The sequence below is a fragment of the Heterodontus francisci genome, chromosome 44 (assembly GCF_036365525.1).
Source record: "Heterodontus francisci isolate sHetFra1 chromosome 44, sHetFra1.hap1, whole genome shotgun sequence".
NCBI lineage: Eukaryota > Metazoa > Chordata > Chondrichthyes > Heterodontiformes > Heterodontidae > Heterodontus > Heterodontus francisci.
The window spans coordinates 12166223-12238311 of record NC_090414.1 but is presented as its reverse complement, the minus strand read 5'-3'; the positions used below and the strand labels follow the sequence as shown (position 1 = coordinate 12238311).

Genomic DNA, 72089 nt, shown 5'->3' with positions numbered 1-72089 from the left:
TGTAAATAAAGGAGTAGAGACAAGGCAACAGAGAAAGGTATTAATATGGAAATGATAAACAGACTGTGGCTGGAAGGGACAGAGTGTAGAAATCTAAGAGTAAAGGCTATAAGTTACAAAATAATAAAAGGACAAAACTATAGGCTCTGTATCTGAATGCACATAGCAATCAAAACAAACAGATGAACTGGAGCCTGTGCACCATATGTGGGGTTGCCCGTCAAGGTGATTCCAGTTGGACACCGGCCCCTCTGCCCTTCCACCGGTGCATCGCTCCAATAGCTGCGACATCCGAGGTGAGTTGTGCAGTGATGCAGAATTCCCTCAGCCAGCCAGGGCCCTCCTTGCCTTGTACAAAGTCACCCACAGCTAAAAGACAATGTCAGGCTGCGAGGGAAGATATGGCATTGCGAAGGAGTACCTGCAAAAGTTTTTAAAAAAACATAGTGACACAAATGGGTCTGCACAGGTGACACTCCACTGTAAAAAAGTTAGATCACTAAATTTTCTCCACTAATATGTGCATAGTTTTCACTGTGTGAATGACGTGTGCAAGCATGTGTCTCCTCCCATTACATCATTGGCCTTTCAATACTGCCGAAGTAAAGAATAACATCACTGCCATGCCAGCATTATTCATGTACGTCTCCACGGATGCAGTAACATGGACAATGGCTCAGTCTGCTGCTCCCAGTAATGGTGGAGACAAAGAGGTTGCAGATGCGGACTGCTGATCGACAGTCGTCTGTGGCATGTAGGGCACAAGGTGTACTTCAGGATCTGGAGAACCGTTGATCAATAAGGCGTTGCCGTGCATCCCTTGCTCACTGCTCGCCCTGCATGCGCTGCCTGGTTGCTCTCTGTCCTCCCATGCGCCTTTCCTGCTGCATGCCCTCTGCATCCTCACGGTCAGAGGATGAGTCCTGCTCACGCCTCTCCTCATCCCACAAGGCATCTCCCCCTTATTGAGTCCATAGTTGTGCAGAGCACAGGAAATAGCAACTGCAAGTGCTATCCTTTCCGCTTCACATTGCAGGGGACCACCCGATCTATCCAGGCAGCGAAGCACTTTTTCAGCATGTCGGTCGCCTGCCCAATGGTGGCTCTTGTAGCTCGGTGGCTGGTTTTGTATCTCTCCTCTGCAGCAATGGTGGGGTTTCTCACCAGTGTCAGGAGCCATGTCTGCAAAGGGTAGCCCTTGTCTCCCAAAGACCACCTCTTGATGTGAGGCATTTTATTAAACAGCAAGGGCACCAGGGACTGAAACAGGATGAAAGCGTCATGGCAGCTGCCTGGAAAGCGGGCACAGATTTGCATAAAGCGGCTATGGTAATCCCATATTAATTGTACATTGAGGGAGTGGAAGCCCTTTTGGTTGAAGAATGCTGCTAGTCACTCTGCGTGCAGTCTCAGACCCATTGCACCTGCGGGAATCCCGCGATGGTGCTGAAACTGATGACCCTTTTGCGTCTGACACCCAAGGTCCATCCTGAAGCGGACATAGTCACCGGCCCTCCGGTACAGGGCATCGGTGACCTCCCTGATGCAGTGGTGCAGTGCTGACTTTGTGACCTCACAGAGGTATTGTGCCCCGATAATACACGTGGGCCCCTGAAATGATGCAAAGGTGTAGAAGTTAAGAGCCACTGTCACTTTGAGGGCTATAGGTATAGGGTCCCCACCAAAGCCCATCGGCTGCTAGTTATTGCTCAGCAAAGCACAGAGATGTGTCACTGCCTCTCTTGACATCCGCAGTCACCTCTGACACTGCGCTCAGACATCTGCAGCTATGTCACGTGGTACCTGTACATGCGTGCTGTTTTGTCGCGGCAAGGTCTCCTGGGGCACCTCCTACTCGCGACTGGTGGCTTCCATGTGGGCTGCATCCGCCTCTTGGTTCTTCATTCGGTGGATATGGCAAGTGGATTACTGAATACAGGGAGTACCATCCACAACTCAATGTTTCAGTTAAACTTGGTTTCTTCAGTACCTTCCAAAGTACCCAACAGGGCAAAGAATGATGTTGCTGCATCAACTATGTGGCATCAAATGTCATTGCCCATATTAGCTTCTTCGAAGAGTGGTGCAGCATGAACACATTCAGATTGTTGCAGTTGTTTTGATTGGCCCATCAGCGCCATTACCTTTAACCACCTACAGTTTGTGCCCACACCCCACACCGTGTTCCTGGTGTGCCATTGTGCCATCCCTATTCCACCTCCCTAAATGAATACAGAGTTGTGCCCCCGTTAATACCATTCCCCTCCACCCTCCCTTCATGCTTGCAGAGTTGTGTCCCCGGTATTATCATCCCCCTAACACCTCCCTAAATAAATGCAGAGTTGTGCCCTCATTAAAATCATCCCCTTCACACCTCCCTTCATGAATGCAGAGTTGTGTCCCTGATAAGACCATCCCCCTTCAAATTCCCTACATGAATGCAACGTTGTGCCCCGCTAATATCTTTCCCCTCCCACCTTCGTACATGAATGCAGAATTGTGCCCCCGGTAATGCCGCACCCTCCCTCCTCGATACACATAGATGCAGAGTTGTGACCCATCCTGCAACACTAAACTTCACAGTCTCCAAGCACTGCAACCTCTGTTCCGAAGAACAAAGAACAGTACAGTACAGGAACAGACCATTCGGCCTTCCAAACCTGCGCCGATCTTGATACCTGCCTAAACTAAAACCTTCTGCACTTCCAGGGACCGTATCCCTCTATTCCCATCCTATTCCATCCTGTTCCGCTGACTTATATCAGTTTGGAATAGGAAGGCACGTGTTAGACGCCCATTCAACTGAATATTCCAAAGTGTTTCAGAGTATTGGGATGCATAATGTATCTCCTTGCATATTTAATTTGGGCTCCGGTTGCCGAGCGGCAGTGGGTGGGGGTGGAGTTGCACCACGAGGCCTCGTTGCTGCTGGCAATATAGGGCCGGGACTTTCCAGCATTTTGGTTGCGCGTCAGCCCCTCTCCCAGAAGAATTTCCGGCCCCCCTGCCACGACCCCGACGCTCGGGGGTCTGTAAAATTCAGCCCATTATCTCAACCAATGAAACAAGTAGCTCATTGTATTAGTCAGCGTGTAAACAATTTAACAATTACCTGTATTCTGATTCCTTTTTGGATTATCACGTCCAATTTAACAATTAACTAACTTTATTATCTGTGTACGTGTTACCATGTCCAATTTTTCCACGAACTGTATTTTTATTCTCTTGTGAATTGGCTGCCATTTCCAATTTAACAGTCAATTGCAAACTTATTCCCCTGTGTGTTGCTATCAGACCAATATAACAATTAACTGGAACGTTATGCTCCAATGCATTATTTATCTTAACAATCGTAAATCACAATAAGTTTTCTCCCCCTGTGCGTTGCATTATGTATCCTTTATTTAAGGTCCTTACCTGTTTATGATTTACAATGTCCAATTTAATCATTACTTGCAGCTTTGTGCCCCACGCACTCGTGTATACAACCAAAAAAACAAACAACTATTTTTTTGGGGGGCTAGTGTTCTTCATATATGATAGAGCAATTAAGAATACATTTATTCCCTGGCATATTGCTTATCTAGTGAAATAAAAAAATGTAACACGATACTCCTGTGCATGTTAACATGCCCAATTTATCAATTAATTGTAACTATATGCCCCTATGTAATGCTTTCAAGGCCATTAGAACCAGTAACTATGACTATATTCATTGTACTTTAGTTATCGAACACAAAGAACAATTAGTCATAACTTTATAATCTGTATATTAGTTATCAAGCTCACTTTAACAACTAAATGTAACCTTATTCACCTGGATATTGTCACCAATTGCAGGATAAAATTTAACTTCAACTGGAATCCCTGTGTATTAGTTATTCGGACCAACAAATAATTAATTGCATATTTATACCGTGTGCCTTCGTTGTGAATTGCAATTTAACAATGAATTGCAACTTGGTTCCCTTGTGCGTTGAAAATTAACAACTAACTATAGATTAATGTACTCTGTACTAGTTATCATGCACAAACAATTAATTGTCACTTGATGCCATTGTATCTTCCTTATAATTAATTGCAATTAAGCAATTAACTGTAACCTGATTTGCTTGCCTATTGGTTTTCATGCACAATTAAACAATTAACTGCAACCTTATCCCCATTTGTATTGTATGAAACCCAGTATAACAATTAACTATAACTTTATGCACTGTGCACTAGTTACCACATTCAACTTTACAACAAGCTGAAACTTTATTCCTTGTGCATTAGTTATCATTTCCAATTAAACAGTTGATTGAACACGTCTTCTCTTGTGAAGTGTTATCAAGATCAATATAACCATTACTGCATTTTTATACAGCAGTGTATAGCCAATCATATCAATTTAAATAACAATAGTTTAATCTCCTCTGTGTTACTAATGTATCCAAATTATAATTAACTGACATGTTCTTAACCTGTGCATTAGTGATCTTAACCAGGTAACGATCTGACAATTGCTTTGTACGCCATTAACTGGTTATCATGATCAATTTCGCAATTAACTAATTTAATTGGTCAATTTGTTCGTTATATTTTATTGAACAATTAATTGTAACTTTCTTCCCCTGTGTGTTGGTTATCATGTCAAACTCAACAATCGACTGTAACTTTATTCTACTGTGTATCGGTTATGAAGCCCAATCTAACAATTAAATGTACCCTGTGAAATATTCGCTCAATTTAGAAATTTGCAGTTATTTTATACCCAGTGTCTCAGTTACCCTGTCTAAATTTACAATTAACTGCAGCATTATTCTTTTTGCATTGTTCTTCGTGTGCAATTAAACAATTAACTGTTAACATATTCTCCTGTTCCTTCATTATTAAGCCCAAATTAGCAATTATCTGTAGCTTTGTACCCATGTTCACTTGTTGGTCTGGAAATCTCCAGGCTCCCGATGTAGGACTCTGTGGTGCCAGAAGATCATTCCAGCAGAGGCCCTCCATGTAGGCAGACATTGGGAGGGCCGGGCCTGATCTCCCCACCGGCGGCAAGGCTCCGAGGCAGCCCCTTGTCGCTGGGTGATGGGACCTGGATTAACAAATGTTATTTAATTAAATGCATACATTTAAATAAACTTATCTGCGATCTACTTGTCAGGTCACGTTCTTCAGAGCAGCAGCCGGCACTCTCGTGCTTGCACTTTTCTGTCTGGGTTAAGTAGTGGGGAAGGGCTTGAGAGTTACAAGCTAGCCAGGAAGGATCTAAAGGGAGAGCTAAGAAGAGCAAGGAGAGGACACGAGAAGTCATTGGCAGATAGCATCTGGGAAAACCCTAAGGCTTTCTTTTGGTTTTTCAGGAATAAAAGAATGACTAGAGTTAGATTAGGGCCAATCAAGGATAGTAGTGGGAGGCTGTGTGTGTAATCAGAGGAGGTCGGGGAAGTGTTAAATGAATATTTTTCGTCAGTATTTACAGTAGAGAAAGAAAATGTTGTCGAGGAGAATACTGAGATTCAGGATACTAGGCTAGATGGGATTGAGATTCACAAGGAAGAAGTGTTATCAATTTTGGAAAGTGTGAAAATAGATAAGTCCCCTGGGCCAGATGGGATTTATCCTAGGATTCTCTGGGAAGTTATAGAGGAGATTGCAGAGCCTTTGTCCTTGATCTTTATGTCGTCATTGTCGACAGGAATAGTGCCGGAAGACTGGAGGATAGCAAATGTTGTCCCCTTGTTCAAGAAGGGGAGTAGAGACAGCCCTGGTAATTATAGACCTGTGAGCCTTACTTCGGTTGTGGGTAAAGTGTTGGAAAAGGTTATAAGAGACAGGATTGATAATCAAGTTGAAAAGAATAAGTTCATTAGCGATAGTCAGCACGGTTTTGTGATGGGTAGGTCGTGCCTCACAAACCTTATTGAGTTTTTCGAGAAGGTGACCAAACAGGTGGATGAGGGTAAAGCAGTGGATGTGGTGTATATGGATTTCAGTAAGGCGTTTGATAAGGTTCCCCATGGTAGGCTGTTGCAGAAAATACGGAAATATGGGGTTGAAGGTGATTCAGAGCTTTGGATCAGAAATTGGCTAGCTGAAAGAAGACAGAGGGTGGTGGTTGATGGCAAATGTTCATACTGGAGTTTAGTTACTAGTGGTGTACCGCAAGGATCTGTTTTGGGGCCACTGCTGTTTGTCATTTTTATAACTGACCTGGAAGAGGGTGTAGAAGTGTGGGTTAGTAAATTTGCGGATGACAGTAAGGTCGGTGGAGTTGTGGATAGTGCCGAAGGATGTTGTAGGGTACAAAGGGACATAGATAGGCTGCAGAGCTGGGCTGAGAGATGGCAAATGGAGTTTAATGCGGAAAAGTGCGAGGTGATTCACTTTGGAAGGAGTAACAGGAATGCAGAGTACTGGGCTAATGGGAAGATTCTTGGTTGTGTAGATGAGCAGAGAGATCTTGGTGTACAGGTACATAAATCCCTGAATGTTGCTATCCATGTTAATAGGGCTGTTAAGAAGGCATATGGTGTGTCAGCTTTTATTAGTAGGGGCATCGAGTTTCGGAGCCACGATGACATGCTGCAGCTGTACAAAACTCTGGTGAGACCGCACCTGGAGTATTGCGTGCATTTCTGGTCACCGCATTATTGGAAGGATGTGGAAGCTATGGAAAGGGTGCAGAGGAGATTTACTAGGATGTTGCCTGGTATGGAGGGAAGGTATTTCGAGGAAAGGCTGAGGGACTTGAGGTTGTTTTCGTTGGAGAGAAGGAGGAGGAGAGGTGACTTAATAGAGACATATAAGATAATCAGTGGGTTAGATAGGGTGGATAGTGAGAGTCTTTTTCCTCGGATGGTGATGGCAAACACGAGGGGACATAGCTTTAAGTTTAGGGGTGATAGATATAGCACGGATGTCAGAGGTAGTTTCTTTACTCAGAGAGTAGTTGGGGCGTGAAACGCCCTGCCTGCAACAGTAGTAGACTCGCCAACTTTAAGGGCATTTAAGTGGTCATTGGATAGACATATGGATGAAAATGGAATAGTGTAGGTCAGATGGTTTCACAGGTCGGCGGAGCATAGAGTGCCAAAGGGCCTGTACTGCGCTGTAATCTTTTAATTCTAAAAAAAAACTTTTAGTGTCAGAGGAACGAGGTCAAACGTTCGTTATTAGTGTATGGGATGGTGGGGAGGGGTGATGTGTAAACTTTGTTCAGTTTGGCAAGGCAAGGTCATATTTAAAAGGTAAGCGTTTACGGGATGGAAAGGGCAGAAACTTAATTTTATCGCTATTTGGGGTGGGGAAGGATTGATAGTAGAACAGTGGGGGAGGGATGGTTCCTTTTAAAAAATTAAATTAGGCAGCATAACTGGATTCCCTTTCAAAATTGTGCCAGTGCCTGTGCACAGGCAGCTGATGCCATTGCCAATGCCGGAGTGCCGGCCACCTCCACGTGATTCAGGGTGAGCCAACTGGGGCATCTAAATGAGTCGACATGCCAGACATCACCATGGTATGGTGGTGCATGGCTCACATGTGCAGGCCGCCGTTTTGTGCATGCTGCTGCTCCTGGCAACAGGAAAACAAAAAACAGCCCGTTATCCTGACCAATGTAACAATTAAGTAATTTTATTAGACAGTGTATAAACAATTGAATAATTGACTCTAACGTTATTCCCTACATGAGGTTTATCTTAATCTACTAATGGCAATTTTGTACACCAATGTACAATTTATCATATTAAATTTAAATAACAGGAACATTGTCCCCTGTGCTTTGGCTTAAATTTCCCGATTTTATGTTTATTTGAAACTCCCTTAACCTGTGCATTAGAAATTTTGTCCAGTTTAACAATTAAGTGAAGTTGTGTACCTCAAGCAATGGTTATCAAGACCTACTTAGCAATTTACTAATTTTATTAGCCAGTGCATTTATTATGTTCAATTGATCAATTAACTAGTACATTATTCCCCTGGATGCTACATATTTGGTGAAATCTAACAGCCAACTAACTTTATTCCATGATGTATTGGTTATCGTGTCAATTTTAACAATGAACTGTAGCGTTGTACCCATCTGCACTTGGCATCATGACCAATGTAACAAGTAACACATTTTATTAGCCAGTCCGTAACAGGTTGATCGATTATATGTAACTTTATTTCACTAAGTCTTGTCTATCATAATCCAAGATTACAATTAACTATAATTTTATGCACCTGTCCCTATTTTATCACATAATATTTACATAATTGTTACTTTACCCTCTGTGTGTTGCTTATCATGTCCAATTTTATGATTAATGTCAATGCTCTCATTCTGTGCATTAGTTATTGTGTCCAATTGAACATTTTAGTGCAGCTTTTTTACCCCCTACATTGGTTATCTGGAATAACCTTTATATTGTCTATCATGTCCAAGTTAACAATTTACTGAAACATTCTTCCTTTTGCAACATAGTACCCTGTGTATTAGTTACCAGGGACGATTTCACAATGAACTCTTACCTTATTGCCATCGATTGGTTATCATGTCAAGTTTAGCAATGAACCTGCTACCTTATTCCCTTGTGCATAGCTTATCATGATAGATTAAGCCATAAACTGCAGCTTCATTCCGACAATATTTGAAAAAGTCCAATACAACAAGTATCTATAATTTTCTGTCCTGTTTACTGGTTAGCATGCACAATTTTACAACGAACTGTAATTTTATTCCATTGTGCACTGGTTATCATATCTAGTTAAACAATCATGTTTAACCATGTTGTCTTGTGAATTGTCATCAATCCGAACATAACAATTAACTGCTGTTTTATACACCAGGGGCTGAATTTTACCAGCCCCTCGATGTCGGTGGTGGTAGCGGGGTCCCGTAAAATTCTGCAGGTAGAGGCCCGCCTTGACCCCCAATGCCAAGAAGGCCCTGAAACATTTCACCGGCGGCGTCAGTACCTCAGTGCGGCCCCCGCACCTGCCCCCCACCACACCCTTCCCCCGCCGTTCGGAGGCGGAACCCCAATTTCTTCGGGTGATAATTCCACAGGACTTGATATTCCACATCCCAGCATGTTGAAAGAGGTAGTGATGGAGATAGCATGCATTGGTCATTATCTTCCAAAATTCTGCAGTTTCCGGAGTGGTTCCTGCAGATTGTCGCCCCAATACGTACGAAAGGAGGGAAAGAGAAAACAGGGAATTACAGACCTTTTAGCCTTACATCAGCCGTTGGGAAAATGCAAGAATCTTTTCTGAAGCATATGATAAATGGACAATTGGATAATAGTGATCTGATTGGTCAGAGTCAATGGGAAATCGTGATAGACGCATCTGTTGGAGTTTTCTGAGGATGTTACTCAGAATTAATAAGGGGGAGTGGATGGACGTGGTCTCCTTGGATTTTCAGGAGTCTTTTGATAAAATTCTCCACAAGAATTTGGTTAGCATATGGGATAAGAGGCAATATACTGGCCTGGATTAAGGATTGGTTAACAGGCCGAAAGCCGAGAGTAGGAATAAATGGGTCATTCCCGAGTTGGCAAGCTGATACCGCAAAAATCAGTGCTTGGGCCCCTTGAAATAAGAGCTAGGACCAAATGTAGTATTTCCAAGTTCGCAGATGATACAAATCTAGGTAGGAATGTGTGTTGTGAGGAAGATGCAAAGCGGTTTCAAGGGATCTATAAAGACTTAGTCAGTTGGTAAGAACGTGGCAGATGGAATATTATGAGGAAAAATGTGAGGTTATCCACTTTGATAGGAGGAATAGTTGTGCAGAGTAGTTCCTAAATGGTAAGAGATTAAAAAGTGTAGATGCACAAATGGATCTGAGTTTTCTTGTCAATAAGTCACTGAAAGCTTACATGCAGATGCAGAAGACTAATTGATGTCAGCATTTATCGCAAGAATATTTGAGTACAGGAGTAGTGACGTCTTGCTTCAACTGTATAGAACCTTGGTTAGAAAGCACCTGGCTTACTGTGTGCTTCCCCTGGTTGGGGAGTCTAGAACAAGGGACACAATTTCAAAATAAGTGCGAAGCCACTTAGGACAGAGATGAAGAGAAATGTATTTACTCAGAGGCTTGTGAATCTTTGGAATTCTCTACCCCAGAGGGCTGTGTAAGCTCAGTCATTGAGTATTTTTAAAGCAAAGATTGCCCGTTTTCGAAAGAAAAAAATGGCATCAGGGATATGAGGATAGTGTGGGGAAAAGGCATTGAAGTGGAAGCTCAGCGATAATCATATTGAATGGCAGGGCATGCTCGATGGGCTGACTGGCCTGATCATGTTGCTATGTTCCTATGCTCCTAAATCTGCACCCATTTCTCAGGCAGCTGCCATGGCACCTAGATCCTGCGCCAGGTCCAGTTGCGACTGCTGTTCACTGAACTGGCTCAGATGGAGAGGTACCTTCTTGCACACATGGCTCCTGACATCAGTGAGTCACCCCACCACGCTGCAGAGGTACAGAGATACAACGCCAGCCACGGATCTACAAGAGCCACCATTAAGCAGGGGATTGGCATACTGAAAATGCGCTCCCACTGCCGGGATAGATCGGGTGGTGCTCTGTACTTTGAGCCACAAAGGGCAGCGTCTTCCTTTTCTGTTCGCTGTGCTCTGCACATCTGCACACCTAATAGGGGGCAGGCCTGGCATGATGAGGAGAAAGGTCAGTGGGAATCCTCGTTGGACTATGAGGATGCTGAGGCCTTGCAACAGGAAAGGCACGTGGGAGAGCACAGTGCACCCAGGCTCTGCTTTCAAGGTGAACAGCGAGTAAGGGATGCATGGCAGTGGTTTATCAGACAAAGGGTCTGCTCCATAGGAACCACCATGAGCTCTGCAAACCACACTGAACCCTCGATAACCTGCTATGCAGCAGTCCTCATCTGCAACATGTTTGTCTGAACCGTTAGAGACAGCAGCTGAATGAGCCATTCCCCATGTTACTGTATCTGTTGAGATGCCGATGAGTGATACTGGCATGGCAATGATCTTATTCGATACATTGGCAGTTCTGAACGACCAACGATATAATGGAAGGATACATGATCAGAGAAAATGGGTGAGATTCTAAACGAGTACTTTGCTTCGGTATTCACCGAGGAGAGGGACATGACGGATGTTGAGGTTCGGGATAGATGTTTGATTACTCGAGGTCAAGTCGGCATAAGGAGGGAGGAAGTGTTGGGTAATCTAAAAGGCATTCAGGTGGACAAGTCCCTAGGTCCGGATGGGATCTATCCCAGGTTTCTGAGGGAAGCGAGAGAGGAAAGAGCTGGGGCCTGAACAGATATCTTTGCAGCATCCTTAAACACGGGTGAGGTCCCGGAGGACTAGAGAATTGCTAATGTTGTCCCCTTGTTTAAGAAGGGTAGCAGGGATAATCCAGGTAATTATAGACTGGTGAGCCTGACGTCAGTGGTAGGGAAGCTGCTGGAGAAGATACTGAGTAATAGGATCTATTCCCATTTGGAAGAAAATGGGCTTATCAGTGATAGGCAACATGGCTTTGTGCAGTGAAGGTCATGTCTAACAAACTAATAGAATTCTTTGAGGAAGTGACAAAGTTGATTGATGAGAGAATGGCTGTAGATGTCATACACATGGACTACAGTAAGGCGTTTGATAAGGTTCCCCATGGTCGGTTGATGGAGAAAGTGATGTCGCATGGGGTCCAGGGTGTACTAGCTAGATGGATAAAGAACTGGCTGGGCAACAGGAGACAGAGAGTAGCAGTGGAAGGGAGTTTCTCAAAATGGAGACGTGTGACCAGTGGTGTTCCACAGGGATCCGTGCTGGGACCACTGTTGTTTGTGATATACATAAATGATTTGCAGGAAAGTGTAGGTGGTCTGATTAGCAAGTTTGCAGACGACACTAAGATTGGTGGAGTAGCGGATTGTGAAGGAGACTGTCAGAGAATACGGCAGAATATAGATAGATTGGAGATTTGGGCAGAGAAATGGCAGATGGAGTTCAATCAGGGCAAATGCGAGGTGATGCATTTTGGAAGATCCAATTCAAGAGTGAACTATACAATAAATGGAAATGTCCTGGGGAAAATTGATGTGCAGAGAGATTTGGGTGTTCAGGTCCATTGTTCCCTGAAGGTGGCAACGCAGGTCAATAGAGTGGTCAAGAAGGCATACGGCATGCTTTCCTTCATCAGACGGGGTATTGAGTACAAGGGTTGGCAGGTCATGTTACAGTTGTATAAGACTTTGGTTTGGCCACATTTGGAATACTGCGTGCAGTTCTGGTCGTCACATTACCAAAAGGATCTAGATGCTTTGGAGAGGGTGCAGAGGAGGTTCACCTGGTATGGAGGGTGCTAGCAATGAAGAGAGGCTGAGTAGATTAGGATTATTTTCATTAGAAAGACGGAGGTTGAGGGGGGACCTGATTGAGGTGTACAAAATCATGAGAGGTATAGACAGGGTGGATAGCAAGAAGCTTTTTCCCAGAGTGGGGGATTCAATTACTCGGGGTCACAAATTCAAAGTGAGAGGGGAACAAAATCATGAGAGGTATAGACAGGGTGGATAGCAAGAAGCTTTTTCCCAGAGTGGGGGATTCAATTACTCGGGGTCACAAATTCAAAGTGAGAGGGGAAAAGTTTAGGGGGGATATGCGTGGAAAATCCTTTATGCAGAGGGTGGTGGGTGCCTGCAATGCGTTGGTTGCGGAGGCGGTAGACGCGGTCACGATTGCGTCTTTTAAGATGTATCTAGACAGATACATGTATGGGCAGGAAGCAAAGAGATACAGACCCTTAGAAAATAGGCGACAGGTTTAGATAGAGGATCTGGATCGGCGCAGGCATGGAGGGCCGAAGGGCCTGCTCCTCTGCTGTAATTTTCTTTGTTCTTTCTTTTCTTTGATCGGTACATGCTGGCACACTTCATTCACACAGTAAAAACAATACCATGCTGGTAAAGAAGATTTAGAGGTTGAACTTGTCACAGTGTTGTGTCACCCATATGGAACCATTTGTGTCATGCTGCCTTTTGGAAATGCTTGCGGGTGCTCCTTTGCAGCGCCACTCATGCATCAGCTGCCTGACTGGAGGAAGGCTGCTGATCACATTGTCCTTTGGTTGTGTTTATTTACTTGCTGTGCCACCTCCAGCCAGGTTGCCTTGGTTGGGCAGGAGGGCCTCTTCCAACTATAGCTGAGTAAAAGGACCTCCCGCCTTGCCTGCTCAGCCCAGAGGAGAGTGAGCAGGGAGGCATCACTAAACTGCAGCGCCACCCTAGTGCGCCCCTCTACCATATTCGTTTTTTGCTCTGGTACTTAGAATGCAAAGGTGATTGCACAGTGTAACTGCTCTAACGTCTTGCTGCAAGGTTTATTTTGCACATTTTTGAAAACCAATGCAGGCCAATTGAGAAAATCTATGCTGCTGTCCTAATTTTTCATCAATGACAGATGACACAGATATACATGCTCACGTGCACTTTGCTTCTGCAGCAGCAGCTCATAATTATTGATGTAATATTTCAGATTGGCAATGCAGCTGGAATATGAACATGTTTTCCTGGTTCTTCGAGAACTGCTTTTAATTCCTGAATATGTCTTCACATAACAGTAATGCAGAGGAATGAATACAGATTCCAAATGCAGTTTAGTCTGTGGCTTTTCACAGTCAAGTTATTCCAAGCCTATAGTGCGAAGATATTCTTAAATTATGCTTTTATATTTGTTGCGTATTTACCTGTTATGACACATTTAAGTGTCATGTCCCACTTTGTGTAAAATTAAGATTATTCACCCAGGTGTAACACGCCAACCAGATGGAATATTACACTTAAGTGGAAGAAATCATCGGAACGTTATTCACCTCTGCATTTGTTTGAGAGTACAATTTAACAATTAACTGTAACTTTCTTCCCTGGAGTACTATTTATCACGTGGCATTTAATTACTAACTGGAATGTATTTTCCCGTTTTTGCTTATCAAACCCAATTTGACAATTAGCTGTAACTTTGCTTCACTCTGTACTGACCATAAAGTTAACTTGACATCAACTAACAGGGAGGAGGAGACTCCACTAACATCCCCAAACTCCAAAATGGGGAAGACCGTCACATCAGTGCAAAAATCAAGGCTGAAGCGTTTGCAACAATTTCGGCCAGAAGTGCCGTATGGGTGATTCATCACGGCCTCTCCCTGAGGACCCAACCATCAGAGATTCCATTCTTCAGCCAACTCAATTCACTCTGCATTATATCAAGAAATGGCTGAAGTCACAGAGCAAGGCAAAGGATATAGGCCCTGACAACATGCTGGCTATAATACTGAAGATTTCCGTGCCAGAACGAGCCAAGCCCCTAAACTATCTAAAACACTGGCACCTATCTGAAAATGTGGAACATTTTCCAGGTATTCCCAGTCCACAAAAAACAGGGCAAATCCCATCTGGCCAATTACTGCTCCATCAATCTACTCTCAATCATCACCAAAGTCAAGGAAGGTGTCGTTGGCAGGACTACCATGTGACTCTTGCACTTATACCAGTTTATCGTTGCACAGTTTGGGTTCTGCCAGACCTCGGCTGCTCATCTCATTACAGGCTTGGTCAAACATGGACGAAAGAGTAAGTGCCCTTAAACATCAAGGCAGTATCTGACCCAGTGTGGCATTTAGAAACCCGAGTAAAATTGAAATTAATGAGAAGCAATGGGAAAACTCTCCACATGTTGGAGTCATACCAAGCACTAAGGAAGATGGTTGTAGTTGTTGGAGGCCAAACATTGCTGCAACAGTTCCTCAGGTCGTACAATCTTCAGCTGCTTCATCAATGAAGTTCCTTTCAACAAATGATCAGACGTATGGATGTTCCATTGATGATTGTCCACAATTCAATACCACTTGTAACTCCTCAGATACTGAAGCAGTCTGTCCTTGCATGCAACAAGTCCTGGACAACATTCAGCCTTGGGATGACAAGTGACAAGTAACATTTTGCCCCATGAGTATCAGACAGTCACCATCTCCAACAAAAGAGAATCTAAGCATCTCCCCTTGATGTTCCATGATATTACCATCGTTGAATCTCCCACTATCAACAAGAGGTTACCTTTACTCAGAAAATTAATGCTCCAACCATATAAATACTGTGGCTACAAGAGCAGGTCAGAGGCTGGGAATTCAGTGGCGAGGAACTCACCTCCTGACTCCCTAAAGCCTGTACATCATCGACCAAGCACAAGTCAGGAGTGTGCTGGAATAGTCTCAGTGGTGTTGTCATGCAATTGCATTGTGCTTTGTGTACACCAGACTGCAGTAGAACGCGCATGCTAGCAAAGGTTAAGTGAAATTAAAATAGAATAAATACCTCATTTAAGAAGACTTCATTATGTCCAACAGCCTGCAGTGTCTGTCTCTCTGTTTCTGCCACATATCCGAAAGTAACGTGGCTAACCCACACTCCACCTCTGAGAGTCATCACAATGACGATGAGGTAAACAGCAAAGGATGGTGAAAAACTGGAAACATTACTTTCGAGTATAAAAATTTTGGAAGATTTTTGTTTCCTTTTACAGAAAGCATTTCAAGTTGGAGAATGTGTTAGAATGACACATATGAAGCTTTTACAGTGCAAATACACACATTTTTCTCTTCAAAATAACAGTCCAATCAAAAATAATACATAATCTTAGGCATTGTACTGAAGATTCCTCTGAAAACAAGCTCAATCCTTGCACAAGCACTATTACTGTGTTGCTGATCAACATGGCGTTGTCTATGCCCAACCTAGCATCCTTTGATGCGAAATCAGAGCCATCATCTGTATTCCCACATTGGCAAACGTGGCTGTGACATTTTGAAGGCACAATGGCAGGTTTCACAACCATAGGCAACACAGGAAAAAGGCTTTGATTCTGCACTATGGAGGTGAAGAATTAGAAGACATCTTTGAGATACTTAAACCTGAGCAAAATGACTCAATGGAAAATGCACCAACAAAAACTTTGCACATAATAAAACACATTTCGGAAACCTTTGTCTTCTGGTGCATTAAATAAGAAGAAAACAATATTGCATGTGATTGAGGCAACTAGCGACAAAATGTGACTTTGGCAATGTTGCAAATGCTTAACAGGAAGTCAAAGCACAAACAATCGACGTCCGTCTCTCCAGTAAACTACATGGAAATGCTTTCGATAAAGATAGAAAGTTTCCAGAGCTGCTGGAGTGAGAATGATCTCTATTTCTCTGAGTCCAGAGATACTGAAGATGAGGCTTACAACAAGTATACATCCCTCTAAGACACAAAAACCCAATTGAAAAGGTGAATGAACCATGGTTAACAAAAGAAGTTATGAATTGCACGAGGTCAAAGGAAGTGGCTTATAAGGTCGCCAGAGATATTGGTAAGCGCGAGAACTGGGAACAATTTAGAATCCAGCAAAGGAGGACCAATAAAACAATAAAGAAAATGAAGCAAGACTATGAATGTAAACTAGCCAGAACTATAAATGCGGACTGTAAACGCTTCTTTAGGTATGTAAAATGGAAATGAACAGCAAAGATGAATGTGGGTCCATTATAGGCGGGGGCAAGACAGTTTGTGCTGGAGAATAAGGAAATGTGAAGAAAATAAACAAGTACTTTGTGCCTGTCTTCATGGAGGAAGATATAGAAAATCTCCCAGGAATACGAGGATGCCAAGGGACTTGTAACAATGAGGAACTGAGAGTAATTAGTATCAATAAAGAGTACTCGAGCAATAATTGGATTGAAAGTTGATTGGGCAGAGTCAACATGGATTTGTGAAAGGACATTCATTTTTGACAAACCTGCTGGAGTTTTTTTGAGGATGTGACTTGTAGCATCAGTGGATGTGGTGTATTTGGATTTTCAAAAGTCTTTTTGTAAGGTCCCACACAGCAGATTAGTGAACAGAATTAGCTTAAAAGTGGACAAATCCCGAGACACCGATTAGATGTATCCCAAACTGCTATATGAAGCAAGGGAGGACATTGCAGGGGCTCTGACACAAATTTTCAAATCCTCTCTGGCGCAGGAGAGGTGCCAGAGGACTGGAGGACAGTGAGAGTTTCAAGAAGGGTATTAGGGATAAACCAGGTAATTACAGGCCAGTGAATCTAACATCAGGAGAAGGAAAGCTATTGGAAGAAATTCTGAGGGACAGGATTAGTCTCCACTTGGAAAGGCAGGAATTAGTCAGGGATAGTCAGCATGGCTTTGTCAGGGGAGATCATGTCTTAACAAATTTGATTGAATTTTTCGAGGTGAAGATGAGGGTAAAATAGTTGATGTAGTCTACATGGACTTCAGTAAGGCTTTTGATAAGGTCCCACATGGGACATTGGTCAAGAAGGTGAGAGCCCGTGGGATCAAGGGCAATTTGGAAATTTGGATCAAAAATTGGCGTAGTGGCAGGAGGCAGAAGGTGATGGTCAAGGGTTGTTTTTGCGATTAGAAGCCTGTGACCAGTGGCGTACCACATAGATCGGTGAACATTGATGATTTAGAAGTGAATATTGGAGGTATGATCAGTAAGCTGGCAGATGACACGAAAGTTAGTGTTGCCGTAAAGAGTGAGGAGGAAAACCTTAGATTCCAGGACGATATAGATGGGCTGGTAAGATCGGCAGGGCAGTGGCAAATGGAAGTTCATCCTGAGAAGTGCGAGGTGATGAATTTTGGGTGGACTAACAAAGCAAGGGAATATGCAATGGATGGTAGGACCCTAGGAAGTACAGAGGGTCAGAGGGACCTTGGTGTACTTGTCCATAGATCACTGAAGGCAGCAGCACAGGTAGATGAGGTGGTTAGAAAGGCATAAGGGATACTTTCCTTTATTAGCCGAGGTATCGAGTATGAGAGTAGCGAGGTTATGATGGAGCTCTTAAACATGCTAGTTAGGCCACAGCTGGAGTACTGTGTACAGTTCTGGTCACCACACTATAGGAAGGATGTGATTGCACTGGAGAGGGTGCAGAGGAGATTGACCAGGATGTTGCCTGGGCTGGAGGCTTTCAGCTATGAAGAGAGACTGGATAAGCTAGGGTTGGTTTCCTTAGAGCAAAGAAGGCTGAGGGGGACCTGATTGAGGTATACAAAATTATGAGAGGCATTGATAGGGGCGATAGGAAGAAACGTTTTCCTTTAGCGGAGGTGACACGAAACAGAAGACATAGATTTAAGGTAAGGTGCAGGTGGTTTAGAGGAGATTTGAGGAAAAAAAATTCTCCCAGAGGGTAGTTAGAATCTGGAACGCACTGCCTGAGGGGGTGCTCTCACAATATTTAATAAGTATTTAGATGAGCACTTGAAACGCCATGGTGTACAAGGCTATGGGCCAAGTGCTGGAAAATGGGATCAGAAAAGATAGGTGGTTGATTGCTGGCACAGACACGATGGGCCGAAGTGCCTGTTTCTTTGCTGTACAACTCTATGACTCTGTGACTCCATGACTCCAGAGCACGTGGGATTGGGGGTAATATACTGCAAAGGATTGTGAACTGGCTGATCGACAGAAAGCATAGAGTAAGAATAAATGGGTATTATTCAGGATGGCAGACTGTTACTTGTGGGGCATTGTAAGGACCAGTGCTTGGGCCACAGTTGTTTACAATCTATATAAGTTATTTGGATATGGGATCAATTGTGATATTTCTATATTTATGGATGTCATAAAATTAGGAGGGAATGTAAGTTGTGAGGAGGATAGAAGGACGCTTCAAGGGGATGGACGTGCTAAATGAATGGGCAAGAACATTGCAGATGGAATATAATGAGAGTAAGTCAGAGTATTTCATTAAATGGTGAGAGGTTGGGAAGTGCTGCTGGCCAAAAAGATCTGGGTGGCCTTGCTCATGAGCCACTAAAAGCTAGTACGCAGGTACAGCAATCAATTGAGAATGCAAATGGTATGTTGGCCCTCACTTCAAGGAGATTTGCATATAGGAGGAACGGGATATTGCTTCAATTGTGTATAGCGCGACTTGGCTATCTCTAGAAACTTTGGTTCATGTCAAAACCATGCTGAAGACATTATACAGTGTAGCATTAGTAATGCAATATTCTTCCATCGATTGTAGATAATTTCAAACAAACTAGAATGGCTGTGGAAGTAATCTTGATTGATTTTCAAAAGCAAGGCTTTGCTCCTTTACTTGCCAATTGATTGTTTCACGATAGCAGACAAGTAACATTGCAGAGAGAAAACCATCTATGAGCTTAACTTAAAAAAAGTATATCAAACCACATATGCAAAGGAACAGACAGGGTGTTAGGTGGTTCATTTTCCAGAGGAGAATGCAGAGCCTCTGGAATTTATTGTCAGCTGTTGTGGTGGGTGGACTGTGGGTAAGTTGCATCATTTAGAAAATAATTTTCTTTATAGGTAACACATGGTCGATGTAATCTCCTGGACAGGTTTTCGACTGCCAAGGCAGCAGGGCGTTGGAGAGGAAATTTATTGAGCTTTTCCCCACATTGGCCCAAGGACTTTATCTTTTTCTGCCACTGCTGGTAGATTTAGATGCGAGTTAGGGAGAGGGAGGAACTGTTTAGACATGATGGTCCAGCTATTTGCAGTGGGGCTGTCTTGATGGGCCAGCTAGTCTTCCTGCGTCATTTCCATAAGTATGCAAGCTGGACATATCCCTCTATGTCTACTCAAATTGTACAGAGACCTGAATGCCACAAATGCTACAAGTACCTCCTTCCTCAATACAGTAGAGGAATAAGTAAGTAGCAGAGGATCTAAAACAGACAGAAGTTGGTTATGCTCTCTGACAGCATCATGTCTGGGTTCCTGAACTGTCCACTAATGCAAGAGTAATGGGGTGACTCATTCTCACACTTGTTGACTTATCCTGTCTTCCTTAGGCACCCTAGCAGAGTTTGAGAGCTCACTGAGAGTACTAATGATGTAAATGTCCCAATTGCACTGCACATTGTCGTTCCCACTAGCTGGTGGTATTGTTTTCTTTTTAATCTACAACTTGTTTCTGTTTCAATAACATATTTCGGGTCGGGTCGGGCATGAAAAGAAATTAAAGGACTCGGTCCCTGGTCGGGTTTGGATTGGCTGTTGTCCTGCCGGGCCTGGGTCGGGTTTTAATTTTTTACCCGAACCAGGCTTTATTGCCTGCAACCGAGGTTAGACTGACTGGCCTGTAACTATTTGGTCTATCTCTCACTTCCTTTTAAAACAAACGTACAGCATTTGAAGACCCCTAATCTTCGAGCACCACACCTGCATTCAGTCAGGATTGGAAAATGATGGTCAGACCTTCTGCTATTTCCTCACTGGCTTCTTTTAACAGCCTACAGCACATTTCATCCAGCCCTGGTAATTAATTCACTTTCAAGGATGTCAGTTCCCTTAATACTTCCTCTCTCCCTATATTTATCACATCCAATGCGTCAGAGTCCACCTCCTTGACTATAATATCTGCATCATCCCCTGTTTGTGAACACAGACGCAAAGTATTCATTCAGAACCATACCCACCACGTCTGCCTCCACACATCGCTTCCTTTTCTGTTCTTTTGAGTCCCATTCTTTTCTTTGTTGTCATCTTCCTCTTAATACATTGATTGCATTCTCCTTTATTTTACCTGCCAATATTCTTTTTTGCCCTCTCTTTGCTTGACTAATGTCCTTTTAGATTTCACCCCTCCACGTTCTGTACTCCTCTTGGATTTCTGTAGTGTAGAGTTTTAGGTGTCTGACATAAGCTTTCCTTTACTGCCTTATTTGTACCCTGTGAGCTCCTTGGCATCCAATGGTCTGTAGATTTGGCTGTCCCACATTTTCTCTTTGTGGGAATCTGAACACTCTTAATCTCACCTTTGAATGTCTCCCTGCTCTGACACAGATTTACCTTCAAGGAGCTGTTTCCAGACCATTTTTGCTAAATCACTCGTCAGCTTTGAAAAATTGGCCTTGCACTGATTGAGAGATTTAGCTCCTGTAGTATCTCTACCCTTTTCCACAATGATATTAAAAATAACTGAACTATGATCACTACCACCTAAATGCTCTCCCACAACCACTCCTTCCAGCTGCCATGCATTATTTCCTAAAACTAAGACCAGAACTGTGCCCTCTCTTATTGAACTTGCTACATAGTGGCCAAAAAGGTTCTACTGAATGCACCTCAATGATTTTGCTCCATTCCTTTCGCACTAAAATTAGCCCAGTTAATATTGGGATAGATGAAATCCCCTACTGTTACTGCTCTTTTGTTTTTGCACTTCTCAGAGATCTGCCTACATGGTTTCTCTTCTATCTCCCTCTGACTATACACTCCCAGTAGTTTGACTGCCCCTTTTTCGTTCCTGAGCTCAATCTAAATGGCCTTCATTGATGATCCTTTGAATGTATCATCCCTCATCACAGCTATAATTGTTTCGCTAACCAAAATGGTCACTGCCCCACCATTTTCCCCCTCTCTATCTCGTCTGAATCCTGTAACTAGGAATGTTGAGCTGCCATTCCTGACCCTCTTTAAGCAATGTTCCTGTAATAGCTATGATATCGCACTGCCACGTTTCTATCTGTGACATCAGCTCATCTGCTTTATTTGTTATACTCTTTGCATTGAAGTAGATGCCCTTGAGCCATGCCCAATTATTTTCTTTTTAATTTTCTACCCTTTGTTTCCTCTGCCTCCAGACTCACTCACTAATATTCGGCCTTCCATTTCCATTTCTGATTTTGCCCCATCTGCGTCTACCCTCAGGTTACCAATCCCCTGCCAAACTAGCTTAAACCCTGCCCAGCAGCACCAGCAAACCTCACCTAAAGAATGATGGTCGTGGCCCTATTGGGGAGCAAAACCTCCAGCTTCAAAAAGTCCCACCTTCAGCAGAGCCGGTCCCAGTGCTCTAGGAATTTAAAGCCCACCCCCTGAACCATCTGTCCAGCCATGCATCCATCAGTTCTAACCTCCTATTTCTATGCTCATCAGCACATGCAACAGGGAGTAATCCAGAGATTACTACCTTTGAGGTTATTTTTTTTTTACTGACTTACCTAACTCCCTCAAAGCTGCCTTCAGGACCTCGCCCCTCTTCTTATCTATGTCGCTGGTACCAATGTGAATTACGACTTCTGGCTGTTCAGCCTCCCCCTTAGGAATGTCCAGCAGTCACTCTGTGGCATCCTTGACCCTGGCACCAGGGAGGCAGTATGCTATCCAGGCTTCGGGTATACGTCCAGAGAAACGCCCCTAACTATCGAATTTCCTACCACTATTTCTCTTTCACTCTTCTTCTTTCCTGTCCGTGCAATGGACACGCCCGTGATGGCCAGAACTTGGTTGTGGCGGCACTCTAATGAGGAACCATCGACCTCACGAATGTTGAAAATGGAAAACTTGTTCAGAGGACTTCTGCACTACCCACCCGGTCCTCCTGGACTTTCCGGCGGTTACACATTCCCTCTTTGCCTGCACGCTCCTACCTTGCAGTGTGACCACCTCCATAAATGTGTTATCCACATAGTTCCCAGAATTGCAGATGCACCACAGTGACTCCAGCCACCGCTCGAGTTTTGAAACCCAGAGCTCAAGTTTCTGCAACTTGAGACACTTCCTGCAGATGTGTTTATCCAGGCCACGTGAAGCATCCGTGGCTTCCAACATACCACAGAAGGCACAGTCGACGGAGCTGAGCTGTCCTGCCATAACTTAATATATTTTTCAACTAGTTGCCAGAAGAATGGATGGCACAGTGGCACAGTGGCTAGCACTGCAGCCTCGCAACTCCAGGGACCCGGGTTCAATTCTGGGTACTGCCTGTGTGGAGTTTGCAAGTTCACCCTGTGACTGCCTTGGTTTTCGCTGGGTGCTCCGGTTTTCTCCCACCGCCAAAGACTTGCAGGTGATAGGTAAATTGGCCATTGTAAATTGCCCCTCGTGCAGGTGGGTGGAAGGGAATATGGGATTGCTGCAGGGTTAGTATAAAATGGGTTGCTCTTGGTCGGCATAGACTCGGTGGGCCGAAGGGCCTGTTTCATTGCTATATCTCTAAAATGAAGAATTGCAGACCATCCCTCTCTATTTAGCTCCGTCAGCCTAGTGAGCCTTCTCTGAACTGCTTCCAATGCAAGTATATTCCTCATTCAGGAAAGAGACCAAAACTGTACACAGTACTCCACGTGCAGTCTCACCAATGCCCTGTGCAGTTCAGCAAGACTTCCCTACTTTTATAGTCCATTCCTTTACCATAAAGGACAACATTCAATTTCCCTTCCTGATTACTTGCTTTGCCTGCCTGATAACTTGTTATGATGCACAAAGACCCCAGATCCTTCTGCCACGCAGAATTCTGCAATTTCTCTCCATTTAAATGATATTCCGCTTTTCTATCCTTCCCTCGAAAGTTGACAAACTCACATTTTCCCACATTGGACTCTATCTGACAAATGTTTTCCCACTCAATTAACCTGTCTATATTCCTTTGGGGATGCTTTTGTCTGAATATAACGAGTCTGTAGCGGGACCGATGGTGGCCTGGAAAAGGGCATCGTTTCTGTCCGTCATATTGGTGCCAGCCCCACGGCAATCACGCAATGGGCAGCTGCCTTTCGCAGAGGAGGCACGAGTTCCCCCGCCCCACCAATCATATGACGGGGGTGGGAGGCAAGACATTAATTACTGCCTCAGATGAATCTGGAGCAGGTGTTGGCTCCATATTTAAAGGCCTGTCACCCCTGCATTCACGCCTACCTTGGATTCATTGTCAGCTTGGTGCAGCCTACAATTTTGTCCGACTGGTTCCTGTGCCCTCACCGTGGATAGCAGAAGACAGTGTCAGAACAAAGACATAGGATGGGCCCACGGTTCAGTGATAACACCATGCAGATTCTACACCAGGTTGCACGGGAAAGGCGCGAGGATCCCTTCCCCACGATGGCAAGAAGAGGTCCTCCCGCCTGTCCAAGCAAGCCTGGGTGGAGATTACAGAGGAAATTAGCAGCCGTGGGGTCACCCAGTGCAACTGGATCCAGTGCAGGAAGAGGGTCAATCACTTCCTGCGTTCTGCCAAGGTGAGAGCTCCATTCCAATTGCCTTTCTGTGCTTTGCATGTGTCTACACGGGAGGTTGCGCGAAATGGGGAGGGTAGCAGCGCTACAGCGTTGATTGACTGCCTGGAGTTTTGTCTCTTCCTGAGATGCATGGCTGTCTCTTGGTCACAGACCACCTTCCTTCATAGTTCAGCCCACTAAAATCCCCTGACACCAAGTGTCAGTGTGAGTGAAATCAGGTTTCCCAGTAAGGGATTAGGGGCTGAAATGAGCAGAACTGTCATGTTGATTTCTCTGCCATTCTCAACCATCTCTATCCTTCCTCTTGCAGGATAAGATGGCGGTCTGGACAGGGGGAGGACTCCCAGATCTATGTCCACTCACCTCCACTGAAGTAGAGGCTTTAGAGATGGCGGGCACGCAGGACTGCAGCGCAATAACAGACGGGAAGATTGGAGTATCTGTGCAAGAGAGTGAGTATTGTCTCCCATGGGTACGTGCATCAATTTTGGAGACTCACATAAGGATTGGTTGGCATCAGGAGATCTGTACAGCCTCACTCACATATGTTAGCATTCTCTCATGCAGGTAGCCATTCTCATGGGCCCACTACATGGGGAGGTGGTGGCATAGTGGTAATGTCACTGGACTAGTAATCCAGAGGTCCAGGCTAGTCCTCTGGGGATATGATGGTGAAATTTGAATCCAATTAATAAATATGGGATTACAGTAATAGCTAGTACAATGGTGACCATTGTCAATTGGTGTAAAAACCCATCCGGTTCACTAATGACCTCGAGGGAAGGAAATCTGCCATCCTTACCTGGTCTGGCTTACATGTGACTCTGGCTGCCACAGCAATATGGTTGACTCTTAAATGCCTTCTGAACTGGCCTAACGAGTCACTCAGTTCAAGGGAAATTAGTGATGGACAATAAATGCTGGCCTAGCCAGCGATGCCCACATTCCATGAACGAAAAAAAAAAAAAAAACACAGAGGGACAGGCGTCCACCTCTGAGGAGGATGACTACTTAGAGAAAGTACCGTCCCATGACTTGCTTTTACCCTCCACCAGCGCAGATACTTTCATCTCGATGGGTACTGCTTGGGATTAAAATCACAGTCACAAGCTGGTGAGAGTATCATACACATGCGCCCGAGCAGCTGGTTGAACCTAAGACAGACAAGGGCTCTGACAGTTGGAGGACTGTGGGTTGGCCAGGAGAATGATAAGCCCAGGGTGATGATAAGTCTCTGGTGTTGACATCACATCCTGTGGTTCCAGAGAGAGGTATAGCAACATCTGGTGATGATGCCAGAGCTCATGCACAGCCATGAGCGGACGATGGAACAGTCTATAGAACAGGCCCGTGTCTCAGGCCGATGGGCGCATGGCTTCCTTAATCCGAAGTTGACGACCATCATGGAGAACCAGCTCCCACTGCTGCATGCAGACCTGCGCACCCTCACGTTGGCCATGAGTTCAATGCAGCAGTGGCAAGGTGAGTGAAGGAACAGGAGCCGAGAGGCTTCTGTAGCTCCTGGTCCTTCTCTGGAGATCAGTGAGGCTCGACAGCCTTAAAAGTGTGCAGGAGAGGCTGACATCCATTTCTGGGGGCACCCCTCAGGACGTTCCGAGTGTGGAGACTGAGTCTTAAGCCCCTGAACCAGTCAGCCCAGCTCCAGCTGCCAAGATACCTGAGGAGAACCGGTGCACCAGTCCAGAACACCCCCGGGGACCTCGGGCCTTCCAGGCCTCAGGCAGCCAAAGGACGCCCACCATTGTCATCGCAGGCCAAGAGTCATCCTGATCAGCAGCCTGTCTCCAGTTCAGCTGCTGCCGCTGGGATCGCACTGTGCAGCAGCACCTGCACATAGCCACACTTTGGCTCTCATGGATGAATTTTATATGTTTTGTGTAAAACAATTCAAAGAGTCTTTGTTCAAATCATTTGGATTCATTGTCATAAAGCTCTGTGGCATTTGGCATTCTCAAAATGGAGACGTGTGACCAGTGGTGTTCCACAGGGATCCGTGCTGGGACCACTGTTGTTTGTGATATACATTAATGATTTGGAGGAAAGTATAGGTGGACTGATTAGCAAGTTTGCAGACGACACTAAGATTGGTGGAGTAGCAGATAGTGAAGGGGACTGTCAGAGAATACAGCAGAATATAGATAGATTGGAGAGTTGGGCAGAGAAATGGCAGATGGAGTTCAATCAGGGCAAATGCGAGGTGATGCATTTTGGAAGATCCAATTCAAGAGTGAACTATACAGTAAATGGAAAAGTCCTGGGGAAAATTGATGTCCAGAGAGATTTGGGTGTTCAGGTCCACTGTTCCCTGAAGGTGGCAGCGCAGGTAAATAGAGTGGTCAAGAAGGCATACGGCATGCTTTCCTTCATCGGACGGGGCATTGAGTACAAGAGTTGGCAGGTCATGTTACAGTTGTATAGGACTTTGGTTCGGCCACATTTGGAATACTGCGTACAGTTCTGGTCGCCACATTATCAAAAGGATGTGGATGCTTTGGAGAGGGTGCAGAGGAGGTTCACCAGGATGTTGCCTGGTATGGAGGGCGCTAGCTATGAAGAGAGGTTGAGTAGATTAGGATTATTTTCATTAGAAAGACGGAGGTTGAGGGGGGACCTGATTGAGGTGTACAAAATCATGAGAGGTATAGACAGGATGGATAGCAAGAGGCTTTTTCCCAGAGTGGGGGTTTCAATTACGAGAGGACACGAGTTCAAAGTGAAAGGGGAAAAGTTTAGGGGGGATATGCGTGGAAAGTTCTTTACGCAGAGGGTGGTGGGCACCTGGAACGCATTGCCAGCGGAGGTGGTAGATGCGGGCACGATGGATTCTTTTAAGATGTATCTGGACAGATACATGAATGGGCAGGAAGAAAAGAGATACAGAACCTTACAAAATAGGCGACATGTTTAGAGAGAGGATCTGGATCGGCGCAGGCTTGGAGGGCCGAAGGGCCTGTTCCTGTGCTGTAATTATCTTTGTTCTTTGTTCTTTGTTCTACCTTAATTGTAAGCTGCTGACCTCTGCCTTCTCCCCTCAGGCGATGCCAATGTGACGACAGCCCTCATTAACATATGATCTACTCTGATCACGAGAAGCATTGCAGCCACTTGCAAGGCACTTGAAATGAAAAGGACGTGACAGAGTTGAGGCATTAATATGAGATTTTATTTCACTCTGTGAATGGCTCGAATTGCGACGTTATCTGTTTGCTTCTTGCCTCCTTCACTGTTACTCAACCCATCCAACTGCCTGCCTTGGCACATGAGGACGTGCAAATTCTGTCAACGGAGATGGTCCTCATATCCCAATCGTGATGATGTTTCCCCACTTCCCCCCATCCCTTTCCAACAGTGTGAGCACATAGATCCATGACACTGCAGTTTACTAATCTATACTGAACCCCCACCCCCCCCCCCCACTACACAGCAACCCAACACTTAGCCCCCTTGCAGAGCACAGGGATCCCATATCCCTTGCAGAGCCCCCGGTACCCTGGATCCCTTCCAGAGCTCCCGCAACCCCGGACCCCTTTGCAGACTCCTTTGCACTAAAATAAGAACAATTTTGCGAGTGCGGCAGGGCGAAATTTCATTGGAGAGATTCGAATATTGGTATCCAGGAAAGATAAGCATGGATTAGTGAGCTGGCAATACCTGAAAGGACTTTAGAGTGGAAAGAAAGATTGGAGGTAGGATGATTTCATGGACAGAGGGGTTAAGGTGTGTTTTATTGAGGAGAGGTGTGATGACAGCAGATTTTAAGGGAGAGACTGACAGAAGCTGAGGAGACAGAACTGTTTTCAGCTAACATGGGGACTAAGTAGGGACAAGGCCTCCTCCATCCGAGCAGACACCAAGCTGAGGCAGCGGAGCTGTCGGCTCCTGTACATTCATAGAGGGAAATACTGGTACCCTCATCAGGGCTGGTTTCAGTTGCTCCATTTATTAATTAATTGAATAACTGACGTAACTGGATATTTCACTGCGTTTTTGACCTGCTCTCTGAACTTGGACTGAGTTGCCCCATAGATAAATGTGTTTGTGCAGCAACTTAGAACCTGCAGCATCAATCCGACTTGTCCAAAGATATAGAAAGGATCAGTGTAATCCTCAAGAAATGTCCCTGCAATATTACAAATTGAGTAATATATAACATACATCAACCACAGAAGTATGAAGCTGCCGGATATGGTGAAGAGTAAAATCACAGACTTCCTTCTGTTCTCCATCTCTGGGTCACTGCGTAACTCTCCCTTGCTCTGACCCCTCAGTCCCTTACGGACTCGACTCGCCACTAAAATGTGCCGGACTGTTAGAGTGTTGAGCAACAGAATTAAAGTGAATGGGAGCAATGGGATTAAAACTGTATCAAACCAGTCAAAACTCACCCATCCGGGATCAGTATAGTAGCTTGGCTTTGCAGTACAGAACCATGGTACATTGTCAATTATCTCTACAGGTTTAATTGGAAAATAGAAAGGGATGTTTTTTAAACAGAGCAAAATGCAGGTTGTTGCTAGAACCACAGCCGCAGTTTTCTCGGTGCAATATTTAGTTTTCAGCTTCTGGCAACAAATGGCCACAAATCGATCAAAGGAGAAGGTGACGGTGAACCAGACAGAACAGTCCCTACCTACACGAAGCAGGACATAGATAACACTACACACAGGAGTGATGTTCAGGAAAGATCCCGGGAAAAAGTAATAACTGATTCGCCACAGTATGATCTCAGTGATAATAACCAGTAGATCCGCCCTTGCCATGGCCACCAGGTAACGAGTGGTCCAGGTGGAGAGTCCGCACTTTCCCCGGTACAGGATCACAATCGCAAGTAAATTAACTGTAAGAGAGAGAAGGGAAAAGAGACTGGAAATTACTGTTCAAACATTCTGCAGAGAGTAAGAGCTCGATTTTAACACCAAGAATGAGTGGGTTGCAATAGGATCAGCGTTTAATACTTAAAAATCTCAACCATGAGCTCAAACCACCTCTAACCTTCCAACTGCCAGGTTTAGCAGAGGAGGAACAGGAGGGGAGCACCAACCGAACTCAGGAGGTGGTCAACACGTTAAATATTTTAATCAGATGTCAAGCCTCTGATTCAATTTGCTTTACAGGTTTACCATTGGCAGGGCAGGTTTTTTCATCAGACGCTACCCTCCACACAAAGACAATCCTAATTGACAATCGCCTCCTCCCTCCCGGGGTTGGAATCCCTCAGTGATCTGGGGGGTGAATCGACACCCCACTATTGGGTCATTGATCGGACACCCCAAGGGTTGAGCCAACGTCCAACATGCCATCATCCCAGTGCCGGGGATTGGACTCCACAGAGATTTGTCACCCCCAGCGGACTGGGAACATGTCTCAGGATAGGAGAACACCCAATGGTTGGGGATTTAGCAGCCTCTGATTGGACAATTCCCCCTCGGGATCATGGCTATGATATACTTTGTCCTGCGGCCGGCTCCCCTGTCCATATCGTGTGATTGGAAGCCAAGTCTGCCGATCAGGATTACCTCCAAGTGGAGAACCCAAAGACACACATTCAAACAGCATAACATGCTGAAACCCTGGCCTCACTCCGTCCCACCTGCCAACATATCTGCTGCTGTTAATATCCAGGTCTAAGTATTGTAGCAAAATCAAAATACCGCGCCTGCTTTAAATCTGATAAAATCACTGAACAGGCAGTATCTTGGCGAGAGACAGAGAGACAACTGAAGGAATTTCACCAGGACATGGTGTTCCAACCCACCGGATGGAAAGCCTCCGCGGAGCCCTGGAAGCCACGACTTGTGTTTTGCGTGGATCAGACAATTAATTGCCTGAAGTCGGGCTTCTGCCGCTCTCAGGCAGGATATCCCACCTGTAAGATTTACCAGCCAATCAGTGGGCCAGCAACTCTTCAGTCGCAGCAGCACCACCAGCGAGGGTGGGTAGGCGTTGGGCGCGGCACCACCCCTCTACCACGACAATATCCCAACTGATTTTACGCACCCTGCCTCCCAACTCCTCCAGGGGGCGGGGGTGGGGGTGGGGGTTGTTGCCGTTTCACTCGATGAACCAATAAACATTCCTCACAGCTGAAAAGTATTCAAGATGGGAATTTTTGAAGCAATGATAGGGTCAGAGAAATGTCGGGTAGGGGAGCAGAGAATAAAGTGAGTGAGTCAGCGGAGGGCAGGAATGATTCAATCACAAACGGTCTGATGGTGCAAGAAGAATGGGACAATTAAAGAAAAAAGAAGATGGATCCACAGGAAGAGTAAATTGTTACAGCAAATTAACGAAGGGGAAGAATACTTGAAAAGCATGGCTAAGAGAAGGCCTCAGCAGCCCAGCAAAGTGACAGAAAAAGTTGGGTGGGCACTAAGGATGAGGACCAGCCAGTCGGCCGTGTACAGAGAGGGGATCCTCACCCCAAGCACCAGCCCACACCTCATTTCAGTGACTCTGGCATAGCCACCATCCATTACAAGCACAGGCCATCCGAGAAAATAGCGATGGTTATGATCTGAAGCTTTTAATCGCAGTGTTGAGTCTGGCAGGTTGTAAAGGGGTCAATCAAAAAAAATGCAGTGCTGTTCCTCAGTTAGCTTCAAAGTGGAACAGTGCAGGAGGCCGAGGATAGAGAGGTCACAGCGGGAAGTAGAATTAAAGGGACATGTGATCGGAAGCTCAGGGTCCTGTTTTCAGACTTAAAGGAAGTGTTAAGCAAAACAATCCATCAATCTGCATTTGGTCATTTCCAAGGTACAGGAGACTGCATGGTGGGCAGTGAATAAAGTAAGTATATTGGAAGAAGTACACAAGAACAAAGAACAAAGAACAGAATAGCACAGGAACAGGCCATTCGGCCCTCCAAGCCTGCGCCGATCTTGACGGCTGCCTAAACTAAATCCTTCTGCACTTTCGGTGTCCCTATCCCTCTATTCCCATCCTATTCATGTAGTTGTCAAGATGCCTCTTAAACGTCTCTATGGTACCTGCTTCCACCACCTCCCCCAGCAACAGGTTCCAGGCACTCACCACCCTCCATGTCAAGAGCTTGCCTCGCACCTACCCTCTAAACTTTGCCCCTCTCACCTTAAACCTATGTCCCCTGGTAACTGACTCTTCCACCCTGGGAAAAAGCTTCTGACTATCCACTCTGTCCATGCCGCTTATAACTTTGAAAACCTCTATCATGTCGCACCTCCCCCTCCGTCGTTCCAGTGAAAACAATCCGAGTTTACCCAAACTCTCCTCATAGCTAATGCCCTCCAGACCAGGCAAGATCCCGGTAAACCTCTTCTGTACCGTCTCCAAAGCCTCCACGTCCTTCTGGTAGTGCGGCGACCAGAATTGCACGCAATATTCTAAGTGTGGCCGAACGGAAGAAAATCTCTGTTTCACCGGGATGGAGTGTTTGAGACATTGGACGGTTGGAAGGAAGGAGGTGAAGGGCAGATGTTGCAAGTACTGTGCTTGTATAGGAATGTTCCGGGCAGGGAGGGAAACTGGATGGTGGGGGTGACAGAAGTGTGAACCAGTGTGTTGCATGGAGCGGGTGACAGGAGTGGATGGGAAGACATGTTTGGTGGGGGTTTTAGCTGGACATGGTGGAAATGGCAGAGGATGAGGTGTCGCATGTGGAGGGGTTTGGAGTGGAAGGTGAGAAGAAGGGGAGAATGGAATAGAGTTCGACAGGAAATGGGATGGGAGAAAGTTTATTCAAGCTAGCTTTGAGAGTCGGTGAGGTTATAATCGATATTGGTGGATAGCCAATCCCCTGAAATGGAGATAGAGAAGTCGAGGGAGGGAAGATTCAATGATGGACTGTGTGGAAGTGATGGAGGGGTGGAAATTACATTAGGTGGATTTTTTCCAGCTCAGGGTGAAAGAGTCCTACAGAAAAAAGATGTGCTAAAGAGAACCTGTATGTTTCAGAGTGAGTGAGGGAGTGAGTATTTCCAGTGGAAATAACAACGCAACGGACTCAAATTAATAAATTCGAAATGGCGCCCTCTGAATGTAAACACAGGAGACGGCCGAGGGAAATTGGCCCGGAAATGACCTACTGCTGAAGGTCAGGAAAGATCCCGTCTGCTGTGAGTTAAAGGACAGTTCAGGTTTACTCGACTTTGGAGCAGAGAGGGGCGGAGTGACATGAACAGAAATATCAATGGACATCTGGAGAGCAGCTCCGAGCTCAGAAGGAAAGAAGGCACACGTGTTGTGGGACAGTCGGGGCAGAATGGAGCAGTTGGTGAGGATTCGGAGACTGAAGAACTGAGAGGAATTTGAAAGAGCAGAAACTAACTGTCAAGAAATAATTGAGAGGATTCATCAAACATCTCCAAGAGATTTAAAGTAGAACGGGGGCAGATAATTGATAAAGTAATCAAAGTGCAAAGGCTTCTGGGGGCTCAAATACACAAACGATTTAAATTAGAATTGAAGGTTAACAAGACCATGAAAATGCAATCAAAGCACTGGTATTATATCTAAAGGAAGAGAAATACAATCAGAAAGGTGATATTAAGCTTATTTAGTGCCTTGTTCATACTAAACTTTACTGTACTGTGTACATTTCTGGTCTTCATATCTCAGGAAGCACAGGAGTAGAGATTTTTTTTTAGGAAGATGATAACAGATATAAAAGATTATAACTATCAAGGAAGATTGAGATGGCTGCGACTATTTTATCTATGTAAGAGACGGCCAGGAGGTGATCAAATAGAGGGCATTATAATGATAAATAGGTGTTGGAAAGGATACATGGAGATGACATTTCCACTTGTGAGGATTCGAGACCTGGTGTTTATCAATACAGGATAATCATAAATAAATCCAAGAAGGAACTCAGGACAGGTTACTTTACTGAGAGAGTGTTGAGAATGTGGAACTTGTTACCACGTGAAGTAGTTGAGGTGATTAGCATTCAAGGTGGATCTAGAATAGGTACATGAGGGAGAAAGGGATGGAAGGATATGCTGAAAGGGTTACATAGGCTGGGATGTGGAAAGGCTTGTGTGGAGGATAAAGAGAGACAGAAACCAGTTGAATAGAACAGTCAGTTTCTGTGCAGTAATGTTTATCTAACTCTCTGTAAATTGATTATAAACTACATTCATTAACTCATTAATATTATTATAGATATCGAAGTGCATTGTTTATTGAAGCAGTGAACTATTTATTTCATTATTAGCAGACTATTAATGGAATTATTTACTGCAGCCATTCGGAACTATGTATTATGAAAACTCAAAATGTATGTTCCGCAGTTACAGTCGTCTCTCCTCACAGGGAAACACCTCACTGAGCTCAGGGCAGAAATCAATGCAAGTTTGCATTTCTAAAGAATTTGAATCATAGATAAGAACTGGTTTTTCCAACCTGAATCCATTACTGCATTGGAATAGTCATGAATGTTGTATAAGCTTCTGGAATGATTAATGTTTGAGCCAGTGCGAGTATCCCCTCCACTGGAATGGTGATGATGATATAATTGTCACATGGGTAATAGGCTTGAAAGAAGCAAGAAGTATAATGAGAGATGACTGCAATATATGCTTAAGGGTGTAAATAGTTGTCTAAATGCAATTAGTAAGTTATCATTTAGACCCGAACAGACTCCGGGAGTTCAGCATGCAAAACTCGCCCAAGCACCTTAAAACTATCAACAATATACAACACTAACAACAGCCCAACATTCATCCTGTGTAACCGCAGATACAAAATTCAGCACCCATGACCCACGGATTCTCAGGACTGTACTGGGGATTGAGATTAAAAATCATCAGACCGTGTTTGCAGTCACTATATGTAAAGTAGAAATAAATCATTATCCAGGGGCTTAGAATGCTGTAACAGTGCTGTGATGCTGTTTTTCTGTCCGTAAATAGTTAATATTTGTTTCAATTGGCTCCATTCAACAGGAAGCTCAGTATCATCAGTGCATTCCACTTCATACACTTATTACACAACATCTTCAACCAGCAGCAAAAATCATTCCCTTCATCACTGACTGCATTCACAAAACACAGAAGCAGCTCCGTGGAGTGCAGAGATCAGTCACATGAAACAATGATTTCAAAGTAAATCCGACTTTTTCCACTCCAGTCCGTGACCCACATTCAGTCCAATACTACATTGACGGATACTCCCAGTAATGTATGGCCACTGCAGTCAGGGGTTTCACTCCGGTCAGTGATCCACACTCAGTTGTAACGACCAGGTGTGAGAAAGGTGTTTTGGGGTATTTCACTGTTCACATCTGGTCTTACTGTAACAGCGTTTGATTTTTAAACACCCTGTGTTTTGAGCTCCCCACCACCCCCACCACCCCCACCACCACCAGCACATTGGTGAATCCTTGTTCACAGCTTTCCAATTATAAGGAAGAAACATGAGCACACCAGGTTTTTATACATGTAAAGAAGAAAAGTGAAATTTATGAAACCTACTTACACTCTAATTCGGTCATTGCCTATGGATATACGACGTGCCCACGCTAACATGCACTCGCAATACACATATGCAAATAAGGACAGAAAAGAGCAGGAAATAATTATATTGCAGAGGTTTGAGGCAATCAGAAGAGTTTCTTGTTACTGTGTTTTGAGCTCACTGTCGTCCTTTTGTAAGTAGTTCTGCTTTTCGTTGAGACCCTGTATTCTTCTTAAACCTTGTTCACTGTCGGAGAATATTCTCTATTGGGGTTGATATGTCTTCAATGGTTTCCGAAGCTGATGATAAGGAGATGAGAACAGACAGAAGAGAAGGCTTTTCCAGCCCAGGGTTGACAGCCTTCTGCGTTTTAACCCTATGGCCAGTTTATATTCAAAAAAACTCCAACAGTAAGTTAGTCAAGTGACTAAACTGGTCTGGCCACGTCTGTTTGCGTATTCGACCATTTTAGTAGTTAAGCTAGAATGCTTCAACGTCTGGTATTCAAAAGTCCATTGTGGATTAAATTCGAGCAGGGACGAGACCCTGTGTCCTTTGAAGTACTGTCTGCTGATATGCTAATGTTTCTCTCCATCCAAAGTCTCCAATTGTTTTTCAAAGCAAGTTCTTTCTTCACTAACAATAGGTTAAAAATCAATGTTCATGTAGCGAAATTTATTTTCCTCATTCTTGGCAGTTGGGGCGCTTGCCTGACGCAGTACAGTTGTGCAGTGACAGATACCCGCAATAATACATGGTCACTGGGATCAGGTGTGCCACTCTGGTTAGTGATCCACACTCAGCACAGTTCTACAGTGACAGATACTCTCAGTAATACATGATCACTGGGATCAGGTATTCCACTCCGGTTAGTGATCCACACTCAGTACAATTCTACATTGACAAATATACCCAGTAATACCTTCTCTACGAAACTTGTTTATGCTGAGGTCTTATTCAACCGCACACAATATTCAAGTGAATAGAATAATGTATAATACAGCACTACTGTGAGCAACAAACCGAGCCTGATTTTCAGTTGAAGCAATGTAATAAAGCTGCATAGATATTTCAGGAGCTTTGACTTAATGAAATGGTATCAATGATCAGGTGTCTGTATATGTTGCAAGTAGACCAACATGTAATGTTATCAGGCACAGACCAAAAGCAGACACCAGTTTACACACAGATTTGCATAACTTCAATGGGTATAGTCACTTACCAGGAACACCGATGATGGCAATGATAACATAATATATTTTCTGGATACTGTTAATTGGTTGATGCATTTTCTGTACGAAGTGGCCTGTCACATTGGTGTTGCAGGCAATCTATCTTTATTAAACTCTGAGGCAATGCAGTCCCAGAGCTTTCAATTTATACTTTGCAGAAACTCCACGGGGGTATTGAGGTTACAAATTTGGTCATGTATCATTTTGCACAAACAGATTACGACAGATGATTTAAGCCCCTGTTGTGAGAGAAGATATTTTGTGCTGAGATTGAATTCGAACAACCCAAAGACTGGATGGTTCTGATCATATTCATTAGAAGTGGTATTGTCCCAACAATGTTGATGTTCCTTAAAACACCATCACACACACCTGTATTTCTAATATTGATTCAGTGATGGCTTTCACTCTGCTGTGACCACTCAGTAATTAAATTCCTAATGTGTTAGTGTGCTCTCTCAGAGCTGCTATACTGTATTCTGGGATGTCGCTGCTCACTTTAAATGTGACAATTCAGTGAAACAATTAAAGAAAGCAATTGTACGTATGGATCCTCAAACTAATACAGCCACTCAAACTAGTACAGACCCTCAAACTAATACAGACCCTCAAACTACAATCCCTTAGAAAATAGTAGAGTCGCTCAAATTAATACAGTCCATTAAACTAATAAATACGCTCAAATTAATACAGACCCTTAAACGAATAAAGCCACTTAAACTAATATGGACCCTCAAAGTAACACAAATTCTAAAATTAATACAGCCCATCAAACTAATACAGTCACTCAACTTCATATTTGCCTGTACCTAACATCTTTCCTCAAATGAACACTTTAAAATAATTCAGCCCTTCAAACTAGTACAGCATGTAAAACTAATACAACACATCAAATTCATTCAGTCCCTCAAATTAACCATCTCTCAACCAAATACAGTTTCAGGAACTAACACACTCCCTCAAACTCATACAGCCGCCCAAAATAACACAGTCACTCAAACCAATTCAGTCCCTAACCTAATACAGTCTCTGAAATTAATACAGCAGTTCAAACAAATGCAGTCGGTGGGAACACAGGAAATAGCAGCAGGAGTCGGCCATTCGGACCTTCAAGCATACCCTGCAATTCATCTGTATTGTGCTTGACCTACTACCTCCATGTCATTTTCCCATATTCTCCCCACACCCTAATATCATTACTATGTAGAAACCGATCGATCTCTGTCTTGAATATACTCAATGATTGACCCTACACCGCCCTCTAGGGTTGAGAATTCTAAAGATTAACACCGTCTGAATGAAAACATTCCTCCTCTTTACAGTCATAAATGGCCTACTTTTTAATATGAAACTGTGCCCTGGTCTAGATGCCAAAACAAGGGGAAGCAACCACCTCGCATCAACCCTGTGGCGACTGTAAGAATTGTGCCTGCTTCGATGAGATCACGTCTCATTCTTCTAATAAAAGCAAAATACTGAGATACAAACAACATGTGCTGGAAATATTCAGCAGGTCTGGTAGCATCTGTGGAGAGAGAAGCAAAGTTAACGTTTCAGGTCTGTGACCTTTCATAAGAACTGGCAAAGGTTCGAAAAGAATTAGGTTTTAAGTAAGTGAAGGGGAGGGGCTGCGGGAGAGCAAAAAGAGGAAGGTGTTTGATCAGGCAGGAGAGATTAAATCTCAACACTGTCCAGTGATCCAATGAACATCAACGCTAGCTCGAGGAGCAGCACCTGATCTTTCAATTCGGCACTGTGCAGCCATATGGACTGAACATTGAGTTCAATAACTTCAGAGCATGACTGGCCTTTTTTAATATTTTATTTTTAACCATGTACCAGCTGTTCATCTAGTCAGAGATGCTAATAATTCAGCTATTAAAACTCTCTCTGGACGAGTGCTTTCTCTTTCGTAACAAGCATTAACACTCACTTTGCCTTTCTCCAAGACAGCTTTGTTATTTAATCTCTCCTATCCTATCAGACGCCTTCCCCTTTGTTCCCTCCAGCACCCCTTCCCCCTCACTTGTTTAAAACCTAATTGTTTTCTAAACTTTATCAGTTCTGATGAAAGGTCACAGACCTGAACCGTTAACTCAGCTTCTCTCCCAACAGATGTTGCCAGACCTGTTGAATATGTCCAGCACATGTTGTTTTTCTCTTATTCTTGCAAACGCTAGAAAATACAGGCCCAGTCTCCTCAATCTCTCCTCATAGGACAATCCACCATCCCAGGGATTAATCTGGTGAACCTTTGTTGTACTCCCTGTATGGTAAATATATTCTTCCTTTGGCGAGGTGGCCAAAACTGCACACCATGCAACATGTGCTGTCTCCCCAGTGCTCTATACAATTGCAGCAAGGCATTGTTACTCTGGCATGCATCCCCTTAAAATAAAAGCCAACATACCATTTATCTTCCTAATTGCTTGCTGCACCTTAATATTAACTTTCAAAGACTCATGAATAAGAACACCGTGGCTCTTTGGACAATAACACTTCCCAATCTTGAGTATTGCTGAAAATAGAGACATTTTGTCGAAGCTTTTCATCTTGCACTCTTCGGGACGACTCGCAAGAATACTAATTAAGGGATGCAACAAATTTATACTGTGTGAGTAAAGAGTGCTGATTGGTTGGCAAGTGGACTCAGATTGGTCGTGGAGTTTCCATGGAGAATGCACCATTTTATGGCGTCTGACAGTTAATTGCCAAGCTTTCTTTGAAATTTAAACCAGGCAGCTTGACTCTGATCGGCCAAGACATTGCCCTGAGGAATGAACCAGCGAATGGCTGTCACTTATTTCGTTTATCTGAACAGGCAAAATGTTTGTATATGTTCTTTCTATCTGCAAAGGACAGGGCCCTTTGTATTAATATGCACAAATGCACCACACTGTGAGCCCTACTGCCAATCTGAAATTGGTTGTCAGCGTAATTCTTAGCACACTGTGGATTATTTAGCAAATGTTGTTCAATTACAGAATCACTTCCCAATCTCTCACCATTTAATGAATACCCTGAACTTTCGTTTTTTTTTCAACCAAAGTGGATATTACAATTGGAACACATCACTGGCCTGAAAGATGGTGATTTCTTTTTTAGAGACAGTGATACAGCACTGAAACAGGCCCAATGGCCCACCAAGTCTGCATTAACCAACAACCACCCATTTATACTAAAACTACATTTAATCCCATATTCCCTACCACATCCCCACATTCCCCTACATTAGGAGCAATTTACAATGGCCAATTTGCCTATCAACTTGCAAGTCTTTGGCTGTGGGAGGAAACCAGAGCACCGGATAGAAGCCCACACGGTCACAGGAAGAACTTGCAAGTTTTGCACAGGCAGTACCCAGAACTGAATCTGGCTTGTTGCAGCTGTGAAGCTGCGGTGTTAACCACTGTGCCACCCCGGACAGCGAGAACCAGAATGAGGTGCTAATAATTGAAATGCTGACGTGCCTGAATAAGCACTCCATACAGATGAGTGCAAACAGCATCCAAACCTTTGTAGAGAAACCTGGGTCAGAATTCAACCTCTCGTCGAGGTGGAATGTGATAGAGTGCGGGCTGAAGCATTCAGCGTGTTGGGGATCTTGACCAAATGTGGAATCGGAGGTTCCAGGTCCACCTTCTGTCGGCAGATCCATTCCATCCTGGTGAGCTCGTTGTTACACCTAGATGGAAAGAGTGAGGTGGTCACCAGGTTCGTAGTTTAACTGTAGTGACTCTCTCACTTACTGGATCTGTCAATGCTGCCTTTTTGATTGAGAAATACCAGGAGGAGGCCGCCAGGAGCTACATGGACATCCTCAGAGACACTTCCCAGCAGTTGGTTCAAGACTTTCCCAAATCAATAAGCATATACGGCACGGATTGTGAGTCTGTCTGAAGACTAACCACACAGGACCGCAATCTTCCCCATTGTCTCTTGCTCTCAGCAGCAAACACATCAACCATTGGAGCAAAAGTGATGTTGGGATGACATCTCCGGGGAACAGGTGTCTCAGTATTGGCTCATGGACAGCTGGTCTTGAGTGAAGCAGACCGGGATACCTCCTCCCTGCCTCCTCCTCTTCCTCTCCCTCCTCCTTACTCTGGAACTGCCTCCCCTCTCTGCTGCCTCAGCTCCATTTCCAAATCGTGCTGCACCCCAAGAGCTACTGCAGCTACAGCCCCCATTACTGAAGCAGACTCTCTCTTGAAAGGCCTCCCAACTCCTCTCACCTCTTCATCAAGATCCAGCACCACTCCCTTCAAAATCCAAAACGTTGGTAAAACTCCTCTAATAGCAATTGACTCAGAACTTTCACTAACTCTGGAGCAGAAAGGGAAGTCAAGAGGACCTCACCTGGGCGTTGGAATGGTTTTCCCTTTAAATAATGCTGGTTGGGTGGGTACTGTGTGGGTCCCTCGTGCAGCGGAACGCAGGTTCAATTTATAGGAAAAACATTAGCTCGACATGTAAGGACATAACTGACAAATTGTGCATCAAAATAAGCATCAGAGGCTGTATGACCTCATGATGGGATCACTCTGCATGCTTCCGGAACAGCCGCACGATCACACTGTGAATCATGACATTTGTAACGACAGAACTAGCGCTGCTTCAGTTCCCTGTGTACTTTCAATGTATTACACTGTGTTCAAACACTGAGAGGCCTGACCTCGTCTGACAGTTCTCTGTGTTTATTAACACTTCCCTGTAATTCACTGTGTCCAACACTGTGAGGCCTTCCCTACTCTGTCAGCTCTCGGTGTTTATTAACATTGCAGTGTTTTTCACTATGTCTAACAGTGTGAGGTTTTTGATTGCAAATCTGTTAGTGTACGGTAGCACAGTGATTATGTTACTGGATTAGTATTTTGCAGGTCTAGTCTCCTGATCTGCAGGCTTGAATTCAAACACCGCTACCACAGTTGGGGAAATAAAATTTAGTTAATTGAATAAGTCTGGAATCAAAAGTTAATCTCAGTGACCGTGATCATGAAGCTATCCGATTTCTGAACAAAAAACATTCTGCTTCAATGATTTCCTTTCGGGAAGGAAATCTGCCGTCCTTGCCCGGCCTGGCATACATGTGACTCCAGTCCCAGTAAGATTTGGTTGACTTTGAACTGCCTGAAATGAAAAAGCAAGACTCAGACTGAAGGGAGATGCCGCAGTCACCAGGGATAGGGTTCCCCGATTGAGTGACTCCGCCCTGGAGGCACTGGTGACGCAGTTGAAGACCTGGGAAGATGCCATCTTTCTGACAGGGGGCAGAAAACCGTTGAGGCAGAACGTCAGAATGGAATGGGAGTGAGTGACAAAGGGGTGGGGAGGGGGGGGGGGGGGGTGGCGGACCCTGCCCAGAGTGTGGCTCCCAGAACTTGGCAGCAGTGCTGGAAAACCTTCCTGATCTCATCGAGTGGTCAAGGTGAGTGAATTCATTTGCACATCACATCTCAAAGGCAGCACAGCACCCAGATATCACACTGCTGAATGTACCACACCCCCATCACTCACCCAGCAGCACTCCCTGACACTCAGGACTCACCTGCAACATCCTTACACTACACCTCACCCACGCACACACCCCAATTATGACAGATAGGCACACACACCTCTACACACCTCCATAATCCTACAGCTATGCAACTATGGCAGGCACATCACCCAACCACACTGACACGCAGTCACTGACATTCTGCCCTGCCTTTTGCAGTATAACGTAGTCCACAATAGGTGAGTAAACCAGAAGACGGGCCTGAGACACCTGCATCCCTTCAGCTTCCTCGACTAGATGCGACGATGAATAATGGAACCAGTGACATCCGGTGCTGCCGAGGACATGGAGGATAATGGTAGGTTGCTGCCTTATGCAGTTCGTCCAGTCACTCCTCACCCTCTTCCTCAAAGTTGCCATGAAATGGAAACTTCGGTTAGTGTGACCGTGGGACTCTTGCTTTCCTCCCAACCGCCCCTTCCCTTACCCCAACCCTCCCCTTATGCTTTTGTGATTTGAGATGGTCAGGAACTGATTGCTGCTCAGCCTCCAAAGAGCCATGAGGAAGAGAAAGAACAACCCCACCATAGTGAAGAGGAGGCACCGACACTTCACCTTACACTAACAGCCACCAGCTCAGATACTGGCACTGCGTGAACTTTAGAGGCTAGTAGAGTCAGGATCAGTACGAGCTGAGTCGCTGGACACGAATGGGCTGCAGCCAAGTTCGTGTGTAAACTCCCCAGAGGGTGAGGTTACTGTCGGGTTCTGCTACAGGGGACTCAGATTAGGAGCTTGTTTTGGTGGACTGCAGGAAAACACTGATGATGATTCGCACTGAGATACTTGATATATTGGCAGGCCTGCCAGACAGCCTCCACTCACTGACAAGGAGGAGTTCAGCTCCAACATCGCACCGAGCATCATGCAGAGCAGGTAGCCCATCTTTTCCACATTGGAAGTGGCGGGCAGCTCCATGGCAGCACTGCCAGGCCTGCTGGCTTCTGTCTCAGCTTCCACTGCAGCACAGACGGAGGCCACCTGTCATCTTTCACCCAGAGGGCGGTGGGGGTCTGGAACTCACTACCTGAAAGGGTGATAGAGGCAGAAACTCTGCTCACATTTCAAAAACACTTGGATATGAACTTGCCGTAACCTGCAGGGTTACAGAGTGAGAGCTGGAAGGTATGATTAGATGGGATAGCTCTTTTGAATCTGGTACAGGCAGGATGGGCTGTACATTTTCTATGATTCTGTGCAGTGGATACTCCTGAGATCCATGGCTGCTGCCACGCAGGCCCAGACTGCTCCCATCATGGCTGTGGATCTCAGTGCTCAAAGGGATCCATAGGCTCATACAGCAGGCCAGCAATCTGTGCTCCAGATTACTGAGATGCTGCCCTGTGGGAATGCCAGTGGCTACGTGGATAATCAATCTGCTGTCCTCTCTCAGGATGACAGCATTCACGTTCCCACCACTGCCACTCCAACAGTACCCTTTCCGCCAGCCAGCCCAGACTGCTGCCACCCAAAAGAGTCCAAAAGAAGGCCCTAAAGGCCCTGAGCTGCTCAAAGGCGCCTTGCAAGGCTATCTGCTGTTTCCCCCAGTGAGAGGCTACGGCCTTCCACCAGCCATGCTGCAGTCACTGGGGTAACACTGTGTAGGAGCACTAGGACAGACAAAGGCACCCAGAATACAGGCACTAACGGGATGTACAAGGGTGATTAGTTCTGTTTCCTTTTGTATTTTTGCTGTGTTGCCAGATAAAGTTGCTGAGTGAAGGTATTTGCTCCATGTCTGGATTGGGAAGATCCTTTTCACTGAAGCCAAGCCTCACAATGCAATCCCTCTCTCTCGGTCTAGTTGAACGTGGTGGGTGTGGTCTCCTCCCAGTCTCCTCTACTTCCCCTCCACTTCCTCTCCCCCCAAGGTGGTCTCCGCATCCCAGGAGGTCATGTCAGGGCCATCAGTGTGTCTAGGTTATGGAGGACGCTGCACACCACCACAAAATGGGCACCCTCTCGGGCGTGTCCTGCAGAGATTCCCCCTGGAGTAATCCAGACAGTGAAACCATCGCTTGAGGAGGCCATGTTGTGCTGGGACTCCATTGATCTCATTGAAGGCCTTCTGACCTCGCGTGCTGGGATACTGGAAGGGGGTTATCAGCAACCTGTGGAGGGAGAGCCTTTGTCACACAGCGGCCATCCTCTAGTGAATCTTACAGGGCCGTCCTCGTACAGCTTTGAGTTTCCAGGTCGGAGTGAAGGAGGTGAAACAACCCTGTGTGCTCCTCAGGCACAGCTCCCCTGACACATGGCTCAGTAGGAGTGGTGATCCTTGAAACCCTTTGTGGGTAGGACCTTCCATGGAGTCCACTCCGTCTCCTTCCTCCTCACAGGGCTTCCCCTCTCTGCTGCCACCTCTCCATGTCCTTTTTATGTTGTAAAGTGGTACAACAACAACTGTTCCCAGGCACAGTTCTTTCCTCTCTTATTGTGTACAGCAAATCTCTCCAAATTGCTGCAGTAACTCACCACAGTGCCTCCACCAAATTTACATCAGCACAAGGAAGTATAAAACACCTCAGCTGGAACTTGGTGTGAGTCCCTTTAAATAACCCCAGTACAAGGTCCATCTTGCTTCATAACACTTCCTGTTTCAGGAGTGATTAATGAAGATGCTGCCTGCACATTCATTGACCATATTTGGGATCCTGGTGTTGTTTCAGTCTGTTCGTGTCGCTGACATCAGGATAGTGTCCTTTCAAGGCCTTTGAGCTCACACAGGGGGCGCTACTGTGTTCATCATTCCAGTTTCTTGACATCGCATGGGCCATGTCGGAAGTGACCAGCTGAGAATCACGCTCAAGGAAAGCTGAGGTAGGGTCCATAACATCGTCAGAATCAATTGAATTTCACCCCAATAAGGTTTTGAGAGTGTTTGACACGGTAAATGCTGGGAATATGTTACTCCTGCTGGGAAATCTGGAACACGGGGTCACAGTCTCAGAATGAGGGGTTGGCCATTTCAGCCTGAGATGAGGAGAAATTCCCGCACTCAGAGGATTGTGGATATTTGGAATTCTCTACCTCAGAAGCTGCGGATGCTCAATTATTCAATATATTCAAGACAGAAATTAATTGATTTTTGGCTATTATGGAATTAAAGCTTGAGGAATAATGCCAGAAGATGGAACTGAGATAGAAGATTAGCCATTGTACTGAATGGTGGAGCAGGATTGAACGGCCGAATGGCCCACTCCTGCTCCGAATTCTTATTCTTTTTATTTTCATTCAGCAACTCGAGCATATTACACAGGAACAGGAGATTGCTCATCTTGTCCTTTCAGTCTGCTACACAGGAACATTTGGAGGCCATTCAGCCCCTCAAGACTGTAGCACAGTAATGGGATAAATACATTCAGCCCCTCGAGCCAATCATATTGATCAGGACCATTCATTCCCTCCAGTCTGTTACACAGGAAAAGTCGGAGGAAGTTCAGCCCCTCAAACTGTTATTCAAGAATGGGAGGAGACCATTCAACCCCTCGAGTCTATTAAGGAGGAACAGATGATATTTATTCAGCCCCTCAATGCTGTGAGACAGGATATGAAGGTGGCTTTTCAGACCCTCTAGCCTGTTGCAAAGGAAAGGCTGGAGACCATTCTGTGCTTCAAGTCTGTTACACACACGGACAGAATGATCACATCAGATCCTTGAGCCTGTTACACAGGATCAGGAATAAGTCATTCAACATCTCGAGCCTGTTATGAACATAAGACATAGGAGCAGGTGGACCCTCGATACTGATCAGTCATTCACTTTGATCAGACATTTGCTCACTATGCCCCTGATTTCACTTGAATGCCTTCACCTGCCTCCACCCTCCCTTCATCGGCCCCTCTTTTTCCCTCCCTACAACTGTCTCCCCTCTCTCCCTCTGCTTCCTCCCACTCCATCCATCCAACTACCTCTCTGGGAAGTGAAAGCAAGTGATGACCTGTCATCAACCCGATTGGTGAATGATGGATTCATCCAAATAAAGGAAAGAAGAAATTGCACTGGTTCCTATTTTGAATGTTTTCCTCCATGTAAAAACATCCCTAAGTAATTATCCCCATGTCCTTGCAATATATCCACAGTACATTCATTTCACAGAAACATTACCTGTAACTCAAACAACAATCAGAAGAGGGTAGCATGGACCTCCATTGCAGCTGAACATATTGGCATCTATTGTGTTTAAATTACCTGAGACACAATATATAAAGTAATGCTCACAGTCAATTTGAAGAGAGGCTGTCGGTCTGTGGTTTCCGCTGCTGCTGTTGTTTAACAAAGATCACTTTAAGTGTGTAGAGTGAGCAGAAAGGAGTTACGGTTGTTTGTAAATAGTTCCCACTGAATCCATTTCCATTCATGACGATCACCGATCTCCTGATACATTGAAACAATAAACCTTGGTAATTAGAGTCATCGAGTCATGGAGTTACACAGCGCAGAAACAGGCCTTTCGGACCATCGTGCCAGTGCCAGCCGTCAAACACCTAACTATTCAATTCTGGGTACTGCCTGTGTGGAGTTTGCACGTTCTCCCTGTGTCTGCGTGGGTTTCCTCCGGGTGCTCCGGTTTCCTCCCACATGCCAAAGACTTGCAGGTTGATAGGTTAATTGGCCATTATAAATTGCCCCTAGTATAGGTAGGTGGTAGGGAAATATAGGGATTTGTGGGGATGTGGTAGGAACATGGGATTAGTGTAGGATTAGTATAAAGTGTGTAACAGCCCTGACAAACAAATTTCTCTGCAGCACCTGTGGAAGAGCCTGTCACTCTGGAATGGGCCTTTATAGCCACTCCAGGCGCTGCTTCACAAACTACTGACCACCTCCAGGCACTTATCCATTGTCTCTCGAGATAAGGATGTCAAAGAAGAGGGGTTCCGAGGAAGGGTCACTGACCTGAAACGTTAACTCTGCTTCTCTTTCCACAGATGCTGCCAGACCTGCTGAGTGGTTCCAGCATTTCTTGTTTTTATTTCAGATTTCCAGCATCCGCAGTATTTTGCTTTCATGAAAGAAGAGTATAAATGGGTGATGGTCGGCAGAGACTCGGTGGGCCGAAGGTCTGTTTCAGTGCTGTATCTCTAAAACAAAACTAAAAAACTAAAAATACCAATCCCATTTTCCAGCACTCTGCCCGTTGCCTTGTATGCTATGGCGTTTCAAGTGCTCATCTAAGTACTGCTTAAATGCTGTCAGAGTTCCTGCCTCTACCACCTCTTCAGGCAGTGGGTTCCAGATTCCAACCACCCTCCGGATGAACAATGTTTTCCTCAAATCCCCTCTAAACCTCCTGCCCCTTACCTTAAACCTATGCCCCCTGGTTATTGACACCTCCACAAAGGGAAACAGTTACTTCCTATCTAACATATCAATGCTCCTCATAATTTTGTATACCTCAATCAGGTCCCCCATCAGCTTTCTCTGCTCGAAGGAAAACAACGCTAGCCTTTTCAGTCTCTCTTCACTCATGAAATGCTCCAGCCCAGGCAACATCCTGGTGAATCTCCTCTGCACCCTCTCCAGTGCAATCACATCGTTCCTATAGTGTGGTGACCAGAACTGTACACAATACTCCAGCTGTGGCCTAACTAGCGTTTTATACAGCTCCATCATAACCTCACTGCTCTTATATGCTATGCTTCAGCTAATAAAGGCAAGTATCCCATATGCCTTCCTAACCACCTTGTCTACCTGTGCGGCTGCCTTCAGTGATCTATGGGCAGTACACAAAGGTCGCTCTGACCTTCTGTACTTCCTAGGGTCCTACCATCCATTGTATATTCCCTTGCCTTGTTAGTCCTCCCAAAATGCATCACCTCACACTTCTCAGGATTAAATTCCATTTGCCACTGCTCTGCCCATCTTACCAGCCCATCTATATCGTCCTGTAATCTAAGGTTTTCCTGCTCACTATTTACAACACCAACAATTTTCGTGTCATCTGCGAACTTACTGATCATACATCTATATTTACATCTAAATCATTAATGTACACGACAAACAGCAAGGGTCCCAGCACCGATCCTTGTGGTACATCGCTGGTTACAGTCTTCCATTCACAAGAACAACCCTCGGCCATCACCCTCTGCCTCCTGCCACTAAACTAATTTTGGATCCAATTTGTCAAATGGCCCTGGATCCCATGGGTTCTTACCTTCTTAACCAATCTCCCATGCGGGGCCTGATCAAAAGCCTTGCTGAAGTCCAGGTAGACTACATCAACTGCTTTACCCACATATACACATATAGTCACCGCCTCGAAAAATTCAATCAAGTTAATTAGACATGATCTCCCCCTGATCAAGCCATGCTGAATATCCCAGATTAATCCCTGCCTCTCCAAGTGGAGATTAATCCTGACCCTCTGAACTTTTTTCCAATAGTTTCCCAATGACTGATGTTAGACTCAGTGGCCTGTAATTATCTGGTTTATCCCTGCTACACTTCTTGAATAATGGCACCACATTCGCTGTCTTCCTGTCCTCTGGTACCTCTCCTGTGACCAGAGAGGATTTGAAAATTTGTGTCAGAGCCCCTGCTATCTCTTTCCTTTCCTCATCTAACAGCCTGGGATACATCTCATCTGGGCCTGGGGATTTATCCACCTTTAAGTCCGCTAAAACAGCGAATACTTTCAATGTTAATATGTTCAAGGATATCGCAATCCCCATCCCTGATCTCGAGACCTACATCGTCCTTCTCCATAGTGAACACAGATGAAAAGTAATCATTTGAAACCTCACCTATGCCCTCCGGCTCCACACACAGATTGCTACTTTGGTCCCTAATGGTCCCCACTATTTCACTGGTTATCCTCCTGCCCTTAATATACTTATAACATGCCTTAGGATTTTCCTTTATCTTGCCCGCCAATATTTTTTCATGTCCCCTCTTCGCTCTCCTATTTACTTTTTTAGTACCTCCCCCCGCCACATTTCTATACTCCACTAGTGGCTCCGCTGTTTTCAGTGCTCCGAATCTGCCATAAGCCTCCTTTTTTTCCTGATCCAATCCTCTATATCCCTTGACATCCAGAGTTCCCTGTACTTGTTGGTCCTACGCTTCACCTGAACGGATACATGTTGACTCTGAACCCTCACTATTTCCTCTTTTAATGACTCCCAATGGTCTGATGTTGACTTTTCTACAAGCAGCTCCTTCCAGTTGGCTTTGGCCAGATCCTGTTTTACCATACTGATATCGGCCTTCCCTAATTCAGAACCTTTATATCTGGCCCGTCTTTGTCCTTTTCCACAACTGCCTAAATCTTACAGTGTTATGGTCACTATTATTGTAGCTTCAGTAATAAAATATAAACATGATTTAAATTCAATGGAGTAATGGTTTTAACATGACGTGAGCAATGAGCCTGGTGAAGACAGAGTCAGGTGAAACTGCTAAAAGGATCAGCAATGGGAATTTGCTGAGAGTTTGTCGTTAGAATCCAGGGGAAAGGAGATGCAAAGTAATGTAAATTAAGGAGCAACAGTACAAAAACAAAAATCTGAGTAATTAATTAGATGCAAGGGGGATACAAATAAAATTAAATAAGCAGAAGAAAGCAACCTTAAAGGGATCTGAATTCCATGAAATAAAAATCAGGTGTACATAAATAATTAATCAATAAATAGAAGCAAGGGGAGACTAAACTAAAAACATGCATAGAATCACAGAATAGAATCGAAGCATCTTACACCACAGAAACAGGCCGAGCCCATTCGGTCCACCATGCTTCTGCAGAGCAGGGAGAGGCAGAGAGTACAGGAAACCTGTGGGAGTGCGACACCCTAAAGCCAGTTTTCAGGATGCAGAACAAGCTGAAGGGGGAAGAAGAACAATCAGAAGTCGTGTTGTGTATTGAAACCAATGATATATGTCAGAAAAATGTTGAGATTCTGCAGGCAAAGGTTTAGGAGCTAGGAAGGTAGTTATTGAGCAGGACCACATTGTTATAAAATATTAGATTACGCTCAATACCGTGTGCTACTGTTTGTGTCACACATCCTGGAAGTGTGATGATGCAGCAATCATGGACTAACTCTGCAGAGTTTTGAAAAATCGGACTTTGCATTTGAAAAAAAATCTTTATTTCTTTTAATGTGAACAGTGGTCCATAATGGCCACTGAAGAAATGCGGATTGGCCTTTTGTGTATTCAGTCTGACAAGGACAATGGACAAATCTTCAAAGCCGAAAGGTGTCAATTAAATCTATCTTGTATCTCTCCTAAAACATTTCACAATGGAATATCTTCTTCTGAAACAAAGGATGTGTGAAGTAGCCTTTGCAGGGCCATTTTCCATCACCATGCAGAAGAAAGTCTCCTGCCCGGAGGTGAGAGGTGACGCAGTTTTACAATTAAAAAGATAGCCAGAAAGAGAGAGACTGACCCAGAAGGTGAAGCTACTTGTAATAGCTTGAGTTCCAGCCGAGCCAGGAAGCACAGTGTCCAGCTGAAAAAAATACGACATATACTGCAGAGAGACAGCTGGAAGTAACCCGCGATCTTCAACAGAACCTTCGCTCAAGCGAGAAATCTACAATCATCTGAGGCCTGCAACGTTAGAAATTGATTCTCAAGAGAATGCAACAGGTTTATCGCAACCGTTTTGACCACTAGAAACACTTTGCCCTTTCCGTTGTGTTTCCCCATGCATGCGTATGTGTGTCTATGTGTGTGTGTGTATGAGTGAATGAGTGATTGGATGTGGTTGCGACATTTTTGGGAGAAGGTGTATTGATCAATAAACAATTGATTTTCTGGTTTTTTTGGAAAATACCTACAAGAAAACCTGTCGCCATCTGTTTATTTCAGAAATAACACACCGAGGCGCTAAACTCGAATACAGGTACACTTGCTGCGGTCAGCTACGGAGTTGAACAGTGGGAACCACCTATGTCACACCATGTAGCTGTGACAATAGGAATAATGGGATGATACAGGTTAACGTATGGCTGGAGAAATGATATGATGGCTGAGGAATGGTTACAGCTTCCTGGAACATTGTGACCACTTCTGGTGTTGATGTGGCCTGCACAAGATGAAAAAGACAAATCTCCTCACGGTGACGGCAACTAGTGCTGTGTGAAAGGATTTATATTAATCTGACATGGGAAGGGGCACTAGTATGAAGTATTTAAGAAAAGATACAAGGTGCATTGAGAAATAAGCGAAACAAAAAACAGTAGAATAAAGAATAGTTCAGAAATATGAGGAACAAACAGGGGAGAAATGCAAGGCAGGCTGAAATAGGTTCAGAGTGCATGTTTGCAAATGCTTGCAGCATGTTCAGTAGGATTGGTGAGCTGTAAATACAAGTATCCACAAGGCATTTTGTAGTTTGAAGGGCTGAATTAATTTTAAGTGTTGTGTTAGTTTGAAGAAAGATATTAGTTTCACGTCTGCTTAAGTTTGAGTGACGATATTAGTTTGGTGGGAGGTATTAAATTTAAGATCTGTATTCGATTGAAGGGCTACGTTAGTTTAAGTGGTTTTATCAGTTTAAGAGACTGCATTAGTTTGAATTGATGGATTGAGGGGCTGGCGAAGACAGAATATGACAATAGAATGGCAGTCAACATAAAAGTGAACCCTTATCTCTTCTGCAGGCATATAAAATGTAAGCGAGCAGTAAGAGGAATAATGAGCCCTATTCGGGACAGAGAAGGTTATATACCCTTACAAAAGCAGGACAAAGCTAATATAAAGAACAAAGAACAAAGAACAGTAAAGCACAGTACCAGGCCATTCGGCCCTCCAAGCCTGCACCGATCATGATGCCTTTCTAAAGATCATGGAAGCTAATGAGTTTAAGGGAGGGAACACTGATATCTTGGAGCATATCAACATTACAAAGGAGGAGGTGTTGTAGGTTTTGAAGTGTATTAAGCTGGATAAAAACCAGGGCCTGACCAGGTGTATCCTAGGATGCTATGGGAAGCAAGGGAGGAGATTGCTGGGGCCCTGGCAGAGATTATTGTATCATCATTAGCCACAGGTGAGGTACTGGAAGGCTGGAGGATAGCTAATGTTGTGCCTTTATTTAAGAAGTGCAGCAGGGATAAGCCAGGGAACTACAGGGCGGTGAGCCTTACATCAGTGGTGGGAAAGTTATTGGAAGGGATTCTGAGAGACAGAATTTATATGGTCTGATGAGGGATAGTCAGCATGGCTTTGTGCATGGGAAATCATGTCTCACGAATTTGATTGAGTTTTTGGAGGAGGTGACCAAGAGGATTGACGAGGGCAGGGCGATGGGCGTTGTTTACACGGACTTTAGCGAGGCTTTTGACAAGGTCCCGCATGGTAGGCTAGTCCAGAAGGTTCGATCACATGGGATCCAGCATGAGCTAGCAAATTGGGTACAAAATTGGATAGGAGGCAGAGGGTGGTAGTGGAGGGTTGTTTTTCAGATTGGAGACTGGTGACCAGTGATGTGCCACAGCAAGCGGTGCTGGGCCCTTTGTTGTTTGTCATATATATTAATGACTTGGATCTGAATGTAAGGGGCATGATTAGTACGCTTGCAGATGACATCAAAATTGGTGGTATAGTGGACAGTGACGAAGGTTGTCTAAGGTTACAACAGGATATAGATCAACTTGGATGTTGGGCAAGGGAGTGGCAAATGGAATTTAACGCAGACAAGTGTGGAGTGATGTATTTTGGGAAGTTAAACCAGGGCAGGACATATACAGTGAATGGCAGGGCACTGGGGAGTGTTGTTGAGCAGAAAGACCTTGGGGTACAAGTACGTAGTTCCTGGAAGTGGCAACACAGGAAGACAGGTTGGTGAAGGGGGCGGATGGCATGCTTGCCTTCATCGGCCGTTGAATTGAGTACAGGAGTTGGGACGGCATGTTACAACTGTACATGACGTAGGTTAGGCTGCATTTGGAGTACTGTGTGCAGTTGTGATCACCGCACTACAAGAAATATGTGATTAAGCTAGAGAGGGTGCAGAAAAGATTCACACGGATGTTGCCTAGTTTGTAGGGCTTGAGTTATGAAGAGAGATTGGATAGGCTGGGTCTGTTTTCCCTGGAGCGAAGGAGGCTGAGATCGGACATGTCAGAGGTATATAAAATTATGAGAAACGTAGATAGTGTAGATAGCCAGAGTCTGTTTCTCATGGTAGGGGTGAGTAAAACTAGAGGGCACAGATTTAAGGTGAGAGGGAGGAGGTTTGAAAAGGGGATCAAAGAGGTAAATTTTTCACACAATGATTAGTGGGTATCTGGAATGAGCTGCCTGAGGAGGTGGTGGAGGCAGGAATAGTAACGACATTTAAGAGGCAACTGGATAGGTATTTGATTGAGCAAGGCATAGAGGTATATGGAATTAATGCAGGCAGGTGGGATTAATGCAGATAGGCATGATGGTCGGCATGGACGCGGTAGGCCAAAGGACCTGTTTCTATGCTGTACGACTCTATGACTCGATGACTGTAAACTAAAACCTCCTGCCCTTCCGGGGTCTGTATCCCTCAATTCCCATCCTATTCATGTATTTGCCATGATGACTCGTGAATGTCGCCATCATATCTGCTTCCACCACCTCCCCTGGGAGCAAATTCCAGGTACTCACAACCCTCTGTGTAAAAAAACGTGCCTCACACACCCGCTCTAAACTTTGCTACTCGCACCTTAAACCTATGTGTCCTAGTAACTGAAATAAAAACAAGAAATTCTGGAAATACTCATCGAGTCTGGCAGCATCTGTGGAGAGAGAAACAGAGTTAACGTTTCAGGTCAGTGACCCTTCTTCAGACTTATTTCAGATTGCCAGCATCTGCCGTATTTTGCTTTTATTCCCCTAGTAACTGACTCTTTCACCCTGGGAAAAAGCTTCTGACTATCCACTCTGTCCATGCCACTCATAACTTTGTAAATCTCTATAGGTCGCCCCTCCACCTCTGTCGTTCCAGTGAAAATAATGCGAGTTTATCCAACCTCTCATCATAGCTAATACCCTCCAGAGCAGGAAACATCCTGGTAAACCTTTTCTGTACCATCTCCAAAGCCTTCACATCCTTCTGTTAGTGTGGCTGCCAGAATTGTACGTAATATTCCAAGTGTGGCCAAACTGAGGTTCGGTACAGCTGCAGCATGACTTGCCAATTTTTATACTCTATACCCCGACCAATGAAGGCAAGCATGCCGTATGCCTTCTTGACTGCCTTATCCAACTGCATTGTCACTTTCAGTGACCTGTGGACCTGTACGCCCAGATCTCTCTGCCTGTCAATACTTCTAAGGGTTCTGCCATTTACTGTATACTTCCCACCTGTATTTGACCTTCCAAAATGCATTACCTCACATTTGTCCGGATTAAACTCCATCAGCCATTTCTCCAACAAGTCTCCAAACGATCTATTTCCTGCTTTATCCTCAGAGGTTGGTGAGTGCCTGGAAATTGTTGCAGGGCGAAGCGGAGGAAGCAGATACAACAGCGACGATAGAAACGATAGCGGTGCCATTTCCTGCTCCCGTCCCGAACTGGAAATCTTTATCAACTTTGCTTCCAATTTACACCCTTCTCTCACCTTTACATGGTCCATCTCTGACACTTCCCTTCCCTTTCTCGACTTCTCTGTCTCCATCTCTGGGGATATGTTGTCTACTAATAACCATTATAAGCCCACCGATTCCCACAGCTACCTCGACTACACTTCTTCACATCCTACCTGCTGGAAGGACTCCATTCCATTCTCCCATTTTCTCCGTCTCTGACGCATCTGCTGCTCTGATGATGCTACCTTCCATGACGGTGCTTCTGATATGACCTCCTTTTTCCTCTACCGAGAATTTCCCCCCACTGTGGTTGACAGGGCCCTCAACTGTGTTAGGCCCATTTCCCGCACCTCTACCCTCACCCCTTCCCCTCCCTCCCAGAACCGTGACAGGGTTCCCCTTGTCCTCACTTTCCATCCCATCAGCCTCCATATCCAAAGGATCATCCGCCACCTCAAGCGTGATGCCACTACCAGTCACATCTTCCCCTCCCTTCCCCTGTCAGCATTCCGACGGGATCATTCGCTCCGCGACACCCTGGTCCACTCCTCCATTACCCCCCCCACCTCGTCCACGTCCCATGGCACCTTCCCCTGCAATCGCAGGAGGTGTAATACCTGCCCATTTACCTCCTATCTCCTCACTATCCCAGGCCCCAAACACTCCTTTCAGGTGAAGCAGCGATTTACTTGTACTTTTTTCAACGTAGTATACTGTACTCGCTGCTCACAATGTGGTCTGCTCCACATTGGGGAGACCAAGCGGAGACTGGGTGACCGCTTTGTGGAACATCTCCACTCAGTCCAGAAGCAGGACCCTGAGCTTCCGGTTGCTTGCCATTTCAACACTCCCCCCTGCTCTCATGCTCACATCTCTGTCCTGGAATTGTTGCAGTTTTCCAGTGAACATCAACGCAAGCTCGTGGAACAGCATCTCATTTACCGATTCGGCACAATGCAGCCTGCTGGACTGAACATTGAGTTCAATAATTTCAGAGCATGACAGTCCCCATTTTACTTTCATTTTTACTTTTTTCATAGTTACTGTTTCTTTTTTCTTTTTTCATTTTTGCATTTTTTACAATACTATTTTTGCATTTATTTCATTTCATCTTAGTTTGTTCAGTTTGCTTACCCAATGTTTTTTTTCCAGGTTTGCACCTACTGCTGTTCAATATTCAGTCCGTAAACACCTAATCTGTACTAATGTTTTGTCTTTCAACACACCATTAAAATATTGTTTGCCTTTGCTCCATGACCTTTTGGTCAGCTATGTGACCTTGTCCAATCTGCACCTTCTCCTTTGTTATCTCTTGCCCCACCCGCAACTCACTTGCTTATAACCTGTGACTTTTCTAATTTTTGTCAGTTCCGAAGAAGTATCACTGACCCAAAACGTTAACTCTGCTTCTCTTTTCACAGAGGCTGCCATACCTGCAGAGTGGTTCCAGCATTTCTTGTTTTTATTTAAGAGGCATCTCGACAAATATATGAATAGGATGGAAATAGAGGGATACGGACCCTGGAAGTGCAGAAGGTTTTAGTTTAGACAGGCATCATGATCGGCGCAGGTTGGAGGGCCGAATGGCCTTTTCCTGTGCTGTACCTTTCTTTGTTCTTTGTTCTTTTGACTGTGCCAGTTGGAGTATCTGTGACAATTGCAGGGTCTGTGCCTGTCGGAGGGTATGTGTCGGTTGGAGAGACTGTGTCAGTTGGAGGGTCCTTTCGGCTTGGAGGGACTGTCTCAGATGGAATTGCTGTAATTATTTGAGGAACTGTATGGGTTTGAGGCCCTCTGTAAAATGCAGGGTCTGTATTAGTTGTAGGTTCAATGTGACTGCGCTTGACATGACCACAGCATTTGACGTAATCTGTCATGAAGGAACCCTCGCAAAATTGATGCCAATGGGAATCAGAGGGAAAAATCTCCAACCCCAGAGCATTGCTGCAGGAATGTCTCAGGGTAGAGCCCTAGGACAAAGCATCTTCAGTTGCTTCATCAGTGACCTTCGCTCCATCATAAGGTCAGAAGTGCTGATGTTTGCTCATGATTGCACAATGTTCTGCACTATTCATGACACCTTAGATACTGGAGCAGTCTATGTCTGCATACAGCAACGCCTGGTAAATATCCAGGCTGGGCTGACAAGTGGCAAGTAACATTCGCACCACAGAAGTGCCAGGAAATAATCATCTCCAACAGTAGAGAATCTAACCATCTCCCCTTGATGTTGAATGGCATTACCATTGCTGAATCCCCCACTATCCACATCCTGGGGGTTGATCAAAAACTAAACTGGAGTCGCCATATAAATATTGTGGCTACAAGCGCAGGTCAGAGGCTGGGAATTATGCAATGAGTCACTCACCTCCTGACTCCCCAAAGTCTGACCACCATCTACAAAGCACAAGTCAGGAGTGTGATCAAATACTCTCCACTTGCCTGGATGGGTACAGCTCCAACAATACGAAAGAAACTGGACACCACCCAGGGAAAAGCAGCCCACTTGATTGGCACCCCATCCACCATCTTAAACATTCCCACCCTCTACCACTGACGCACAGTGGCAGCCGTGTGTACCATCTACAAGATGCATTGCAGCAGGTCACCAAGACTCCTTCGACAGCACTTTCCAAACCCACGACCTCTACAGCTGTGAAGGACAAGGGCAACAGGTGCATGGGAACACCACCACCTGCAAGTTGCCCTCCAAGTGATACACCATCCTGAAAGCCATATCGCCGTTCCTTCGCTGTCGCTGGGTCATAATCCTTCCTCACTGCACTGTGGGTGTACCTGCACATCATGGTCTGCAGCAGTTCAATGAAGCAGCTTACCACCAACTTATCAAGGGCAATTAGGGATGGGCAATAAATGCTGGCCTTGCTCGTGATGCGCACATCCCATGAAGGAAATTAAAAGAAAGAGGTGCTTTGTGGCTTTAATGCACACTGTTAGTTTGAGGCGCGGTATTAGATTGAGATGTTGTACAAGTTTGTGACGTTGAATTATTTTAAGAAACTGTGTCAGTTGAATTCTGAAATGCATTGTCATCAATCACCCACTTTAATCACTTAACCAAATGTACGCAATTGAAGAGGACAGCCACCTTCCAGCGTCTAATAAACGCAGTTTGACAGAGACATTCTCACAGTTGGAATGTAATGACTGAATGGTCACAGTCGAGTGAACGATATCATTGAAACAACATGAGATCCAGGGATGGGACTGATGGTTTTTGAAAGAACAGCCTCATTGCTGGGTGTAAGGAGCTTCTAATGTTCATTGCTGAGCAATAACCTGCTCAGTGACGCTCAGTATGGGTTCTGCCAGGGCCACTCAGCTCCTGACCTCATTACAGCTTTGGTTCAACCATGAACAAAAGAGTTGAACTCAAGAGGTGAGTGAGAGTTATGACCGTAGACATCAAGGCAGCATTTGACCGACTGTGGCATCAAGGAGCCCGAGCGAAACTGAGGTCAATGGGAATCAGGGAGAATACCCTCCACTGGCTGGAGTCATACCTAGCGCAAAGGAAGATGGTTGTGGTTGTTGGAGGTCAATCATCTGAGCTCCAGGTCATCACTGCAGAAGTACAAAATCATGAGAGGTATAGACAGGGTGGCTCGCAAGAGGCTTTTTCCCAGAGTGGGGGATTCAATTACTAGAGGACACGAGTTCAAAGTGAAAGGGGAAAAGTTTAGGGGGGATATGCGTGGAAAGTTCTTTACGCAGAGGGTGGTGGGTGCCTGGAACACGTTGCCAGCGGAGGTGGTAGATGCGGGCACGATGGCGTCTTTTAAGATGTATCTAGACAGATACATGAATGGGCAGGAAGAAAAGAGATACAGACCCTTAGAAAATAGGCGACATGTTTAGATAGAGGATCTGGATCGGCGCAGGCTTGGAGGGCCGAAGGGCCTGTTCCTGTGCTGTAATTTTCTTTGTTCTAAGTTCCTCAGGGTAGTGTCCTGGGCCCAACCATCTTCAGCTGCATCATCAATGACCCTCCTTTAATCATAAGGACAGAAGTGAGGATGTTCGCTGAAGATTGCACAATATTCAACACCATTTGTGACTCCTCAGATACTGAAGCAGTCAGTGCAGAAGTGCAGCAAGACCTGGACAATATCCAGGCTTGGGCTGATAAGTGGCAAGTTACATTCGCGCTACACAAGTGTCAGGCAATGACCATCACCAACAAGGGAGAATCTAACCATCTCCCCTTGACATTCAATGGCATTACCATCGCTGAATCCCCCACTATCAACATCCTAGGGGCTACCATTGACCCGAAACTGAACTGGAGATGCCATGTCTACAAGAGCAGGTCAGAGGCTAGGAATCCTGCAGCGAGGAACTCACCTCCTGTCTACCGAAAGCCTGTCCACAAGGCATAAGTCAGGAGTGTGTTGGAATACTCTCCACTTGCCTGGATGGGTGCAGCACCAACAACACTCAAGAAGCTCGAAACTATTCAGGGCAAAGCAACCAGCTTGATTGGAACACCATCTACTAACATTCACTCTCTCCACCACCGACACACAGTGGCAGCAATGTGTACCATCTATAAGATTCACTGCAGCAATGCAGCAAGGCTCCCTCGACAGCACCTTCCGAACCCGCGACCTCTACCAACTGGAAGGAAAAGGGCAGCAAATGCATGGGAACACTACCACCTGCAAGTTCCCCTCCAGGTCACAAACCATCCTGACATCGAACTATATCACCGTTCCTTCACTGTGGCTGGGTCAAAGTCCTGGAACTCCCTTCCTAACAGCACGGTGGGTGTATCTATCCCACATGGACTGCAGCGGTTCAAGAAGGCAGCTCACCACCACCTTCTCAAGGGCAATTAGGGATGGGCAATAAATGCTGACCTGGCCAGCGACGCCCACATCCCACGAATGAAAAAAAAAATTAAAAAGGTCAGAATTGTCGAGTCCTTGGCGTTTACAATCCAATCTCAAAGCTAAATATACTCCATCACAACACAGTCTGAAGTCGATGTTATGCTTTGTTTATTCAAATTTATGAAAACAATATGAACAATGTTGCAGTGCCAATATCCCCATGGAAATCCCACAAGGTATAAATTACAGGATCTGGGAATGTAGTGACTCAGATTTCAATACAGATAGAGACTGTCTGTAGCACGAAGGGACAGCTCATTTTACACAAAAATGTATGAAACATTGGACAGTATCATGAAAATATCCTATATAATCATTGCCATCATTGGTGTTCCTGGTAAGTGGCTATAACCATTGCAGTGGTGGTAATCTGTGTGTGACCTGGTCTCTGGTTTTACTCAGTGACTGATAGCGTTACAGACTGATCTACTGATCTCTGTTATATAGACACCCGATCAGTGATCGCATTTCCTTAATAAAATGTACTTAATTATCTATGCAGTTTTATTCCATTGCCTCAACATTTAAAAAAAAAAACTTTTTGTATCTCACAGGCTCTCTGATAATCAAGGTATTGTCTGTCGTGGAACATGATTGAATCAGAACTCAGTGCAGGCAACTCTGAGAGAATATATTACTGGGAGTATTTGTCACTGTAGAATTGTACTGAGTGTGGGTCACTAACCGGAGTGGATCACCTGACCCCAGTGACCACGTGTTACTGGAATACATGTTACAGTAGATCTGTAATGAGTGTGGGTGACTAACCTGAATGAAACAAGCTGGTTTTATTTTCAAATCGCTATTTTAGGTGATTGACATCTCTATTTCCTGAAGCTGCTTCCGTGTTTTATGGTTGTAATCAATTGCAAACGGGTTGATTTTTGCTGGTGTTTGTCAGAAAGTTTATGAAGTGAAATGTCACAGAGACATGAACTGTCACAGAGTCATTGAGTCCTAAAATAATTTACGGCATCGAAGGAGGCCATTAGGCCCATCGAGACCACGTTGGCTCTCCTTGGAGTTATTCAGTCAGTCCGACTCCCCTACTCAATCCCCGTAGCCCTGCAAAACTATTTCCTTCCACTGGCCGTCCAATTTCATTTTGAAGACATTGCTTATCTCGGCTTCCACATCCTTGTGAACAGCAAGTTCCAGGTCATCGCCATCCCGCTGTGTAAAAAGTTCTTCCTCCTATTTCCTGTGCATCTTTTGCCCAAAACTTTTAATCTGTGTCCATCTGTCCTTTAACCATTTGTTAATGGGAACAGTATTTCCTTGTCTAACTTATCTAAGCCTATCATAATCTTGTACTTTTCAATTAAATCTCCCATCAATCTCCTTTGTTTTAAGGAGAATAATAATGGATTTCCCAACCTACCCTTGAACTGAAATCCTCCATCCCCAGAATCATCCTGGTGAATCCCCTTTGTACCCTCTCAAGGATCCTCGTATCCTTCCTGATGTGTGGTGATCAGAACAGGATGCAATACTCAAGTTGGGGCATATCCAGGGCCTTATAAATGTTCGGCATAACTTCCCTACATTTGTACTCCATGCCTCAACTTATCAAGCCCAAGAGCCCATATGCTTCACTGACCATTCTCACATATGTTCCAGCACCTTCAAAGCTTTGTACATTCACAACCCCAAGGTCCCTCTGTTCCTGCACACTCTTTAGAACTGTGTCATTAAGTATATATCGCCTCTCTGTCTTCATTCTGCCAAATGCGTCACCTGACACTGAGCTCCATTCAAACTAATTGAACAGTTAAATATCCATTATGCAAGTGTATTAATTATTATTATTAAGGTTTTCAGGTATTTGTTTACATTCCTCTTCTGTATTAACTGTACTCCCAATATAGATTTGTCTGTAAATTTAAATTTTGTGCTTAGGCTTCCTGGGTCCCTACCAATAATGTAATTGGCGTATAACAGTGGTCCCAGTGCCAATACTTGGCAACATCACTGGTCACATTCCGCCAAGCTGAGTAAGGAACTGTAACCCCCTACTGCGTGTTTTCTGTTTTTATGCTCAGATTGCTGTCCATTCTGCTGCTTTGTAATGTAGGATACAGTGTTGAAAATTAGGTGACCATGCTAAGATGCCGCAAAGTCATCTTTTGTGTCCGTTCTTTTTAAGATTTGTTCAAAAATGTAAATTTAGATCTCCAGTCAGCGGATCAAAGAAAATTATCATTCAACAAAATACATTGGCGTGACAATTATGCGACATATATTTAAGGTTTGGGGCAAGAAATGCACGGGGGATGTGAGGAAGAACTTTCTTAGACGCTGAGTCGCAATGATCTGGAACTCACTGTCAACGAATGTGGGAAAGGGACGAAGTTGTAAGAGGAAATTGGAAGGATACGTCAAGGAAATAAACTTGAAGGGCCACGGTGATTAAGCTGGGCAATGGGACAGACTAAAATGCTGCACAGATAGCCGGATAGCCTTGATGTTCTGAATGGCTTTCTTCTATTCTGTGGTGACACTATGGCCAGAAATTTACATTGGGCGGGAGGCCTCGCCCACTGGCCAAAAAAGTCAGAGCGAGCGTGCCACCGCCAGACCTGGGAGTCACGCTGCAATTTTATGTGACCCAGGCCGTTAACTGGACTTGGACGGGACTTCCATCCCTCTGAGGCAGGAAGTCCCACCTCCAAAAGCTGCCTGTTAATCATCGAGCTGGCAGCTCTCAGTCCCAGCAGTACCACCTGGAGCAATGGACAGTCTGGTGACTGCACACAGCTTCTGCAGCAATCGGGACGCCGGCACCGCAAGCAAGGTAAATTTGTTTGGCCTCGCCATGGACAATCGGCCAGGCAATGGTGAGGCAAGTGGGGTGGGTTGGGACTGGGAAATTTATTTGAGCGCAGGCGGTTCGGGAGTCAGAGGGTGGCTTCGTGCAGCACAAGGTGTCCGATCAGGAGGCGCCCACCCCAGCCAGCAGGGAGGCCGCCAATATTTACTGGTGGCCTTCTGGAGGCCTAAAGTGCCCGCCTAGCCGCTGGTGGTGGGAGGAGGCCTTCAAATGGCAATTAATTGTCCAGGGGCAGGCGGGCCGTTTCTCAACGCATCCACCCTACGTAAAATTGCAGTGGGAGTGGGAAGGCAGCGGGAATGGAACCCCCGCCTCCCACTCAATTGTACAACCCCAATGCCACCAGCCCACTTCTGTGGGGGGCCGTAAAATTCCAGCCCATGACTCTATGAATCTATGTCCTGACTATTCTTTAATATATGATGTGCGTGTTGATATTTTTCTAATGCATATCGAAATAAGGATTCCATTATCTTTCTGACCACTGAGGTCACGTGAACTGATCTACAGTTAATGGGACTTGTTTAATCTTCTGTTTGAAATATAGGAATAACATTAGATCTCCATCAGTGCCCTGGCACTATTCCCTATTCTGATGATTATTAATGAACAGATATTATGCCTCTACTAACTCTTCCTTCTTTTTGAGCAATCCATCCAAGCCAGAGAGTTTATCCTTGCTTTGATTACTTTATCAAATATCTCCTCCCTGTCCACCTTAAATGTCTTGAAGGCTTTTGGTGAATGTTATTCACTATAATTTGACAGTTTAGTTCCTCCTTTCAGAGATCTCATTCACGTTTTCAGCCTCTCAATCCACGTCGACTGGCTCATTCTGATCCAATTATCCCACAACGCACATGATTTCCTTTCTTCTGAGCTCAGAGCTGTGCTCCAGAATTCCATTTACATTTCCGTTCATATCAGTCTTGCCCCTCTCTGGTCCAATGTTCAGTAAATCCGAGCTGTCCTTAAAATCACAGTGGATGGGATCTTGCCTGACAGACGCCATGAGGCCATTGCCGGGCCAGGTTCCCTCCACCATCTCCTGCTGGTACATTCTGAGCTCTCCATTTGGAGTTAAATTCTTTTGTGTCATTTAACTCGCTATTTCCACTGGAACTCCTCTCTGCCTAACCAGCTGTGGTCTGGGAATGTCAATCCTCAGAGGTTCCTGGTCATGATCCTGATCTCTGTGCAGTGGCCCTGTGGCAAAGTCTAAGTGTGTGGACCTCGGGCGCAAACATTGGGAAATTCCACACTCAAATTGAGTCACTTTCGGAGCCTGTATGGGTCCTAGTTCTGCTGCCTTTCTGTAGGATGTGTGGAACATTCTTTGTTCCTATCCTACTCAAGTCCCCTCCTTCGCAGATTTTTTCTGGCACTTCGATGGCCATGCAGGTGCTAGTTCCTTCTTTCATCATCAGCTGGAAAATGTCATCAAAGTTACTTCTAATTTTCATCCCACTCTTACCTTCACATGCATTTCTGACATCTCTGATACCTCCCTTCCCTTCCTCGACTTTCACCTCAATTTCAGAGAATTGGCTGACAACCAATATTCGCTATACACTCATCGACTGTCACAGCCCCAAACTGCAGGTGAAGAGTCATAGAGAGATACAGCACTGAAACTGGCCCTTCGGCCCACCGAGTCTCAGCCGACCAACAACCACCTATTTATACCAATCCTACATTAATCCCATATTCCCAACCACATCCCCACCATTTTCCTACCACCTACCTACACTAGGGGCAATTTACAATGGCCAATTTACCTATCAAACTACAAGTCTGGTGGAGGGAGTGAATGTTAAATGTGATAGATGGGGTAACAATGAAAGGGGCTACTTTGTCCTGGATGGTATTGAGCTTCTTGAGTGTTGTTGCAGCTGCACACATCCAGGCAAGTGGACAGTATTCCATCGCATTCCTGACTTGCGCCATGTAGATGCTGGACAGGCTTTGGGCTTCAAGAGGTGAGTTACTCGCCACAGAATTCCCAGCTTCCGACCTGCTCTTGTAGCCATAGCATTTGCATGGCTGGTCCAGTTCAGTTTCTGTTCAATAGTAACCCCTCGGATGTTGATAGTCGGATCCAGCGATGGTAATGCTGTTGAATGTTAAGGGGAGTTGGTTAGATACATTGTTGTTGAGAATGAGCATTGAATTTCTTTGTGTGGCGTGAATGTTGCTCGCCAATCATCAACTTCAACCTGAATGCTGTCCAGGTCTTGCTGCAAGCGGGCATGGACTGCTTCAGTATCTGAACAGTTGAGAATGGAACTGAACATTGCGTAATCATCAGAGAACATCCCCACTTCTGACCTTATGGTGGAGGGTGAGTCATTGATAAAGCAGTTGAAGATGGTTAGGTCTTGGACACTAACATGGGGAAAACGTACAACAAGTCCTGCGCTTGAGATGCTTGGCCTCCAACAGCCACAACCATCCTCTTTTGTGCTCGGTATAACTGCAACATTGGGACTTTTTCCCTTGATCCCCATTGACTTCATTTTGTTAGTCATCCTTGAAGCCAGATCCAGTCAAATGCTGGCTTGATTTCAAAGGCAGTTATTCTCACTTCACCTCTTGAAGTCTTCCCCTTTATTCCTGCTTAGACTGAGGCTGTAATGAAATCGTGAGCTGGGTGGGCCTGGCAAAACACAAACTGAGCATCGTGAGCAGGTGAGTAAGTGGCGCTTGATAGCACTGTCAATGACCTCTTGCTTCACTTTGCTGATGTTCGAAAATACACTGATGGGGTGGTAATTAACCGGATTTGGTTTTTCCTGTTTTTTGTGGACAGGACATACCTGGTGAAATTTTCCAGATTTCCGTGTAGATAGCAGTGCTATAGCTTTCTGGGTCACCTTGGCTAACGGGCATGTTTAGTTCTGGAGCACAGATCTTCAGAACTACAGCTCGGATGCTGTCAGCGCCTATAACCTGTGCTCTAACTTGGTTCTACGTCCTCCAATTTGGAAATGCTATTTGCTATTCGCGATGGAGTCTCCCATACATTGGGAGAGGAGTAAATGCAGATTGAGTGATTGCTTTGCTGAACTCCTCCGTTCAGTCAGCAAACATGACCCGGAGCTACCAGTCACTCCTCACTTTATTCCTACACCCCAGTCCCACTCTGATCTCTCTATCCTCGACCACCTACACGTCCACTGAAGCTCAATGAGGAAGAGTGCCACATGTTTCAGTTTGATACATTCCTGCCTGCCAGACTCAACACTGAGATTAAACACTTCAGATTACAACATTTGCTCCCATTTTCTGGGATGGCCTGTGCTGTTAGTGGAGGATGGATACACCAGAGCTACTGTGAGTGGAAGGGTTATGGGCTGGTGATTAAAATGAGATTGCAGATTCTCTATTGGTGCACAGCTGACAGGTTGGTCTACACCCGTGGCCTCTATCCACCATTCTCTTTCACGTTTCCGGGCAACTGGAACTTTCTCCTCTTTTCCAGATTTTCCATGCATCCCTCTTCCTCTGTTATTCTGCTGGAACCAGTTACACTTCCTCCGGACCCATCTTCTGTCACTTTAATTGTTCCATTCACCTAAAACCATCGTCCCTTTTGTCATTGTATTACTCCTGCCCTCCACCTTTTCACAGACCTTCCCCTTTGTTCTTTTCTCACCATTTCACTGGCTCTATTATTGTGTTAAAACTGCTAATCTCTAATATCTTCCAATGCTGATGAAAGGTTATCGACCTGAAACTTTAACTCCTTTCTCTCTTCACTGATGCTGTCTGAGTGGTTTCAACATTTTCCTATTTTTATCAGATTTACAGTCGGCTCGGTATTAGCTTTTGCTTCAATCCTGAGGGCTAAATATTTACGGGGTGCGAGGCGGTGTGTTTGGGGGGCGGAGCGGGTGGGGGGGGGTGGCTGTTAAGTAGCCACAGGAGCGGAATTCCAGGTTTGTCCCAGCATGCTGTGAGGTTTTAATTCCACAGACATTGTCTTTTTTCATTGATTGGTTCCCCACCCTGAAGTCAGCCTGATTGACAGGCTTGGCTTCCAATCAGATGCCGATGACTCCAAGGCAGGTTGCAGGACTCGGTTTTATTCCAGACCTCGATGGAATGTAATCCTGGGCTGGTCCAAGTCCAGACTCCGGGGAAAGTGTGCAACCTGGGTGGGGGAGTTGCATTTCCAATCTTGGGGAGAGTGTCTTTTCCAGGTTTGGGGAGTGTCTTTTCCAATCTAAGTTAGGATACGATCTTGGTGCGGGAGGGGGGAGTGTTTGATCCTGAACGGGAGTTTTCTGATCCTGGGAAAATGTTTGATCTGGGTGGCAAAGGGGTTGTCTGATCTTGTGATGGGTGTGGTCCGATCACACAGAAAGTGTTATGCCGGTGTGAGGAAGGTGGGAGTGGGCTTGCCTGATCAAGGGAAGTGGGTCTGATACCAGGATAGGGATGGTCTGATCCCTGGGAGAGTGTTTAATCTGATTGTGGAACAGTGGATGTCTGATCCTGGTGAGAGGGTCCGATCTTGGGTCCTGGGGTCTTTATATGAGGATGTCTGATACTCTGATGAATGCTGAGCTTGGGGGGTATGGCGGATGAACTCCTAATCTTCCAGGCCCACAAACAATGCTGTAAAGACACTTACTGTCTCCCTGAAACTGTCCTCACCGCCCTTAAGCCGCTGCTTTCCAGAGGCTTGGAAAATCCAGCCGGACACAGTTAAACCTGGAAACAAGATTAAATCAGAAATTTCCAGACTCATTAAGATATTTAATGTATGAACGCACCTGCTGGAAGCAGTTGTCTGCCCCGCTCCCTGTCCCTATGCTGTTAACTGGAAGTGGGTGTGATGGAGGTGGTTTGGGCTGGGGGTTGCAATTTTTAGATTTTAACCACTGATCCGACACCAAACCCACCCGATTTTAGGCTTACTGTCTGGGTCAGACACAGAGAATGTTTGATCAGTAATTTCAAGTCTCTTTTCCCTTCTATCTCTCTTACAGTTAATTTATTGGCGATTGTGATCCTGTCCCAGGGAAAGTGCGGACTCTCCACCTGCACCACTCGCAACCTGGTGGCCATGGCAACGGATGATCTACTAGTCCTTATCACTGAGGTCATTCTGTGGTACATCAGTGAATATTATTTCCCAGAATCTTTCCTGAACCTCACCTCTGTGTGTCGTGTGAACATTGTCCTGATGCGTGCAGCCTCGGACTGTTCTATCTGGTTCACCGTCAATTTCTCCTTTGATCGATTTGTGGCATTTGTTACCAGAAGCTGAAAACTAAACATTGCACCGAGAAAACTGCAGGTGTGGTTCGATCAACAACCTGCATTCTGCTGTGTCAAAAAACATCCCTTTCTATTTTATATGTAAATCTGAAGCGATAATGGACAATATACAGTGGGGCTGTTATATAAAGCCAAGATATTATACTGAGACTGGATGGATGGGACTTGACTGGTTTGATAAGGTTTTAACCCCACTGCTCCCATTCATTTTAATTATGTTTCTCAACTCTCTGACAGTCAGACACATTTTAGTGGCCAGTCGAGTCCGTAAGGGACTGAGGGGTCAGAGCAAGGGAGAGAATCGCAGTGACCCAGAGATGGAGAGCAGAAGGAAATCTGTGATTTTACTCTTCACCATATCCGGCAGCTTCATACTTCTGTGGTTGATGTATGCAATAGATTTCTTATATTATAACATTATGGGAACAGATCGCGGGGATTACAACAATTCTGAATATATATTTGAAGAAGTTGCATATATGTCGCGGAGTTTAAGTTGCTGCACAAACACATTTATTTATGGGGTGACTCAGTCCAAGTTCAGAGAGAAGCTTAAGAGTGCCGTGAAATACCAAGTTACATCAATTAATCAGTTAATTAATAATCAAAACAACTGAGAGCGGCCGTGAGGCGGGTCCCGGTGTTTCCACTCCATGAATGCAATATTTATTCCCAAAATTCCTGAGGAGGGTCTACAGCGTCCCTGGAGGAGAATAAGATGCTACAGCCTCGCCTGTACATTCTTCCGTTCCATTTTCAGCTCCTCACCTCTGCTCGCAAGGAAAAAACTTCTTCCTCCAAAAGTCAAAATGCTGCTGATGTTGGAAATCTGTTGAGTTGATTTGATCATTAGGCTAATTCTGATAATTGATCATCAATTCTGTGATTCCGTCCTTCCTCAGGACTCCAGGTCGGGCGACCCCAGGTGGAAGGGAAGGGTCACTCAGTCCGAGTGAGCTGCTCGTTGATAGGTTAATTGGCCATTATAAATTGTCCCTATTGTAGGTAGGTGGCAGGGAAATATATGGGGACAGGTGGGGATGTGGTAGGAATATGGGATTAGTGTAAGATTAGTATAAATGGGTGGTTGATGGTCGGCACAGACTCGGTGGGCCGAAGGGCCTGTTTCAGTGCTGTATCTCTGAACTAACCTAAACTAACAACAGCACCACCTGAAAGTTCCCATTCAAACAACACACCATTTTGTCTTGGAAATATATCACCTACGCGACACTGTCACTGAATCAAAATCCTTGAACCTCCTCCCTAACAGCACTGTGGGTGCAGCTACACCAGATGGACTGCAGCAGTTCAAGAAGGCGGGTCACCACCACCTTCTTAAGAGCAATTCGGGATGATCAATAAATGCGAGCCTTGACGGTGATGCCCAAACAATAAATAGAAACTTGTGGTGTTCTATTTATTTTAACGATTATATTAGTTTGCTATCCTGAATGAGATTGGGTAACTGTATGCGTTGTTGAATTAGGTTCAGTTGAATTCTGCCACATAAGCCACTTCAATCATTTAACAGAATATTCACCGTTACAGAGGGCAGCCACATCCCAGAGTGCAGTAGAACAACTCTGAGAAAGGAATTGTTAACAGTCGGAATTTAATAGCTTAAAATTCACAGCAGAGTGAAGTACATCACTGAAACAACATGAGATCCAAAATGGGACGATAGGCTGTTTGAATGAAGAACGTCATTGCTGGGTGAATATAGCTTCTGAGTTTTATGAGTTAATTAATATGGGAATTGGAAGCAAAGTTGATAAAGTTTTCCAGTTTGGGATGGGAGCAGGAAACGGCACCGATACAGTCATCAATTTACCAGAAAGAGAGGTGGGGGAGGGGTCCTGAATAGGACTGGAACAAGGAATGTTCGACAGACCCCACACAAGACAGGCATGCATAGGACCCATTCAGTTACCCATAGCAACACCCTTTATCTGAAAGAAATGGGTGGAGTTGAAGAAGTTGTTCAATGTGGAAAAATTGATTACCTTTGCTTCCATTTTCTACCCTTCTCACACCTTTACATGATGCATCATTGGCACTTCCCTTCCTTGACTTCTCTGTCTCCATTTCTGGGGATAGACTGCCCACTAATATTCGTTATATGCCCATTCGACTCCCACAGCTACATCGAATACACTTCCTCAAATCTGCTTCCTGTAAGGACTCCATCCCATACTCCCAATTTCTCCGTCTCTGATGAATATGCACTGATGATGCAATCTCCCAAAAGCAAGCCTTTGATATGTCTTCCTTTTTCCTCAACTGAGGATTCCCCCCACTGTGGTTGACTGGGCCCTCAAATGTGTCTGGCCCATTTCCCGCAACTCTACCCTCATCCCTTACCCTGCCCCTCAGAACCACGACAGGGTTTCTCTCACTTCCCACACCACCAGCCTCCACATCCAAAGGATCATCCTCCACCATTTCTGCCACCTCCAATGTAATGCCACCACCAAACACATCTTTCCGTCCCTTCCCTCGTCAGCATTCCAAAGGGATCGTTCCCTCGGCAACATCCTGGTCCACTCCTCCATTATCCCCAATACCTCGCAGGAGTTATAATCCCTGCCATTTTACCACCTCTACCCTCACTATCCAAGGCTCTGAACGCATATTTCAGATGAAGCAGCGATTTACTTGTACTTCTTTCAATTTAGTGTACTGTATTTGCTACTCACCATGCATCTCCTTTACACTAGGGAAACCAACACAGATAGTGTGACCGCTTTGTGGAACACCGTCACTCTGTCTGCAAACATGATCCCGAACTTCCGATTGCTTGCAAATTCAATACATTCCACTGCTTTCATGCCCACATATCTGCACTGGGCTTACTGCAGCGCTCCAGCGAACATCACGCAAGCTCGAGGACAGCAGCACAACTTCGGTTTAGCCTCACTACAGCCTACCAGACTGAACATTGAGTTCGATAATTTAAGAGCATGACTTGCCCTCTTTTAATTTTATTTTATTGTATTTTGTTTCATTTTTTTTTCTTTTCACCATGGTTTTAATGTTTGTGCTTTTGCCTAGGGCTGTTCATTTTTTCTGTTATTAACACTTGCTCTGCATTCATGCTTTGTCTTTCAGCACACCATTATCACACTCTCTTTGCCTCTGCCCCATAACCTCCCTGTTAGTTAACCTCTCCGACCCTCTGTCCTGGCACACACCAGCCCTTTTGATCTACCCTCCCCACCTCACTTGCTTAAAACATATTGCATTTCTAACCTTTGCCAGTTCTGATGAAAGTTCACTGACCTCGAACGTTACCTCTGCTTCTCTTTCCACACATGCTGCCAGACCTGCTGAGTATTTCCAGCACTTTCGGTTTTTATTACACATTTCCAGCACCCGCAGTATTTTACTTTTACTTTTCCATTTTGGTTTGATTTGTTTTGTGTCATTTAACTTGCCATTCCCGCTGGAATCCCTATCCTCTTCACTGGCTCTGGTCAGGGAATGAAAACCGTCGCAGGTTCCTGATCCTGAACCCTGTGCAGAGACCATGTTGTAAAGTATAGGTGTGTGGACCTCAGGTGCAAACACTGGGAGATTCCACACTAAAAGTGTGTTGCTATGGGAGCTTGCTGCCTTTGCGCAGGATATGTGGCGCATTCGTTCTTTCAATCCTACTTATGTCCTTTCCCTCGCAAATATTTCCAATATTTTGATGACTGGGCTGGGACCATTACCTTACTTCATCCTGAACCAAAACATCTAATCAATTCTGCTTCCAATTTCCATCTCTCCCTTGTCGTCACAAGGTCCCTCTCGAACGCTTCCCTTCCTCAACTTCTCTACTTTCAATTCAGGGGATTGGCTGCCCATCAATGTTTACTAGAAGCCAGTCGTCTCCCACAACTGCCTTGAATATGCTTCCTTCTACATGATTCCTGGAAAGGCTCGGTTCCATTCTCCCAGTTTCTCCATCTCTTTTGCACCTGTTCTGGTGATGCTGACTTCCACACCAGTGCTTCTGAAATGTCCTCAATATTCCCAAGCGAGGATTCGCCTCCACTATAGTTAACAGGTCTCTCAAATGTGTCCATCTCATTTCCAGCGTTACTGCGTCCGCCACTTCCCCTTCTTGCTGGAGCAATGATAAGATTTCCCTTGTCCTCACCTTCTGTCCCACCAGCCTCCACCCTCAATGCATCATCCTCCAACATTTTCATCACATTCAGCAAAGTCACCAACGGTATAGTGTACTCCCATACCATTTCTCACCCCCTGGCCGTTCTTTGTGACTGCTCAATCATCCGGAACATCCTCTCTTCTTCCCCGGCACCTTCCTAATTCAAGCACAGGAGGTGTAACACCTGCCCTTTTACCTCCCTGCTTCCTACTGGGGCGGCACAGTGGCGCAGTGGTTAGCACCGCAGCCTCACAGCTCTAGGGACCCGGGTTCGATTCCGGGTACTGCCTGTGTGGAGTTTGCAAGTTATCCCTGTGTCTGCGTGGGTTTTCTCCGGGTGCTCCGGTTTCCTCCCACAAGCCAAAAGACTTGCAGGTTGATAGGTAAATTGGCCATTATAAATTGTCACTAGTATAGGTAGGTGGTAGGGAAATATAGAGACAGGTGGGGATGTTTGGTAGGAATATGGGATTAGTGTAGGGTTAGTATAAATGGGTGGTTGATGGTCGGCACAGACTCGGTGGGCCGAAGGGCCTGTTTCAGTGCTGTATCTCTAATCTAATCTAATCTAATCTACTTTCCAAAGTCACAAAACACTCCTTCCAGCTGAAACAGAAATTTACCTGGACATCTTCCACTTTAGGAAGTCCATTCACTCCCTACGATGGAGTCTCCTGTATTTTGGGAGTGTGGTACACGCAAATTGGCTGATTGCTTTGCTGAGCTCCTCTGTTCAGTGTGCAAGCCTGATCCTGAGCTTCCAGTCGCATGTCACTTTAATTCTACATCCCACTCCCACTCTGAAATCACTATGCTCGACCTCCTAAACTCTTCCACAGGACGAAAATTGAACTTTTCAATTACTCATTTTATTGCCTGTCGGACTCAACAACGGGATAAACACTTTGGATTATAACCTCCACTCCCATTTTCGAGAAACGGCCTGTGCTGTTAATGGAGGATGGCTGCACCCAGAGTCACTGGGAGTGGGGGTGGGGCGGGGGTGGGGGGATTGTGGGCTCGTGCTTGGGGTAGAAGATTCCCCATTGGAGCACAGCTGGTGGGCTGGTCCATACCCCTGGGATCGACACACCATTCTCCATCACTT

At 45.1% G+C, this 72089-nt stretch overlaps 1 protein-coding gene across 1 annotated transcript; it reads right to left on the bottom strand.

Annotated features, from left to right (window-relative positions):
- Positions 1–27054: 27054 nt before the first annotated feature.
- On the bottom strand, positions 27055–35777 carry LOC137355967 (probable G-protein coupled receptor 139). Its single transcript, XM_068021669.1, has 4 exons — positions 35711–35777; positions 28021–28894; positions 27486–27602; positions 27055–27172 (listed from the first exon to the last, which is right to left on the bottom strand). The coding sequence occupies exons 1-4, from the start codon at positions 35775–35777 to the stop codon at positions 27055–27057; spliced, it is 1176 nt and encodes a 391-aa protein (XP_067877770.1).
- Between the last annotated feature and the right edge of the window lie 36312 nt (positions 35778–72089).

What these genes read in the sequence shown, in the direction of transcription:
- LOC137355967 (XM_068021669.1), bottom strand. Translation starts at nt 35,777, where the DNA reads ATGCATCAACCAATTAACAGTATCCAGAAAATATATTATGTTATCATT. An exon ending in TGCCATCATCGGTGTTCCTG is followed by an intron (nt 28,895 to 35,710) that starts GTAAGTGACTAT and finishes TCTCTCTTACAG; the next exon opens with TTAATTTACTTGCGATTGTG. An exon ending in GCAGTGAAATATCCAGTTAC is followed by an intron (nt 27,603 to 28,020) that starts GTCAGTTATTCA and finishes TTCTTATTTTAG; the next exon opens with TGCAAAGGAGTCTGCAAAGG.